The sequence below is a fragment of the Mobula birostris genome, chromosome 6 (genome assembly GCF_030028105.1).
Source record: "Mobula birostris isolate sMobBir1 chromosome 6, sMobBir1.hap1, whole genome shotgun sequence".
Taxonomy (NCBI): Eukaryota; Metazoa; Chordata; class Chondrichthyes; order Myliobatiformes; family Myliobatidae; genus Mobula; species Mobula birostris.
In genome coordinates this window covers 95811997-95884085 of record NC_092375.1, presented here as the reverse complement: position 1 = coordinate 95884085, position 72089 = coordinate 95811997, and positions in this window count along the sequence as shown.

The window sequence follows — 72089 nt, the reverse complement described above, 5'->3', positions numbered from 1 at the left end:
CCCGGCCCTTACACTGACCCTACACTTACACTGACCCAGCCCTTACACTTACCCAGTCTTCACGCTGATCAGGCCCTTACCCTGACCCCGCCCTTACACTAACCCAGCACTTACACTGACCCTGTCGTTACACTGAACCAGTCTTTACACTGGGCCAGACGTAACCTTGACTCCGTCCTTACACTGACCCAGGCCTTACACTGACCCTGCCCTTACACTGACCCTAGACTTACACTTACCCAGCCCTTACACTGACCCAGCCCTTACACTGACCCAGCCCTTACACTGAATCAGCACTTACACTGACCCTGTCTTTACACTTATCCAGCCTTTACACTGACCCTGCCCTTAAACTGACCCTGCCCTTACACTGACCGAGCCCTTAAACTGACCCTGCCCTTACACTGACCCTGCCCTTACACTGACCCAGCCTTACACTGACCCAGCCCTTAAACTGACCCAGCCCTTGAACTGACCGAGCCCTTACACTGACCCAGCCGTTACACTGACCCGGACCTTACACTGACCGAGCTCTTACACTGACCCAGCACTTACACTGACCCTCCACTTACACTGATCCAGCCCTTACACTGAGCCAGTCCTTACACTGAGCCTGCCCTCACACTGACCGAGTCTTTACACTGACCCAGTGTTTACACTGATCCAGCCATTACACTGACTCTGCCCTTACACTGACCCTGCCCTTACACTGACACTGACTTAACACTGAATCAGCACTTACACTGACCCAGCATTTGAACTGACCCAGCCCTTATCCTGACCCAACCCTTACACTGACCGAGCACTTACACCGACACAGCCCTTACACTGACCAAGCCCTTACACTGACCAAGCCCTTACACTGACCCACCCCTTACACAGACACTGCCCTTACACTGACCCAGTCTTTACACAGAGCCAGATCTTACACTGACCCAGTCCTTACACTGACTCAGCCATTAAACTGACCCAGCCGTTACACTGACCCAGTCTTTACACAGAGCCAGATCTTACACTGACCCAGCCTTTACACTGAACCTGTCCTTTCACTGACCCAGCCTTTAAACTGACCCGGCCCTTACCCTGACTGCCGCCCTTACACTTATCCAGTCTTTACACTGATCAGGCCCTTACCCTGACCCCGTCCTTACACTGACCCAGCTCTTACACTGACCCTGTCGTTACACTGAACCAGACTTTAAACTGTGCCAAACCTTACCCTGTGCCAGACCTTACCCTGACCCCGTCCTTACACTGACCCAGTCCTTACACTGACCCTGCCCTTACACTGACCCAGCCCTTACACTGACCCAGCACTTACACTGACCCTGCCCTTACACTGACCCAGCCCTTACACAGATACTGCCCTTACACTGACCCAGTCTTTACACAGAGCAAGATCTTACACTGACCCAGTCTTTACACTGACCCAGCCATTAAACAGACCCAGCCCTTACGCTGACCCAGCTCTTACACTGACCCGGCCCTTACACTGACCCTACACTTACACTGACCCAGCCCTTACACTTACCCAGTCTTCACGCTGATCAGGCCCTTACCCTGACCCCGCCCTTACACTAACCCAGCCCTTACACTGACCCTGTCGTTACACTGAACCAGTCTTTACACTGAGCCAGACGTAACCCTGACTCCGTCCTTACACTGACCCAGGCCTTACACTGACACTGCCCTTACACTGACCCAGCCCTTACACTGACCCTAGACTTACACTTACCCAGCCCTTACACTGACTCAGCCCTTACACTGACCCAGCCTTTACACTGAATTAGCACTTACACTGACCCTGTCTTTACGCTTATCCAGCCCTTACACTGACCCTGCCCTTACACTGACCCGGCCATTACACTGACCCAGCCCTTACACTGACCGACCCCTTACACTGACCCAGCCCTTACACTGACCGACCCCTTACACTGACCCAGCCCTTACTCTGACCCCGTCCTTACACTGACTCAGCCCATAAACTGACACAGTCTTTACACTAATCCAGTCATGTCACAGACCCAGACCACACACTGACCAATTCCTTCTACTTGCCCAGCCCTTACACTAACCCAGCCCTTACACAGACCCAGCCCTTACACTGACCCAGTGTTTACACTGATCCAGCCATTACATCGACTCTGCCCTTACACTGACCCTGCCCTTACACTGACCCTGATCTCACACTGAATCAGCACTTACACTGACCCAGCCTTTAAACTGACCCAGCCCTTACACTGACCAAGCCCTTACACTGACATAGTCTTTACACTGATTCTGCCCTTCCACTGACCCAGGCCTAACACTGACCCTACTCTTACACTGACCCAGCCCATCCACTGAGCCAGCCCTTCCCCGACCCTGCTCTTACGCTGACCCTGTCTTTACACTTATCCAGTCCTTACACTGACCCAGCCCTTACACTGACCAAGCCCTTACACTGACCAAGCCCTTACACTGACCCAGTCGTTATACTGACCCAGCCCTTACACAGACACTGCCCTTACACTGAGCCAGTCCAATCACTGACACAGTCTGCACACTGAGCCGGTCCTTACACTGAGCCAATCCAATCACTGCCACAGTTTGTACACTGCGCCGGTCCCTACACTGAGCTAATCCAATCACTGACACAGTCTGTACACTGAGCCGGTCCATACACTGAGCCAATCCAATCACTCTCACAGTCAGTACACTGAGCCAGACCTTACACTGACCCAATCCAATCACTGACACAGTCTCTACACTGAGCCGGTCCTTACACTGAGCCAGTCCAATCACTGACACAGTCAGTACACTGAGCCGGTACGTGCATTCACCCAATTCAATCACTGACACAGTTTGTACACTGCGCCGGTCCTTACACTGAGCCAATCCAATCACTGACTGTCTGTACACTGAGCCGTTCCTTACACTGACCCAATCCAATCACTTACACAGTCTGTACACTGAGCCAGTCCATACACTGACACAATTCAATCACTGACAGTCTGTACACTGAGCCAGCACTTACACTGAGCCAATCCAATCACTGACACAGCATTACACTGAGCCGATCCTTACACTGTGCCAATCCAATCACTGACACAGCCTGTCCCTAAGCCGGACCTTACACTGTGCAAATCCAATCACTGACACAGTCTGTACACTGAGCTGGTCATTACACTGACACGATCCAATCAATGAAACAGTCAAAACACTGAGCCGGTCCTGACACTGTGCCAGTCCAATCACTCTCACAGTCAGTACACTGAGTCGGTCCTCACACTGACCCAATCAAATCACAGTCACAGTCTGTACACTGAGCCGGTCCTTACACTGTGCCAATCTAACCACTCTCACACACAGTACACTAAGCCTGTCCTTACACTGACCCAATGCAATCACTGACACTGTCTGTACACTGAACTGGTCCTTACACTGTGCCAATGCAATCACTGTCACAGTCAATACACTGATCCAGTCCTTACACGGACCCAATTCAATCATTGACAGTCTGTACACTGAGCCGGCCCTTACACTGAGCCAATACAATCACTGACACAGTCTGTACACTGAGCTGGTCCTTACACTGAGCCAGTCCAATCACTATCACAGTCAGTACACTGAGCCAGTACTTACACTGATCCAATCAAATCACTGACACAGTCAGTACACTGAGCTGGTCCTTACACTGAGCCAATCCAATCACTGTCACAGTCAGTACACTGAGCCGGTCCTTACACTGGCCAATTCCAAACACTGACACAGTCTCTACACTGAACTGGTCCTTACACTGACCCAATCCAATCACTGACACAGTCCCTACACTGAGCTGGTCCTTACACTGAGCCAGTCCAATCACTGACACAGTCAGTATACTGAGCCGGTCCTTACACTGAGCCAGTCCAATCACTGACACAGTCAGTACACTGAACCGGTCCTTACACGGAACCAATTCAATCACTTATTCAGTCTGTACACTGAGCCGGTCCTTACACTTTGCCAATACAATCATTGTCACAGTCAGTACACTGAGCCAGTCCTTACACGGACCCAATTCAATCACTGACACAGTCTGTACACAGAGCTGGTCCTTACACAGAGCCAATCCAATCACTGACACAGTCAGTACACTGAGCCGGTCATCACACTGACCCAGTCCAATCAAAATTACAGTCTGTACACTGAGCCCGTCCTTACACTGAGCTAATCCAATCACTGTCACTGTGTGTAGACTGAGCCGATGTTTACGCTGTGCCAAACCAATTACTGACACAGTCTGTACCCTGAGCCGGTCTTGACACTGACCCAATCCAATCACTGTCACATTCAGTACACTGAGCCGGTCCGTACACTGACCCAGTCCAATCACTGTCACAGTCAGTACACTGAGCCGGTCCGTACACTGACCCAGTCCAATCACTGTCACAGTCAGTACACTGAGCCAGACCTAACACTGACCCAATCCAATCACTGACACAGTCTCTACACTGAGCCGGTCCTTACACTGAGCCAGTCCAATCACTGACACAGTCAGTACACTGAGCCGGTACGTGCATTCACCCAATTCAATCACTCACACAGTCTCTACACTGGGCCGGTCCTTACACTGAGCCAATCCAAACACTGAAACAGTCTGTACCCTGAGCCGGTCCTGACACTGACCCAGTCCAATCACTGTCACATTCAGTACACTGAGCCGGTCCGTACACTGACCCAGTCCAATCACTGTCACAGTCTGTACACTGAGCCGGACCTTACACTGAGCCAATCCAATCACTGACTCAGTCTGTACACTGAGCCAGTCCTTACACTGAGCCAGTCCATTGACTGACACAGCCTGACACTGAGCTGGTCCTTACACTGTGCCAATCCAATCATTCTCACTGTCAGCACACTGAGCCGGTCCTTACACTAACCCAATCCAGTCAATGACACAGTCTGTACACTGAGCCGGTTATTGCACAGACACAATCCAATTACTGAAACAGTCAAAACACTGAGCAAATCCAATCACTGTCACAGTCTGTAAACTGAGCCGGTCCATACACTGACCCAATCCAATCACTTACACAGTCTGTCCACTGAGCCGGTCCTTACACTGAGCCAATCCAATCACTGACACAGTTTGTACACTGAGCCGATCCTTACACTGTGCCAATCCCATCACTGACACAGCATTACACTGAGCCGGTCCTTAAGCTGAGCCAATCCAACCACTAACACAGCCTGATCCTAAGCCAGACCTTACACTGAGCCAATCCAATCACTATAACAGTCTGTACACTGAGCCTGTCTTTACACTGAGCTAATCCAATCACTGTCACTGTGTGTAGACTGAGCCAGTCTTTACACTGCGCCAAACCAATTACTCTGACAGTCTGTACACTGAGCTGGTCCTTACACTGAGCCAATCCAATCACTGTCACAGTCAGTACACTGAACTGGTCCTTACACTGACCCAATCCAATCATTCTCACTGTCAGTACACTGAGCCGGTCCTTACACTAACACAATCCAATCACTGACACAGTTTGTACACTGAGCCGGTCCTTACACTGTGGCAATATAATCACTCTCATGCTCAGTACACTAAGCGGGTCTTTACACTGACCCAATCCAATCACTAACACTGTCTGTACACTGAGCTGGTCCTTACACAGTACCAATGCAATCAATGTCACAAACAGTACACTGAGCCAGTCCTTACACGGAAGCAATTCAATCACTTATTCAGTCTGTAAACTGAGCCAGTCCTTACACTTTAACAATACAATCATTGTCACAGTCAGTACACTGACCCGGTCCTTACACTGAGCCAATCCAAACACTGAAACAGTCTGTACCCTGAGCGGGTCCTGACACTGACCCAATCCAATCACTGTCACATTCAGTACACTGAGCCGGTCCGTACACTGACCCAGTCCAATCACTGTCACAGTCAGTACACTGAGCCGGACCTTACACTGAGCCAATCCAATCACTGACATAGTCTGTACACTGAGCCGGTTCTTACACTTTGCCAATACAATCATTGTCACAGTCTGTACCCTGAGCCGCTCCTGACACTGACCCAATCCAATCACTGTCACATTCAGTACACTGAGCCGGTCCGTACACTGACCCAGTCCAATCACTGACACAGTCTGTACACTGACCCAGTCTTTACACAGAGCCAGGTCTTACACTGACCCAGTCCTTACACTGACCCAGCCATTAAACTGACTCAGCCCTTACACTGACCCAGCTCTTACACTGACCCGGCCCTTACACTGACCCAGCTCTTACACTGACCCAGCACTTACACTGACACTACACTTACACTGACCCAGCCCTTACACTGAGCCAGTCCTTACACTGAGCCTGCCCTCATACTGACCGAGTCTTTACACTGATCCAGCCATTACACTGACCCTGCCATTACTCTGACCCTCCACTTACACAGGCCCAGCCCTTACACTGAGCCAACCCTTACACTGACCCAACCCTTACACTGACCCTGCCCTTACACTGACCCAGTGTTTACACTGATCCAGCCATTGCACTGACTCTGCTCTTACACTGACCCAGCCCTTACACTAACCCAGTGTTTACACTGATCCAGCCATTGCACTGACTCTGCTCTTACACTGACCCTGCCCTTACACTAACCCAGTGTTTACACTGATCCAGCCATTACACTGACTCTGCCCTTACACTGACCCTGCCCTTACACTGACCCAGTCCTTACACTGACCCAGCCATTAAACTGACCCAGCCCTTACACTGACCCAGCTCTTACACTGACCCGGCCCTTACACTGACCCAGCCCTTACACTGACCGAGCTCTTACACTGACCCAGCACTTACACAAACCCTACACTTACACTGACCCAGCCATTAAACTGACCCAGCCCTTACACAAACCCAGCTCTTACACTGACCCGGCCCTTACACTGACCCAGCACTTACACTGACCGAGCTCTTACACTGACCCAGCACTTACACAAACCCTACACTTACACTGACCCAGCCCTTACACTTACCCAGTCTTCACACTGATCAGGCCCTTTCCTGACCCCGTCCTTACACTAACCCAGCCCTTACACTGACCCTGTCGTTACACTAAACCAGTCTTTACACTGGGCCAGACGTAACCTTGACTCCGTCCTTACACTGACCCAGGCCTTACACTGACCCTGCCCTTACACTGACCCAGCCCTTACACTGACCCTAGACTTACACTTACCCAGCCCTTACACTGACCCAGCCCTTACACTGACCCAGCCCTTACACTGAATCAGCACTTACACTGACCCTGTCTTTACACTTATCCAGCCTTTGCACTGACCCTGCCCTTAAACTGACCCTGCCCTTACACTGACCGAGCCCTTAAACTGACCCTGCCCTTACACTGACCCTGCCCTTACACTGACCCAGCCTTACACTGACCCAGCCCTTAAACTGACCCAGCCCTTGCACTGACCGAGCCCCTACACTGACCCAGCCCTTACACTGATCCCGTCCTCACACTGACTCAGCCCATAAACTGACACAGTCTTTACACTAATCCAGACATGTCACAGACCCAGTCCACACACTGACCAATTCCTTCTACTTACCCAGCCCATACACTAACCCAGCCCTTACACAGACCCAGTCCTTACACTAACCCAGTGTTTACACTGATCCAGCCATTACACTGACTCTGCCCTTACACTGACCCTACCCTTACACTAACCCAGTGTTTACACTGATCCAGCCATTACACTGACTCTGCCCTTACACTGACCCTGCCCTTACACTGACCCAGCCGTTAAACTGACCCAGCTCTTATCCTGAACCAGCCCTTACACTGACCGAGCACTTACAATGACCCAGCACTTACACTGACCAAGCCCTTACACTGACCAAGCCCTTACACTGACCCTGCCCTTACACAGACACTGCCCTTACACTGACCCAGTCTTTACACAGAGCCAGATCTTACACTGATCCAGTCCTTACACTGACCCAGCCATTAAACTGACCCAGCCCATACACTAAACCAGCTCTTACACTGACCTGGCCCTTACAATGACCGAGCTCTTACACTGACCCAGCACTTATACTGACCCAACACTGACACTGACCCAGCCCTTACACTGACCCAGCACTTACACTGACCCAGCCGTTACACTGAGCCAGTCTTTACACAGAGCCAGATCTTACACTGACCCAGCCGTTACACTGAACCCGTCCTTTCACTGACCCAGACTTTAAACTGACCCTGCCCTTACACTGACCCAGCCCTTACACTGACCCTGCCCTTACACTGACCCAGTCCTTAACCTGACCCAGTCCTTACACTGACCCAGCCCTTACACTGACCAAGCCCTTACACTGACCAAGCCCTTACACTGACCCAGCCCTTACACAGACACTGCCCTTACACTGACCCAGCCCTTACACTGACCCTAGACTTACACTTACCCAGCCCTTACACTGACCCAGCCCTTACACTGACCCAGCCCTTACACTGAATCAGCACTTACACTGACCCTGTCTTTACACTTATCCAGCCTTTACACTGACCCTGCCCTTAAACTGACCCTGCCCTTACACTGACCGAGCCCTTAAACTGACCCTGCCCTTACACTGACCCTGCCCTTACACTGACCCAGCCGTTACACTGACCCGGCCCTTACACTGACCCAGCCCTTACACTGACCCAGCCTTTACACTGATCCCGTCCTTACACTGACTCAGCCCATAAACTGACACAGTCTTTACAATAATCCAGACATGTCACAGACCCAGTCCACACACTGACCAATTCCTTCTACTGACCCAGCCCTTACACTAACCCAGCCTTTACAGAGACCCAGCCCTGACACTGACCCAGTGTTTACACTGATTCAGCCATTACACTGGCCCTGCCCTTACACTGACCCTGACCTAACACTGAATCAGCACTTACACTGACCCAGCCTTTAAACTGACCCAGCCCTTACACTGACCGAGCACTTACACTGACCCAGCACTTACACTGATCCAGCCCTTACACTGACCCAGTCCTTACACTGACCCTGCCCTTACACTGACCCAGTCTTTACGTGATCGAGCCATTCCACTGACCCTTCTCTTACACTGTCCGAGCCCTTGCACTGACCCAGGCCTTACACTGACATAGTCTTTACACTGATCCTGCCCTTCCACTGACCCAGGCCTAACACTGACCCTACACTTACACTGACCCAGCCCATCCACTGAGCCAGCCCTTCCCCGACCCTGCTCTTACGCTGACCCTGTCTTTACACTTATCCAACCCTTACACTGACCCAGCCCTTACACTGACCAAGCCCTTACACTGACCAAGCCCTTACACTGACCCAGTCCTTATACTGACCCAGCTCTTATACTGACCCAGCTCTTACACTGACCCGGCCCTTACACTGACCCTACACTTACACTGACCCAGTCCTTACACTTACCCAGTCTTCACGCTGATCAGGCCCTTACCCTGACCCCGCCCTTACACTAACCCAGCCCTTACACTGACCCTGTCGTTACACTGAACCAGTCTTTACACTGAGCCAGACGTAACCCTGACTCCGTCCTTACACTGACCCAGGCCTTACACTGACACTGCCCTTACACTGACCCAGCCCTTACACTGACCCTAGACTTACACTTACCCAGCCCTTACACTGACTCAGCCCTTACACTGACCCAGCCTTTACACTGAATTAGCACTTACACTGACCCTGTCTTTACGCTTATCCAGCCCTTACACTGACCCTGCCCTTACACTGACCCGGCCGTTACACTGACCCAGCCCTTACACTGACCGACCCCTTACACTGACCCAGCCCTTACTCTGACCCCGTCCTTACACTGACTCAGCCCATAAACTGACACAGTCTTTACACTAATCCAGTCATGTCACAGACCCAGACCACACACTGACCAATTCCTTCTACTTGCCCAGCCCTTACACTAACCCAGCCCTTACACAGACCCAGCCCTTACACTGACCCAGTGTTTACACTGATCCAGCCATTACATCGACTCTGCCCTTACACTGACCCTGCCCTTACACTGACCCTGACCTCACACTGAATCAGCACTTACACTGACCCAGCCTTTAAACTGACCCAGCCCTTACACTGACCCAGCCCTTACACTGACATAGTCTTTACACTGATTCTGCCCTTCCACTGACCCAGGCCTAACACTGACACTACACTTACACTGACCCAGCCCATCCACTGAGCCAGCCCTTCCCCGACCCTGCTCTTACGCTGACCCTGTCTTTACACTTATCCAGTCCTTACACTGACCCAGCCCTTACACTGACCAAGCCCTTACACTGACCAAGCCCTTACACTGACCCAGTCATTATACTGACCCAGCCCTTACACAGACACTGCCCTTACACTGAGCCAGTCCAATCACTGACACAGTCTGCACACTGAGCCGGTCCTTACACTGTGCCAATCCAATCACTGCCACAGTTTGTACACTGCGCCGGTCCCTACACTGAGCTAATCCAATCACTGACACAGTCTGTACACTGAGCCGGTCCATACACTGAGCCAATCCAATCACTCTCACAGTCAGTACACTGAGCCAGACCTTACACTGACCCAATCCAATCACTGACACAGTCTCTACACTGAGCCGGTCCTTACACTGAGCCAGTCCAATCACTGACACAGTCAGTACACTGAGCCGGTACGTGCATTCACCCAATTCAATCACTCACACAGTCTCTACACTGGGCCGGTCCTTACACTGAGCCAATCCAAACACTGAAACAGTCTGTACCCTGAGCCGGTCCTGACACTGACCCAGTCCAATCACTGTCACATTCAGTACACTGAGCCGGTCCGTACACTGACCCAGTCCAATCACTGTCGCAGTCTGTACACTGAGCCGGACCTTACACTGAGCCAATCCAATCACTGACTCAGTCTGTACACTGAGCCAGTCCTTACACTGAGCCAGTCCATTGACTGACACAGTCTGACACTGAGCTGGTCCTTACACTGTGCCAATCCAATCATTCTCACTGTCAGCACACTGAGCCGGTCCTTACACTAACCCAATCCAGTCACTGACACAGTCTGTACACTGAGCCGGTTATTGCACAGACACAATCCAATTACTGAAACAGTCAAAACACTGAGCAAATCCAATCACTGTCACAGTCTGTAAACTGAGCCGGTTGTATCACTGACATAATCCAATCACTTACACAGTCTGTACACTGAGCCGGTCCATACACTGAGCCAATCTAAACACTGCCACAGTCTGTACACTGAGCCGGTCCATGCACTGAGCTAATACAATCACTGACACAGCATTACACTGAGCCGGTCCTTACACTGAGCCAGTCCAATCACTGACACAGTCAGTACACTGAGCCGGTACGTGCATTCACCCAATTCAATCACTGACACAGTCTGCACACTGAGCCGGTCCTTACACTGAGCCAATCCAATCACTGACACAGTTTGTACACTGCGCCGGTCCCTACACTGAGCCAAGTCAATCACGCTAACAGTCAGTAGACTGAGCCGGTTCTTATACCGTTGCAATCTAATCACTGCCACAGTTTGTACACTGAGCCAATCCAATCACTTACACAGTCTGTACACTGAGCCGTTCCTTACACTGACCCAATCCAATCACTGACTGTCTGTACACTGAGCCGTTCCTTACACTGACCCAATCCAATCACTTACACAGTCTGTACACTGAGCCAGTCCATACACTGACACAATTCAATCACTGACAGTCTGTACACTGAGCCAGCACTTACACTGAGCCAATCCAATCACTGACACAGCATTACACTGAGCCGATCCTTACACTGTGCCAATCCAATCACTGACACAGCCTGTCCCTAAGCCGGACCTTACACTGTGCAAATCCAATCACTGACACAGTCTGTACACTGAGCTGGTCATTACACTGACACGATCCAATCAATGAAACAGTCAAAACACTGAGCCGGTCCTTACACTGAGCCAATCCAATCACTCTCACAGTCAGTACACTGAGTCGGTCCTCACACTGACCCAATCCAATCACAGTCACACTCTGTACACTGAGCCGGCCCTTACACTGAGCCAATACAATCACTGACACAGTCTGTACACTGAGCTGGTCCTTACAATGTGCCAATACAATCACTATCACAGTCAGTACACTGAGCCAGTACTTACACTGATCCAATCAAATCACTGACACAGTCAGTACACTGAGCTGGTCCTTACACTGAGCCAATCCAATCACTGTCACAGTCAGTACACTGAGCCGGTCCTTACACTGGCCAATTCCAAACACTGACACAGTCTCTACACTGAGCTGGTCCTTACACTGAGCCAGTCCAATCACTGACACAGTCAGTATACTGAGCCGGTCCTTACACTGAGCCAGTCCAATCAATGACACAGTCAGTACACTGAGCCGGTCCTTACACGGAACCAATTCAATCACTTATTCAGTCTGTACACTGAGCCGGTCCTTACACTTTGCCAATACAATCATTGTCACAGTCAGTACACTGAGCCAGTCCTTACACGGACCCAATTCAATCACTGACACAGTCTGTACACAGAGCTGGTCCTTACACAGAGCCAATCCAATCACTGACACAGTCAGTACACTGAGCCGGTCATCACACTGACCCAGTCCAATCAAAATTACAGTCTGTACACTGAGCCCGTCCTTACACTGAGCTAATCCAATCACTGTCACTGTGTGTAGACTGAGCCGATGTTTACGCTGTGCCAAACCAATTACTGACACAGTCTGTACACTGAGCCGGACCTTACACTGTGCCAATCCAATCACTGTAACAGTTGGTACACTGAGCCGGTCCTTACACTGAGCTAATCCAATCACTGCTACAGTCTGTACAATCAGCCAGTCCTTGCATTCAGCCAATCCAATCACTGTCACAGTCTGTAAACTGAGCCGGTCCTTACACTGAGCCAATCCAATCACTGACACAGTTTGTACACTGAGCCAGTCCTTACACTGAGCTAATCCAATCACTGACACAGTCTGTACACTGAGCCGATCCTTACACTGTGCCAATCCAATCACTGACACAGCATTACACTGAGCTGGTCCTCACGCTGAGCCAATCCAACCACTGACACAGCCTGTCCCTAAGCCGGACCTTACACTGTGCAAATCCAATCACTGACACAGTCTGTACACTGAGCTGGTCATTACACTGACACGAACCAATCAATGAAACAGTCAAAACACTGAGCCGGTCCTGACACTGTGCCAATCCAATCACTCTCACAGTCAGTACACTGAGTCGGTCCTCACACTGACCCAATCAAATCACAGTCACAGTCTGTACACTGATCCGGTCCTTACACTGTGCCAATCTAACCACTCTCACACACAGTACACTAAGCCTGTCCTTACACTGAGCCAATGCAATCACTGACACTGTCTGTACACTGAACTGGTCCTTACACTGTGCCAATGCAATCACTGTCACAGTCAATACACTGATCCACTCCTTACACGGACCCAATTCAATCATTGACAGTCTGTACACTGAGCCGGCCCTTACACTGAGCCAATACAATCACTGACACAGTCTGTACACTGAGCTGGTCCTTACACTGAGCCAGTCCAATCACTGACACAGTCAGTATACTGAGCCGGTCCTTACACTGAGCCAGTCCAATCACTGACACAGTCAGTACACTGAGCCGGTCCTTACACGGAACCAATTCAATCACTTATTCAGTCTGTACACTGAGCCGGTCCTTACACTTTGCCAATACAATCATTGTCACAGTCAGTACACTGAGCCAGTCCTTACACGGACCCAATTCAATCACTGACACAGTCTGTACACAGAGCTGGTCCTTACACAGAGCCAATCCAATCACTGACACAGTCAGTACACTGAGCCGGTCATCACACTGACCCAGTCCAATCAAAATTACAGTCTGTACACTGAGCCCGTCCTTACACTGAGCTAATCCAATCACTGTCACTGTGTGTAGACTGAGCCGATGTTTACGCTGTGCCAAACCAATTACTGACACAGTCTGTACACTGAGCCGGACCTTACACTGTGCCAATCCAATCACTGTAACAGTCGGTACACTGAGCCGGTCCTTACACTGAGCTAATCCAATCACTGTTACAGTCTGTACAATCAGCCAGTCCTTGCATTCAGCCAATCCAATCACTGTCACAGTCTGTAAACTGAGCCGGTCCTTACACTGAGCCAATCCAATCACTGATACAGTCTGTAGACTGAGCCGGTACATACAATGTGCCAATCCAATCACTGACACAGTCTGTAAACTGAGCTGGTCGCTACGCTGAGCCAATCCAATAACTGACACAGCCTGACACTGAGCCGGACCTTAAACTGTGCCAATCTCATCTCTGTAACAGTCTATACACTGAGCGGTCTTTACGCTGAGCAAATCCAATCACTGTCACTGTGTGTACACTCAGCCGGTCTTTACACTGAGCCAATTCAATTACTGTCACAGTCTGTACACTGAGCTGGCCCTTACACTGTGCCAATCTAATCACTGTCACAGTCAGTACACTGAGCCAGTCCTTACACGGACCCAATTCAATCACTGTCAGTCTGTACACTGAGCCGGACCTTACACTGACCCAATCCAATCATTGACACTGTCTGTACACTGAACTGGTTCTTACAATGTGCCAATCCAATCACTGAAACAGCCTTACACTGAGCCGGTCCTTACGAAGAGCCAATGCAATCACTGTCACAGTCTGTACACTGAGCTGCTCCTCACACTGAGCAAATCCAATCACTGTCACAGTCTGTAAACTGAGCCGGTCGTAACACTGACCTAATCCAATCACTGACACAGTCTGTACACTGAGCCGTTCCTTACACTGACCCAATCCAATCACTTACGCAGTCTGTACACTGAGCCGATCCATACACTGAGCCAACCCAATCACTGCCACAGTCTGTACACTGAGCCGGTCCATACACTGAGCTAATCCAATCACTGACACAGTCTGTACACTGAGCCGATCCTTACACTGTGCCAATCCAATCACTGACACGGCATTACACTGAGCCGGTCCTTACGCTGAGCTAATCCAATCACTGTCACTGTATTTAGATTGAGCCGGTCTTTACACTGTGCCAAACCAATTACTGACACAGTCTGTACACTGAGCCGGTCCATACACTGAGCCAATCCAATAACTGTCACAGTCAGTACACTGAGCCGGTCCTTGCACTGACCCAATCCAATCACTGACACGGTCTCTACACTGAGCCGGTCCTTACACTGAGCCAGTCCAATCACTGACACAGTCAGTGCACTGAGCCGGTCTTTACACTGACCAGATCCAATCACTGACACTGTCTGTACACTGAGCTGGTCCTTACACCGTACCAATGCAATCACTGTCACAATTAGTACACTGAGCCGGTACTTACACGGAACCAATTCAATCACTTATTCAGTCTGTACACTGATCCGGTCCTTACACTTTGCCAATACAATCATCGTCACAGTCAGTACACTGAGCCAGTCCTTACACGGACCCAATTCAATCACTGACACAGTCTGTACACAGAGCTGGTCCTTACACAGAGCCAATCCAATCACTGACACAGTCAGTACCCTGAGCCGGTCATCACACTGACCCAGTCCAATCAAAATCACAGTCTGCACATTGAGTCGGTCCATCCTCTGCCCCAATCCAATCACTTACACAGTCTGAACACTGAGCAGGTCCTGACACTGTGCCAATACAATCACTGACACATTCTGTACATGAGCCGGTCCATACACTGATCTAATCCAATTACTGACACAGTCTTTACACTGAGCCGATCCTTACACTATGCCAATCCAATCACTGACACAGCATTACACTGAGCCGGTCCTCACACTGAGCAAATCCAATCACTGTCACAGTCTGTAAACTGAGCCGGTTGTAACACTGACCTAATCCAATCACTTACACAGTCTGTACACTGAGTCGGTCCATACGCTGAGCCAATCTAAACACTGCACACTCTGTACACTGAGCTGGTCCAAACACTGAGCCAATCCAATCACTGACACAGCCTGACACTAAGCCAGACCTTACACTGTGTAAATCCAATCACGGTAACAGTCTGTACACTGAGCCCGTCCTTACACTGAGCTAATCCAATCACTGTCACTGTGTGTAGACTGATCCGGTCCTTACACTGTGCCAAACCAATTAATGACACAGTCTGTACACTGAGCCGGTCCATACACTGAGCCAATCCAATCACTCTCACAGTCAGTACACTGAGCCAGACCTTACACTGACCCAATCCAATCACTGACACAGTCTCTACACTGAGCCGGTCCTTACACTGAGCCAGTCCAATCACTGACACAGTCAGTACACTGAGCCGGGACGTGCATTCACCCAATTCAATCACTGACACAGTTTGTACACTGCGCCGGTCCTTACACTGAGCCAATCCAATCACTGACACAGACTGCACACTGAGCCGGTCCTTACACTGACCCAATCCAATCACTGACACAGTCTGTACACTGAGCCGGTCCATACACTGACCCAATCCAATCACTTACACAGTCTGTCCACTGAGCCGGTCCTTACACTGAGCCAATCCAATCACTGACACAGTTTGTACACTGAGCCGATCCTTACACTGTGCCAATCCCATCACTGACACAGCATTACACTGAGCCGGTCCTTACGCTGAGCCAATCTAACCACTAACACAGCCTGATCCTAAGCCGGACCTTACACTGAGCCAATCCAATCACTATAACAGTCTGTACACTGAGCCTGTCAGTCAGTGTAACAGTCTGTACACTGAGCTAATCCAATCACTGTCACTGTGTGTAGACTGAGCCAGTCTTTACACTGCGCCAAACCAATTACTGTGACAGTCTGTACACTGAGCTGGTCCTTACACTGAGCCAATCCAATCACTGTCACAGTCAGTACACTGAACCGGTCCTTACACTGGCCAATTCCAAACACTGACACAGTCTGTACACTGAACTGGTCCTTACACTGACCCAATCCAATCATTCTCACTGTCAGTACACTGAGCCGGTCCTTACACTAACCCAATCCAGTCACTGACACAGTCTGTACACTGAGAAGGTCATTACACAGACACAATCCAATTACTGAAACAGTCAAAACACTGAGCCAGTCCTGATACTGTGCCAATCCAATCACTCTCACAGTCAGTACACTGAGCTGGTCCTTACACTGGCCAATTCCAAACACTGATACAGTCTGTAAACTGAACCGGTCCTTACACTGAACCAATCCACTCACTGACACAGTCTCTGCACTGAGCCGGCCCTTACACTGAGACAATCCAATCACTGACACAGTTTGTACATTGAGCCGGTCCTTACACTGTGGCAATACAATCACTCTCATGCTCAGTACACTAAGAGGGTCTTTACACTGACCCAATCCAATCACTAACACTGTCTGTACACTGAGCTGGTCCTTACACCGTACCAATGCAATCAATGTTACAAACAGTACACTGAGCCAGTCCTTACACGAAGCAATTCAATCACTTATTCAGTCTGTACACTGAGCCGGTCCTTACACTTTGCCAATACAATCATTATCACAGTCAGTACACTGAGCCGGTCCTTACACTGAGCCAATCCAAACACTGAAACAGTCTGTACCCTGAGCCGGTCCTGACACTGACCCAATCCAATCACTGTCACATTCAGTACACTGAGCCGGTCCGTACACTGACCCAGTCCAATCACTGTCACAGTCAGTACACTGAGCCTGACCTTACACTGAGCCAATCCAATCACTGACTCAGTCTGTACACTGAGCCAGTCCTTACATTGAGCCAGTCCATTGACTGACACAGTCTGTATACTGAGCTGCTCCTTACACTGAGCCAATCCAATCACTGACACAGCCTTGCACTGAGCCGGTCCTTACACTGACCCAATCCAATCACTGACACAGTCTTTACACTGAGCCGGTCCTTACACTAACCCAATCCAGTCAATGACACAGTCTGTACACTGAGCCAGTCATTACACTGACACAATCCAATCAATGAAACAGTCTGTATACTGAGCCGGTCCTGACACTGTGCCAATCCAATCACCCTCACAGTCAGTACATTGAGCCGGTCCTCACACTGACCCAATCCAATCACAGTCACAGTCTCTACACTGAGCCGGTCCTTACACTGAGCCAGTCCAATCACTGAGAGCCGTCCTTACACTGTGGCAATACAACCACTCTCACACTCAGTAAACTAAGCTGGTCTTTACACTGACCAGAGTTCCAATCACTGACACTGTCTGTACACTGAGCTGGTCCTTACACCGGTACCTAATGCAATCACTGTCACAATTAGTACACTGAGCCGTGTCCTTACACGGAACCAATTCAATCACTTATTCAGTCTGTACACTGATCCGGTCCTTACACTTTGCCAATACAATCATCGTCACAGTCAGTACACTGAGCCAGTCCTTACACGTACCTCAATTCAATCACTGACACAGTCTGTACACAGAGCTGGTCCTTACACAGAGCCAATCCAATCACTGACACAGTCAGTACCCTGAGCCGGTCATCACACTGACCCAGTCCAATCAAAATCACAGTCTGCACACTGAGTCGGTCCATCCTCTGCCCCAATCCAATCACTTACACAGTCTGAACACTGAGCAGGTCCTGACACTGTGCCAATACAATCACTGACACATTCTGTACATGAGCCGAGTCCATACACTGATCTGAATCCAATTACTGACACAGTCTTCTTACACTGAGCCGATCCTTACACTATGCCAATCCAATCACTGACACAGCATTACACTGAGCCGGTCCTCACACTGAGCAAATCCAATCACTGTCACAGTCTGTAAACTGAGCCGGTTGTAACACTGACCTAATCCAATCGACTTACACAGTCTGTAGCACTGAGTCGGTTCCATAAGCTGAGCCAATCTAAACACTGCACACTCTGTACACTGAGCTGGTCCATACACTGAGCCAATCCAATCACTGACACAGCCTGACACTAAGCCAGACCTTACACTGTGTAAATCCAATCATGGTAACAGTCTGTACACTGAGCCCGTCCTTACACTGAGCTAATCCAATCACTGTCACTGTGTGTAGGACTGATCCGGTCCTTACGACTGTGCCAAACCAATTAATGACACAGTCTGTACACTGAGCCGGTCCATACACTGAGCCAATCCAATCACTCTCACAGTCAGTACACTGAGCCAGACCTTACACTGACCCAATCCAATCACTGGACACAGTCTCTACACTGAGCCAGTCCTTACACTGAGCCAGTCCAATCACTGACACAGTCAGTACACTGAGCCGGTACGTGCATTCACCCAATTCAATCACTGACACAGTCTGCACACTGAGCCGGTCCTTACACTGAGCCAATCCAATCACTGCCACAGTTTGTACACTGCGCCGGTCCCTACACTGAGCTAATCCAATCACTGACACAGTCTGTACACTGAGCCGGTCCTTACACTGAGCCAATCCAATCACTGACACAGTTTGTACACTGAGCTGATCCTTACACTGTGCCAATCCCATCACTGACACAGCATTACACTGAGCCGGTCCTTACGCTGAGCCAATCCAACCACTAACACAGCCTGATCCTAAGCCGGACCTTACACTGAGCCAATCCAATCACTATAACAGTCTGTACACTGAGCCTGTCTTTACACTGAGCTAGTCCAATCACTGTCACTGTGTGTAGACTGAGCCAGTCTTTACACTGCGCCAAACCAATTACTATGACAGTCTGTACACTGAGCTGGTCCTTACACTGAGCCAATCCAATCACTGTCACAGTCAGTACACTGAACCGGTCCTTACACTGGCCAATTCCAAACACTGACACAGTCTGTACACTGAACTGGTCCTTACACTGACCCAATCCAATCATTCTCACTGTCAGTACACTGAGCCGGTCCTTACACTAACCCAATCCAGTCACTGACACAGTCTGTACACTGAGAAGGTCATTACACAGACACAATCCAATTACTGAAACAGTCAAAACACTGAGCCAGTCCTGATACTGTGCCAATCCAATCACTCTCACAGTCAGTACACTGAGCCGGTCCTTACACTGGCCAATTCCAAACACTGATACAGTCTGTAAACTGAACCGGTCCTTACACTGAACCAATCCACTCACTGACACAGTCTCTACACTGAGCCGGCCCTTACACTGAGACAATCCAATCACTGACACAGTTTGTACATTGAGCCGGTCCTTACACTGTGGCAATATAATCACTCTCATGCTCAGTACACTAAGAGGGTCTTTACACTGACCCAATCCAATCACTAACACTGTCTGTACACTGAGCTGGTCCTTACACTGAGCCAATCCAATCACTGACACAGTTTGTACATTGAGCCGATCCTTACACTGTGCCAATCCCATCACTGACACAGCATCACACAGAGCCAGTCCTTACGCTGAGCCAATCCAACCACTAACACAGCCTGATCCTAAGCCGGAACTTACACTGAGCCAATCCAATCACTAACACTGTCTGTACACTGAGCTGTATCTTACACCGTACCAATGCAATCAATGTTACAAACAGTACACTGAGCCAGTCCTTACACGAAGCAATTCAATCACTTATTCAGTCTGTACACTGAGCCGGTCCTTACACTTTGCCAATACAATCATTATCACAGTCAGTACACTGAGCCGGTCCTTACACTGAGCCAATCCAAACACTGAAACAGTCTGTACCCTGAGCCGGTCCTGACACTGACCCAATCCAATCACTGTCACATTCAGTACACTGAGCCGGTCCATACACTGACCCAGTCCAATCACTGTCACAGTCAGTACACTGAGCCGGACCTTACACTGAGCCAATCCAATCACTGACTCAGTCTGTACACTGAGCCGGTCCTTACACTGTGCCAATACAATCACTATCACAGTCAGTACACTGAGCCAGTGCTTACACTGATCTAATCAAATCACTGACACAGTCTGTACACTGAGCTGGTCCTTACACTGAGCCAATCCAATCACTGTCACAGTCAGTACACTGAACTGGTCCTTACACTGGCCAATTCCAAACACTGACACAGTCTGTACACTGAACTGGTCCTGACACTGACCCAATCCAATCATTCTCACTGTCAGTACACTGAGCCGGTCCTTACACTAACCCAATCCAGTCACTGACACAGTCTGTACACTGAGAAGGTCATTACACAGACACAATCCAATTACTGAAACAGTCAAAACACTGAGCCAGTCCTGACACTGTGCCAATCCAATCACTCTCACAGTTAGTACACTGAGCCGGTCCTTACACTGGCCAATTCCAAACACTGATACAGTCTGTAAACTGAACCGGTCCTTACACTGACCCAATCCACTCACTGACACAGTCTCTACACTGAGCCGGCCCTTAGACTGAGCCAGTACAATCACTGACACAGTCAGTATACTGAGCCGGTCCTTACACTGAGACAATCCAATCACTGACACAGTTTGTACACTGAGCCGGTCCTTACACTGTGGCAATATAATCACTCTCATGCTCAGTACACTAAGCGGGTCTTTACACTGACCCAATCCAATCACTAACACTGTCTGTACACTGAGCTGGTCCTTACACAGTACCAATGCAATCAATGTCACAAACAGTACACTGAGCCAGTCCTTACACGGAAGCAATTCAATCACTTATTCAGTCTGTAAACTGAGCCAGTCCTTACACTTTAACAATACAATCATTGTCACAGTCAGTACACTGACCCGGTCCTTACACTGAGCCAATCCAAACACTGAAACAGTCTGTACCCTGAGCGGGTCCTGACACTGACCCAATCCAATCACTGTCACATTCAGTACACTGAGCCGGTCCGTACACTGACCCAGTCCAATCACTGTCACAGTCAGTACACTGAGCCGGACCTTACACTGAGCCAATCCAATCACTGACATAGTCTGTACACTGAGCCGGTTCTTACACTTTGCCAATACAATCATTGTCACAGTCTGTACCCTGAGCCGCTCCTGACACTGACCCAATCCAATCACTGTCACATTCAGTACACTGAGCCGGTCCGTACACTGACCCAGTCCAATCACTGACACAGTCTGTACACTGACCCAGTCTTTACACAGAGCCAGGTCTTACACTGACCCAGTCCTTACACTGACCCAGCCATTAAACTGACTCAGCCCTTACACTGACCCAGCTCTTACACTGACCCGGCCCTTACACTGACCCAGCTCTTACACTGACCCAGCACTTACACTGACACTACACTTACACTGACCCAGCCCTTACACTGAGCCAGTCCTTACACTGAGCCTGCCCTCATACTGACCGAGTCTTTACACTGATCCAGCCATTACACTGACCCTGCCATTACTCTGACCCTCCACTTACACAGGCCCAGCCCTTACACTGAGCCAACCCTTACACTGACCCAACCCTTACACTGACCCTGCCCTTACACTGACCCAGTGTTTACACTGATCCAGCCATTGCACTGACTCTGCTCTTACACTGACCCAGCCCTTACACTAACCCAGTGTTTACACTGATCCAGCCATTGCACTGACTCTGCTCTTACACTGACCCTGCCCTTACACTAACCCAGTGTTTACACTGATCCAGCCATTACACTGACTCTGCCCTTACACTGACCCTGCCCTTACACTGACCCAGTCCTTACACTGACCCAGCCATTAAACTGACCCAGCCCTTACACTGACCCAGCTCTTACACTGACCCGGCCCTTACACTGACCCAGCCCTTACACTGACCGAGCTCTTACACTGACCCAGCACTTACACAAACCCTACACTTACACTGACCCAGCCATTAAACTGACCCAGCCCTTACACAAACCCAGCTCTTACACTGACCCGGCCCTTACACTGACCCAGCACTTACACTGACCGAGCTCTTACACTGACCCAGCACTTACACAAACCCTACACTTACACTGACCCAGCCCTTACACTTACCCAGTCTTCACACTGATCAGGCCCTTTCCTGACCCCGTCCTTACACTAACCCAGCCCTTACACTGACCCTGTCGTTACACTAAACCAGTCTTTACACTGGGCCAGACGTAACCTTGACTCCGTCCTTACACTGACCCAGGCCTTACACTGACCCTGCCCTTACACTGACCCAGCCCTTACACTGACCCTAGACTTACACTTACCCAGCCCTTACACTGACCCAGCCCTTACACTGACCCAGCCCTTACACTGAATCAGCACTTACACTGACCCTGTCTTTACACTTATCCAGCCTTTGCACTGACCCTGCCCTTAAACTGACCCTGCCCTTACACTGACCGAGCCCTTAAACTGACCCTGCCCTTACACTGACCCTGCCCTTACACTGACCCAGCCTTACACTGACCCAGCCCTTAAACTGACCCAGCCCTTGCACTGACCGAGCCCCTACACTGACCCAGCCCTTACACTGATCCCGTCCTCACACTGACTCAGCCCATAAACTGACACAGTCTTTACACTAATCCAGACATGTCACAGACCCAGTCCACACACTGACCAATTCCTTCTACTTACCCAGCCCATACACTAACCCAGCCCTTACACAGACCCAGTCCTTACACTAACCCAGTGTTTACACTGATCCAGCCATTACACTGACTCTGCCCTTACACTGACCCTACCCTTACACTAACCCAGTGTTTACACTGATCCAGCCATTACACTGACTCTGCCCTTACACTGACCCTGCCCTTACACTGACCCAGCCGTTAAACTGACCCAGCTCTTATCCTGAACCAGCCCTTACACTGACCGAGCACTTACAATGACCCAGCACTTACACTGACCAAGCCCTTACACTGACCAAGCCCTTACACTGACCCTGCCCTTACACAGACACTGCCCTTACACTGACCCAGTCTTTACACAGAGCCAGATCTTACACTGATCCAGTCCTTACACTGACCCAGCCATTAAACTGACCCAGCCCATACATTAAACCAGCTCTTACACTGACCTGGCCCTTACAATGACCGAGCTCTTACACTGACCCAGCACTTATACTGACCCAACACTGACACTGACCCAGCCCTTACACTGACCCAGCACTTACACTGACCCAGCCGTTACACTGAGCCAGTCTTTACACAGAGCCAGATCTTACACTGACCCAGCCGTTACACTGAACCCGTCCTTTCACTGACCCAGACTTTAAACTGACCCTGCCCTTACACTGACCCAGCCCTTACACTGACCCTGCCCTTACACTGACCCAGTCCTTAACCTGACCCAGTCCTTACACTGACCCAGCCCTTACACTGACCAAGCCCTTACACTGACCAAGCCCTTACACTGACCCAGCCCTTACACAGACACTGCCCTTACACTGACCCAGCCCTTACACTGACCCTAGACTTACACTTACCCAGCCCTTACACTGACCCAGCCCTTACACTGACCCAGCCCTTACACTGAATCAGCACTTACACTGACCCTGTCTTTACACTTATGCAGCCTTTACACTGACCCTGCCCTTAAACTGACCCTGCCCTTACACTGACCGAGCCCTTAAACTGACCCTGCCCTTACACTGACCCTGCCCTTACACTGACCCAGCCTTACACTGACCCAGCCCTTAAACTGACCCAGCCCTTGCACTGACCGAGCCCTTACACTGACCCAGCCGTTACACTGACCCGGCCCTTACACTGACCCAGCCCTTACACTGACCCAGCCTTTACACTGATCCCGTCCTTACACTGACTCAGCCCATAAACTGACACAGTCTTTACACTAATCCAGACATGTCACAGACCCAGTCCACACACTGACCAATTCCTTCTACTGACCCAGCCCTTACACTAACCCAGCCTTTACAGAGACCCAGCCCTGACACTGACCCAGTGTTTACACTGATTCAGCCATTACACTGGCCCTGCCCTTACACTGACCCTGAACTAACACTGAATCAGCACTTACACTGACCCAGCCTTTAAACTGACCCAGCCCTTACACTGACCGAGCACTTACACTGACCCAGCACTTACACTGATCCAGCCCTTACACTGACCCAGTCCTTACACTGACCCTGCCCTTACACTGACCCAGTCTTTACGTGATCGAGCCATTCCACTGACCCTTCTCTTACACTGTCCGAGCCCTTGCACTGACCCAGGCCTTACACTGACATAGTCTTTACACTGATCCTGCCCTTCCACTGACCCAGGCCTAACACTGACCCTACACTTACACTGACCCAGCCCATCCACTGAGCCAGCCCTTCCCCGACCCTGCTCTTACGCTGACCCTGTCTTTACACTTATCCAACCCTTACACTGACCCAGCCCTTACACTGACCAAGCCCTTACACTGACCAAGCCCTTACACTGACCCAGTCCTTATACTGACCCAGCTCTTATACTGACCCAGCTCTTACACTGACCCGGCCCTTACACTGACCCTACACTTACACTGACCCAGTCCTTACACTTACCCAGTCTTCACGCTGATCAGGCCCTTACCCTGACCCCGTCCTTACACTAACCCAGCCCTTACACTGACCCTGTCGTTACACTGACCCAGTCTTTACACTGAGCCAGACGTAACCCTGACTCCGTCCTTACACTGACCCAGGCCTTACACTGACACTGCCCTTACACTGACCCAGCCCTTACACTGACCCTAGACTTACACTTACCCAGCCCTTACACTGACCCGGCCGTTACACTGACCCAGCCCTTACACTGACCGACCCCTTACACTGACCCAGCCCTTACTCTGACCCCGTCCTTACACTGACTCAGCCCATAAACTGACACAGTCTTTACACTAATCCAGTCATGTCACAGACCCAGACCACACACTGACCAATTCCTTCTACTTGCCCAGCCCTTACACTAACCCAGCCCTTACACAGACCCAGCCCTTACACTGACCCAGTGTTTACACTGATCCAGCCATTACATCGACTCTGCCCTTACACTGACCCTGCCCTTACACTGACCCTGACCTCACACTGAATCAGCACTTACACTGACCCAGCCTTTAAACTGACCCAGCCCTTACACTGACCCAGCCCTTACACTGACATAGTCTTTACACTGATTCTGCCCTTCCACTGACCCAGGCCTAACACTGACACTACACTTACACTGACCCAGCCCATCCACTGAGCCAGCCCTTCCCCGACCCTGCTCTTACGCTGACCCTGTCTTTACACTTATCCAGTCCTTACACTGACCCAGCCCTTACACTGACCAAGCCCTTACACTGACCAAGCCCTTACACTGACCCAGTCATTATACTGACCCAGCCCTTACACAGACACTGCCCTTACACTGAGCCAGTCCAATCACTGACACAGTCTGCACACTGAGCCGGTCCTTACACTGTGCCAATCCAATCACTGCCACAGTTTGTACACTGCGCCGGTCCCTACACTGAGCTAATCCAATCACTGACACAGTCTGTACACTGAGCCGGTCCATACACTGAGCCAATCCAATCACTCTCACAGTCAGTACACTGAGCCAGACCTTACACTGACCCAATCCAATCACTGACACAGTCTCTACACTGAGCCGGTCCTTACACTGAGCCAGTCCAATCACTGACACAGTCAGTACACTGAGCCGGTACGTGCATTCACCCAATTCAATCACTCACACAGTCTCTACACTGGGCCGGTCCTTACACTGAGCCAATCCAAACACTGAAACAGTCTGTACCCTGAGCCGGTCCTGACACTGACCCAGTCCAATCACTGTCACATTCAGTACACTGAGCCGGTCCGTACACTGACCCAGTCCAATCACTGTCGCAGTCTGTACACTGAGCCGGATCTTACACTGAGCCAATCCAATCACTGACTCAGTCTGTACACTGAGCCAGTCCTTACACTGAGCCAGTCCATTGACTGACACAGTCTGACACTGAGCTGGTCCTTACACTGTGCCAATCCAATCATTCTCACTGTCAGCACACTGAGCCGGTCCTTACACTAACCCAATCCAGTCACTGACACAGTCTGTACACTGAGCCGGTTATTGCACAGACACAATCCAATTACTGAAACAGTCAAAACACTGAGCAAATCCAATCACTGTCACAGTCTGTAAACTGAGCCGGTTGTATCACTGACATAACCCAATCACTTACACAGTCTGTACACTGAGCCGGTCCATACACTGAGCCAATCTAAACACTGCCACAGTCTGTACACTGAGCCGGTCCATGCACTGAGCTAATCCAATCACTGACACAGCATTACACTGAGCCGGTCCTTACACTGAGCCAGTCCAATCACTGACACAGTCAGTACACTGAGCCGGTACGTGCATTCACCCAATTCAATCACTGACACAGTCTGCACACTGAGCCGGTCCTTACACTGAGCCAATCCAATCACTGACACAGTTTGTACACTGCGCCGGTCCCTACACTGAGCCAAGTCAATCACGCTAACAGTCAGTAGACTGAGCCGGTTCTTATACCGTTGCAATCTAATCACTGCCACAGTTTGTACACTGAGCCAATCCAATCACTTACACAGTCTGTACACTGAGCCGTTCCTTACACTGACCCAATCCAATCACTGACTGTCTGTACACTGAGCCGTTCCTTACACTGACCCAATCCAATCACTTACACAGTCTGTACACTGAGCCAGTCCATACACTGACACAATTCAATCACTGACAGTCTGTACACTGAGCCAGCACTTACACTGAGCCAATCCAATCACTGACACAGCATTACACTGAGCCGATCCTTACACTGTGCCAATCCAATCACTGACACAGCCTGTCCCTAAGCCGGACCTTACACTGTGCAAATCCAATCACTGACACAGTCTGTACACTGAGCTGGTCATTACACTGACACGATCCAATCAATGAAACAGTCAAAACACTGAGCCGGTCCTTACACTGAGCCAATCCAATCACTCTCACAGTCAGTACACTGAGTCGGTCCTCACACTGACCCAATCCAATCACAGTCACACTCTGTACACTGAGCCGGCCCTTACACTGAGCCAATACAATCACTGACACAGTCTGTACACTGAGCTGGTCCTTACAATGTGCCAATACAATCACTATCACAGTCAGTACACTGAGCCGGTCCTTACACTGGCCAATTCCAAACACTGACACAGTCTCTACACTGAGCTGGTCCTTACACTGAGCCAGTCCAATCACTGACACAGTCAGTATACTGAGCCGGTCCTTACACTGAGCCAGTCCAATCAATGACACAGTCAGTACACTGAGCCGGTCCTTACACGGAACCAATTCAATCACTTATTCAGTCTGTACACTGAGCCGGTCCTTACACTTTGCCAATACAATCATTGTCACAGTCAGTACACTGAGCCAGTCCTTACACGGACCCAATTCAATCACTGACACAGTCTGTACACAGAGCTGGTCCTTACACAGAGCCAATCCAATCACTGACACAGTCAGTACACTGAGCCGGTCATCACACTGACCCAGTCCAATCAAAATTACAGTCTGTACACTGAGCCCGTCCTTACACTGAGCTAATCCAATCACTGTCACTGTGTGTAGACTGAGCCGATGTTTACGCTGTGCCAAACCAATTACTGACACAGTCTGTACACTGAGCCGGACCTTACACTGTGCCAATCCAATCACTGTAACAGTTGGTACACTGAGCCGGTCCTTACACTGAGCTAATCCAATCACTGCTACAGTCTGTACAATCAGCCAGTCCTTGCATTCAGCCAATCCAATCACTGTCACAGTCTGTAAACTGAGCCGGTCCTTACACTGAGCCAATCCAATCACTGACACAGTTTGTACACTGAGCCAGTCCTTACACTGAGCTAATCCAATCACTGACACAGTCTGTACACTGAGCCGATCCTTACACTGTGCCAATCCAATCACTGACACAGCATTACACTGAGCTGGTCCTCACGCTGAGCCAATCCAACCACTGACACAGCCTGTCCCTAAGCCGGACCTTACACTGTGCAAATCCAATCACTGACACAGTCTGTACACTGAGCTGGTCATTACACTGACACGAACCAATCAATGAAACAGTCAAAACACTGAGCCGGTCCTGACACTGTGCCAATCCAATCACTCTCACAGTCAGTACACTGAGTCGGTCCTCACACTGACCCAATCAAATCACAGTCACAGTCTGTACACTGATCCGGTCCTTACACTGTGCCAATCTAACCACTCTCACACACAGTACACTAAGCCTGTCCTTACACTGAGCCAATGCAATCACTGACACTGTCTGTACACTGAACTGGTCCTTACACTGTGCCAATGCAATCACTGTCACAGTCAATACACTGATCCACTCCTTACACGGACCCAATTCAATCATTGACAGTCTGTACACTGAGCCGGCCCTTACACTGAGCCAATACAATCACTGACACAGTCTGTACACTGAGCTGGTCCTTACACTGAGCCAGTCCAATCACTGACACAGTCAGTATACTGAGCCGGTCCTTACACTGAGCCAGTCCAATCACTGACACAGTCAGTACACTGAGCCGGTCCTTACACGGAACCAATTCAATCACTTATTCAGTCTGTACACTGAGCCGGTCCTTACACTTTGCCAATACAATCATTGTCACAGTCAGTACACTGAGCCAGTCCTTACACGGACCCAATTCAATCACTGACACAGTCTGTACACAGAGCTGGTCCTTACACAGAGCCAATCCAATCACTGACACAGTCAGTACACTGAGCCGGTCATCACACTGACCCAGTCCAATCAAAATTACAGTCTGTACACTGAGCCCGTCCTTACACTGAGCTAATCCAATCACTGTCACTGTGTGTAGACTGAGCCGATGTTTACGCTGTGCCAAACCAATTACTGACACAGTCTGTACACTGAGCCGGACCTTACACTGTGCCAATCCAATCACTGTAACAGTCGGTACACTGAGCCGGTCCTTACACTGAGCTAATCCAATCACTGTTACAGTCTGTACAATCAGCCAGTCCTTGCATTCAGCCAATCCAATCACTGTCACAGTCTGTAAACTGAGCCGGTCCTTACACTGAGCCAATCCAATCACTGATACAGTCTGTAGACTGAGCCGGTACATACAATGTGCCAATCCAATCACTGACACAGTCTGTAAACTGAGCTGGTCGCTACGCTGAGCCAATCCAATAACTGACACAGCCTGACACTGAGCCGGACCTTAAACTGTGCCAATCTCATCTCTGTAACAGTCTATACACTGAGCGGTCTTTACGCTGAGCAAATCCAATCACTGTCACTGTGTGTACACTCAGCCGGTCTTTACACTGAGCCAATTCAATTACTGTCACAGTCTGTACACTGAGCTGGCCCTTACACTGTGCCAATCTAATCACTGTCACAGTCAGTACACTGAGCCAGTCCTTACACGGACCCAATTCAATCACTGTCAGTCTGTACACTGAGCCGGACCTTACACTGACCCAATCCAATCATTGACACTGTCTGTACACTGAACTGGTTCTTACAATGTGCCAATCCAATCACTGAAACAGCCTTACACTGAGCCGGTCCTTACGAAGAGCCAATGCAATCACTGTCACAGTCTGTACACTGAGCTGCTCCTCACACTGAGCAAATCCAATCACTGTCACAGTCTGTAAACTGAGCCGGTCGTAACACTGACCTAATCCAATCACTGACACAGTCTGTACACTGAGCCGTTCCTTACACTGACCCAATCCAATCACTTACGCAGTCTGTACACTGAGCCGATCCATACACTGAGCCAACCCAATCACTGCCACAGTCTGTACACTGAGCCGGTCCATACACTGAGCTAATCCAATCACTGACACAGTCTGTACACTGAGCCGATCCTTACACTGTGCCAATCCAATCACTGACACTGTATTTAGATTGAGCCGGTCTTTACACTGTGCCAAACCAATTACTGACACAGTCTGTACACTGAGCCGGTCCATACACTGAGCCAATCCAATAACTGTCACAGTCAGTACACTGAGCCGGTCCTTGCACTGACCCAATCCAATCACTGACACGGTCTCTACACTGAGCCGGTCCTTACACTGAGCCAGTCCAATCACTGACACAGTCAGTGCACTGAGCCGGTCTTTACACTGACCAGATCCAATCACTGACACTGTCTGTACACTGAGCTGGTCCTTACACCGTACCAATGCAATCACTGTCACAATTAGTACACTGAGCCGGTACTTACACGGAACCAATTCAATCACTTATTCAGTCTGTACACTGATCCGGTCCTTACACTTTGCCAATACAATCATCGTCACAGTCAGTACACTGAGCCAGTCCTTACACGGACCCAATTCAATCACTGACACAGTCTGTACACAGAGCTGGTCCTTACACAGAGCCAATCCAATCACTGACACAGTCAGTACCCTGAGCCGGTCATCACACTGACCCAGTCCAATCAAAATCACAGTCTGCACATTGAGTCGGTCCATCCTCTGCCCCAATCCAATCACTTACACAGTCTGAACACTGAGCAGGTCCTGACACTGTGCCAATACAATCACTGACACATTCTGTACATGAGCCGGTCCATACACTGATCTAATCCAATTACTGACACAGTCTTTACACTGAGCCGATCCTTACACTATGCCAATCCAATCACTGACACAGCATTACACTGAGCCGGTCCTCACACTGAGCAAATCCAATCACTGTCACAGTCTGTAAACTGAGCCGGTTGTAACACTGACCTAATCCAATCACTTACACAGTCTGTACACTGAGTCGGTCCATACGCTGAGCCAATCTAAACACTGCACACTCTGTACACTGAGCTGGTCCAAACACTGAGCCAATCCAATCACTGACACAGCCTGACACTAAGCCAGACCTTACACTGTGTAAATCCAATCACGGTAACAGTCTGTACACTGAGCCCGTCCTTACACTGAGCTAATCCAATCACTGTCACTGTGTGTAGACTGATCCGGTCCTTACACTGTGCCAAACCAATTAATGACACAGTCTGTACACTGAGCCGGTCCATACACTGAGCCAATCCAATCACTCTCACAGTCAGTACACTGAGCCAGACCTTACACTGACCCAATCCAATCACTGACACAGTCTCTACACTGAGCCGGTCCTTACACTGAGCCAGTCCAATCACTGACACAGTCAGTACACTGAGCCGGGACGTGCATTCACCCAATTCAATCACTGACACAGTTTGTACACTGCGCCGGTCCTTACACTGAGCCAATCCAATCACTGACACAGACTGCACACTGAGCCGGTCCTTACACTGACCCAATCCAATCACTGACACAGTCTGTACACTGAGCCGGTCCATACACTGACCCAATCCAATCACTTACACAGTCTGTCCACTGAGCTGGTCCTTACACTGAGCCAATCCAATCACTGACACAGTTTGTACACTGAGCCGATCCTTACACTGTGCCAATCCCATCACTGACACAGCATTACACTGAGCCGGTCCTTACGCTGAGCCAATCTAACCACTAACACAGCCTGATCCTAAGCCGGACCTTACACTGAGCCAATCCAATCACTATAACAGTCTGTACACTGAGCCTGTCAGTCAGTGTAACAGTCTGTACACTGAGCTAATCCAATCACTGTCACTGTGTGTAGACTGAGCCAGTCTTTACACTGCGCCAAACCAATTACTGTGACAGTCTGTACACTGAGCTGGTCCTTACACTGAGCCAATCCAATCACTGTCACAGTCAGTACACTGAACCGGTCCTTACACTGGCCAATTCCAAACACTGACACAGTCTGTACACTGAACTGGTCCTTACACTGACCCAATCCAATCATTCTCACTGTCAGTACACTGAGCCGGTCCTTACACTAACCCAATCCAGTCACTGACACAGTCTGTACACTGAGAAGGTCATTACACAGACACAATCCAATTACTGAAACAGTCAAAACACTGAGCCAGTCCTGATACTGTGCCAATCCAATCACTCTCACAGTCAGTACACTGAGCTGGTCCTTACACTGGCCAATTCCAAACACTGATACAGTCTGTAAACTGAACCGGTCCTTACACTGAACCAATCCACTCACTGACACAGTCTCTGCACTGAGCCGGCCCTTACACTGAGACAATCCAATCACTGACACAGTTTGTACATTGAGCCGGTCCTTACACTGTGGCAATACAATCACTCTCATGCTCAGTACACTAAGAGGGTCTTTACACTGACCCAATCCAATCACTAACACTGTCTGTACACTGAGCTGGTCCTTACACCGTACCAATGCAATCAATGTTACAAACAGTACACTGAGCCAGTCCTTACACGAAGCAATTCAATCACTTATTCAGTCTGTACACTGAGCCGGTCCTTACACTTTGCCAATACAATCATTATCACAGTCAGTACACTGAGCCGGTCCTTACACTGAGCCAATCCAAACACTGAAACAGTCTGTACCCTGAGCCGGTCCTGACACTGACCCAATCCAATCACTGTCACATTCAGTACACTGAGCCGGTCCGTACACTGACCCAGTCCAATCACTGTCACAGTCAGTACACTGAGCCTGACCTTACACTGAGCCAATCCAATCACTGACTCAGTCTGTACACTGAGCCAGTCCTTACATTGAGCCAGTCCATTGACTGACACAGTCTGTATACTGAGCTGCTCCTTACACTGAGCCAATCCAATCACTGACACAGCCTTGCACTGAGCCGGTCCTTACACTGACCCAATCCAATCACTGACACAGTCTTTACACTGAGCCGGTCCTTACACTAACCCAATCCAGTCAATGACACAGTCTGTACACTGAGCCAGTCATTACACTGACACAATCCAATCAATGAAACAGTCTGTATACTGAGCCGGTCCTGACACTGTGCCAATCCAATCACCCTCACAGTCAGTACATTGAGCCGGTCCTCACACTGACCCAATCCAATCACAGTCACAGTCTCTACACTGAGCCGGTCCTTACACTGAGCCAGTCCAATCACTGACACAGTCAGTACACTGAGCCGGTCCTTACACTGTGGCAATACAACCACTCTCACACTCAGTAAACTAAGCTGGTCTTTACACTGACCAGATCCAATCACTGACACTGTCTGTACACTGAGCTGGTCCTTACACCGTACCAATGCAATCACTGTCACAATTAGTACACTGAGCCGGTCCTTACACGGAACCAATTCAATCACTTATTCAGTCTGTACACTGATCCGGTCCTTACACTTTGCCAATACAATCATCGTCACAGTCAGTACACTGAGCCAGTCCTTACACGTACCCAATTCAATCACTGACACAGTCTGTACACAGAGCTGGTCCTTACACAGAGCCAATCCAATCACTGACACAGTCAGTACCCTGAGCCGGTCATCACACTGACCCAGTCCAATCAAAATCACAGTCTGCACACTGAGTCGGTCCATCCTCTGCCCCAATCCAATCACTTACACAGTCTGAACACTGAGCAGGTCCTGACACTGTGCCAATACAATCACTGACACATTCTGTACATGAGCCGGTCCATACACTGATCTAATCCAATTACTGACACAGTCTTTACACTGAGCCGATCCTTACACTATGCCAATCCAATCACTGACACAGCATTACACTGAGCCGGTCCTCACACTGAGCAAATCCAATCACTGTCACAGTCTGTAAACTGAGCCGGTTGTAACACTGACCTAATCCAATCACTTACACAGTCTGTACACTGAGTCGGTCCATAAGCTGAGCCAATCTAAACACTGCACACTCTGTACACTGAGCTGGTCCATACACTGAGCCAATCCAATCACTGACACAGCCTGACACTAAGCCAGACCTTACACTGTGTAAATCCAATCATGGTAACAGTCTGTACACTGAGCCCGTCCTTACACTGAGCTAATCCAATCACTGTCACTGTGTGTAGACTGATCCGGTCCTTACACTGTGCCAAACCAATTAATGACACAGTCTGTACACTGAGCCGGTCCATACACTGAGCCAATCCAATCACTCTCACAGTCAGTACACTGAGCCAGACCTTACACTGACCCAATCCAATCACTGACACAGTCTCTACACTGAGCCAGTCCTTACACTGAGCCAGTCCAATCACTGACACAGTCAGTACACTGAGCCGGTACGTGCATTCACCCAATTCAATCACTGACACAGTCTGCACACTGAGCCGGTCCTTACACTGAGCCAATCCAATCACTGCCACAGTTTGTACACTGCGCCGGTCCCTACACTGAGCTAATCCAATCACTGACACAGTCTGTACACTGAGCCGGTCCTTACACTGAGCCAATCCAATCACTGACACAGTTTGTACACTGAGCTGATCCTTACACTGTGCCAATCCCATCACTGACACAGCATTACACTGAGCCGGTCCTTACGCTGAGCCAATCCAACCACTAACACAGCCTGATCCTAAGCCGGACCTTACACTGAGCCAATCCAATCACTATAACAGTCTGTACACTGAGCCTGTCTTTACACTGAGCTAGTCCAATCACTGTCACTGTGTGTAGACTGAGCCAGTCTTTACACTGCGCCAAACCAATTACTATGACAGTCTGTACACTGAGCTGGTCCTTACACTGAGCCAATCCAATCACTGTCACAGTCAGTACACTGAACCGGTCCTTACACTGGCCAATTCCAAACACTGACACAGTCTGTACACTGAACTGGTCCTTACACTGACCCAATCCAATCATTCTCACTGTCAGTACACTGAGCCGGTCCTTACACTAACCCAATCCAGTCACTGACACAGTCTGTACACTGAGAAGGTCATTACACAGACACAATCCAATTACTGAAACAGTCAAAACACTGAGCCAGTCCTGATACTGTGCCAATCCAATCACTCTCACAGTCAGTACACTGAGCCGGTCCTTACACTGGCCAATTCCAAACACTGATACAGTCTGTAAACTGAACCGGTCCTTACACTGAACCAATCCACTCACTGACACAGTCTCTACACTGAGCCGGCCCTTACACTGAGACAATCCAATCACTGACACAGTTTGTACATTGAGCCGGTCCTTACACTGTGGCAATATAATCACTCTCATGCTCAGTACACTAAGAGGGTCTTTACACTGACCCAATCCAATCACTAACACTGTCTGTACACTGAGCTGGTCCTTACACTGAGCCAATCCAATCACTGACACAGTTTGTACATTGAGCCGATCCTTACACTGTGCCAATCCCATCACTGACACAGCATCACACAGAGCCAGTCCTTACGCTGAGCCAATCCAACCACTAACACAGCCTGATCCTAAGCCGGAACTTACACTGAGCCAATCCAATCACTAACACTGTCTGTACACTGAGCTGTATCTTACACCGTACCAATGCAATCAATGTTACAAACAGTACACTGAGCCAGTCCTTACACGAAGCAATTCAATCACTTATTCAGTCTGTACACTGAGCCGGTCCTTACACTTTGCCAATACAATCATTATCACAGTCAGTACACTGAGCCGGTCCTTACACTGAGCCAATCCAAACACTGAAACAGTCTGTACCCTGAGCCGGTCCTGACACTGACCCAATCCAATCACTGTCACATTCAGTACACTGAGCCGGTCCATACACTGACCCAGTCCAATCACTGTCACAGTCAGTACACTGAGCCGGACCTTACACTGAGCCAATCCAATCACTGACTCAGTCTGTACACTGAGCCGGTCCTTACACTGTGCCAATACAATCACTATCACAGTCAGTACACTGAGCCAGTGCTTACACTGATCTAATCAAATCACTGACACAGTCTGTACACTGAGCTGGTCCTTACACTGAGCCAATCCAATCACTGTCACAGTCAGTACACTGAACTGGTCCTTACACTGGCCAATTCCAAACACTGACACAGTCTGTACACTGAACTGGTCCTGACACTGACCCAATCCAATCATTCTCACTGTCAGTACACTGAGCCGGTCCTTACACTAACCCAATCCAGTCACTGACACAGTCTGTACACTGAGAAGGTCATTACACAGACACAATCCAATTACTGAAACAGTCAAAACACTGAGCCAGTCCTGACACTGTGCCAATCCAATCACTCTCACAGTCAGTACACTGAGCCGGTCCTTACACTGGCCAATTCCAAACACTGATACAGTCTGTAAACTGAACCGGTCCTTACACTGACCCAATCCACTCACTGACACAGTCTCTACACTGAGCCGGCCCTTAGACTGAGCCAGTACAATCACTGACACAGTCAGTATACTGAGCCGGTCCTTACACTGAGACAATCCAATCACTGACACAGTTTGTACACTGAGCCGGTCCTTACACTGTGGCAATATAATCACTCTCATGCTCAGTACACTAAGCGGGTCTTTACACTGACCCAATCCAATCACTAACACTGTCTGTACACTGAGCTGGTCCTTACACAGTACCAATGCAATCAATGTCACAAACAGTACACTGAGCCAGTCCTTACACGGAAGCAATTCAATCACTTATTCAGTCTGTAAACTGAGCCAGTCCTTACACTTTAACAATACAATCATTGTCACAGTCAGTACACTGACCCGGTCCTTACACTGAGCCAATCCAAACACTGAAACAGTCTGTACCCTGAGCGGGTCCTGACACTGACCCAATCCAATCACTGTCACATTCAGTACACTGAGCCGGTCCGTACACTGACCCAGTCCAATCACTGTCACAGTCAGTACACTGAGCCGGACCTTACACTGAGCCAATCCAATCACTGACATAGTCTGTACACTGAGCCGGTTCTTACACTTTGCCAATACAATCATTGTCACAGTCTGTACCCTGAGCCGCTCCTGACACTGACCCAATCCAATCACTGTCACATTCAGTACACTGAGCCGGTCCGTACACTGACCCAGTCCAATCACTGACACAGTCTGTACACTGACCCAGTCTTTACACAGAGCCAGGTCTTACACTGACCCAGTCCTTACACTGACCCAGCCATTAAACTGACTCAGCCCTTACACTGACCCAGCTCTTACACTGACCCGGCCCTTACACTGACCCAGCTCTTACACTGACCCAGCACTTACACTGACACTACACTTACACTGACCCAGCCCTTACACTGAGCCAGTCCTTACACTGAGCCTGCCCTCATACTGACCGAGTCTTTACACTGATCCAGCCATTACACTGACCCTGCCATTACTCTGACCCTCCACTTACACAGGCCCAGCCCTTACACTGAGCCAACCCTTACACTGACCCAACCCTTACACTGACCCTGCCCTTACACTGACCCAGTGTTTACACTGATCCAGCCATTGCACTGACTCTGCTCTTACACTGACCCAGCCCTTACACTAACCCAGTGTTTACACTGATCCAGCCATTGCACTGACTCTGCTCTTACACTGACCCTGCCCTTACACTAACCCAGTGTTTACACTGATCCAGCCATTACACTGACTCTGCCCTTACACTGACCCTGCCCTTACACTGACCCAGTCCTTACACTGACCCAGCCATTAAACTGACCCAGCCCTTACACTGACCCAGCTCTTACACTGACCCGGCCCTTACACTGACCCAGCCCTTACACTGACCGAGCTCTTACACTGACCCAGCACTTACACAAACCCTACACTTACACTGACCCAGCCATTAAACTGACCCAGCCCTTACACAAACCCAGCTCTTACACTGACCCGGCCCTTACACTGACCCAGCACTTACACTGACCGAGCTCTTACACTGACCCAGCACTTACACAAACCCTACACTTACACTGACCCAGCCCTTACACTTACCCAGTCTTCACACTGATCAGGCCCTTTCCTGACCCCGTCCTTACACTAACCCAGCCCTTACACTGACCCTGTCGTTACACTAAACCAGTCTTTACACTGGGCCAGACGTAACCTTGACTCCGTCCTTACACTGACCCAGGCCTTACACTGACCCTGCCCTTACACTGACCCAGCCCTTACACTGACCCTAGACTTACACTTACCCAGCCCTTACACTGACCCAGCCCTTACACTGACCCAGCCCTTACACTGAATCAGCACTTACACTGACCCTGTCTTTACACTTATCCAGCCTTTGCACTGACCCTGCCCTTAAACTGACCCTGCCCTTACACTGACCGAGCCCTTAAACTGACCCTGCCCTTACACTGACCCTGCCCTTACACTGACCCAGCCTTACACTGACCCAGCCCTTAAACTGACCCAGCCCTTGCACTGACCGAGCCCCTACACTGACCCAGCCCTTACACTGATCCCGTCCTCACACTGACTCAGCCCATAAACTGACACAGTCTTTACACTAATCCAGACATGTCACAGACCCAGTCCACACACTGACCAATTCCTTCTACTTACCCAGCCCATACACTAACCCAGCCCTTACACAGACCCAGTCCTTACACTAACCCAGTGTTTACACTGATCCAGCCATTACACTGACTCTGCCCTTACACTGACCCTACCCTTACACTAACCCAGTGTTTACACTGATCCAGCCATTACACTGACTCTGCCCTTACACTGACCCTGCCCTTACACTGACCCAGCCGTTAAACTGACCCAGCTCTTATCCTGAACCAGCCCTTACACTGACCGAGCACTTACAATGACCCAGCACTTACACTGACCAAGCCCTTACACTGACCAAGCCCTTACACTGACCCTGCCCTTACACAGACACTGCCCTTACACTGACCCAGTCTTTACACAGAGCCAGATCTTACACTGATCCAGTCCTTACACTGACCCAGCCATTAAACTGACCCAGCCCATACATTAAACCAGCTCTTACACTGACCTGGCCCTTACAATGACCGAGCTCTTACACTGACCCAGCACTTATACTGACCCAACACTGACACTGACCCAGCCCTTACACTGACCCAGCACTTACACTGACCCAGCCGTTACACTGAGCCAGTCTTTACACAGAGCCAGATCTTACACTGACCCAGCCGTTACACTGAACCCGTCCTTTCACTGACCCAGACTTTAAACTGACCCTGCCCTTACACTGACCCAGCCCTTACACTGACCCTGCCCTTACACTGACCCAGTCCTTAACCTGACCCAGTCCTTACACTGACCCAGCCCTTACACTGACCAAGCCCTTACACTGACCAAGCCCTTACACTGACCCAGCCCTTACACAGACACTGCCCTTACACTGACCCAGCCCTTACACTGACCCTAGACTTACACTTACCCAGCCCTTACACTGACCCAGCCCTTACACTGACCCAGCCCTTACACTGAATCAGCACTTACACTGACCCTGTCTTTACACTTATCCAGCCTTTACACTGACCCTGCCCTTAAACTGACCCTGCCCTTACACTGACCGAGCCCTTAAACTGACCCTGCCCTTACACTGACCCTGCCCTTACACTGACCGAGCCTTACACAGACCCAGCCCTTAAACTGACCCAGCCCTTGCACTGACCCAGCCCTTACACTGACCCTAGACTTACACTTACCCAGCCCTTACACTGACCCAGCCCTTACACTGACCCAGCCCTTACACTGAATCAGCACTTACACTGACCCTGTCTTTACACTTATCCAGCCTTTACACTGACCCTGCCCTTACACTGACCCTGCCCTTACACTGACCCAGCCTTACACTGACCCAGCCCTTAAACTGACCCAGCCCTTGCACTGACCGAGCCCTTACACTGACCCAGCCGTTACACTGACCCGGCCCTTACACTGACCCAGCCCTTACACTGACCCAGCCTTTACACTGATCCCGTCCTTACACTGACTCAGCCCATAAACTGACACAGTCTTTACAATAATCCAGACATGTCACAGACCCAGTCCACACACTGACCAATTCCTTCTACTGACCCAGCCCTTACACTAACCCAGCCTTTACAGAGACCCAGCCCTGACACTGACCCAGTGTTTACACTGATTCAGCCATTACACTGGCCCTGCCCTTACACTGACCCTGACCTAACACTGAATCAGCACTTACACTGACCCAGCCTTTAAACTGACCCAGCCCTTACACTGACCGAGCACTTACACTGACCCAGCACTTACACTGATCCAGCCCTTACACTGACCCAGTCCTTACACTGACCCTGCCCTTACACTGACCCAGTCTTTACGTGATCGAGCCATTCCACTGACCCTTCTCTTACACTGTCCGAGCCCTTGCACTGACCCAGGCCTTACACTGACATAGTCTTTACACTGATCCTGCCCTTCCACTGACCCAGGCCTAACACTGACCCTACACTTACACTGACCCAGCCCATCCACTGAGCCAGCCCTTCCCCGACCCTGCTCTTACGCTGACCCTGTCTTTACACTTATCCAACCCTTACACTGACCCAGCCCTTACACTGACCAAGCCCTTACACTGACCAAGCCCTTACACTGACCCAGTCCTTATACTGACCCAGCTCTTATACTGACCCAGCTCTTACACTGACCCGGCCCTTACACTGACCCTACACTTACACTGACCCAGTCCTTACACTTACCCAGTCTTCACGCTGATCAGGCCCTTACCCTGACCCCGCCCTTACACTAACCCAGCCCTTACACTGACCCTGTCGTTACACTGAACCAGTCTTTACACTGAGCCAGACGTAACCCTGACTCCGTCCTTACACTGACCCAGGCCTTACACTGACACTGCCCTTACACTGACCCAGCCCTTACACTGACCCTAGACTTACACTTACCCAGCCCTTACACTGACTCAGCCCTTACACTGACCCAGCCTTTACACTGAATTAGCACTTACACTGACCCTGTCTTTACGCTTATCCAGCCCTTACACTGACCCTGCCCTTACACTGACCCGGCCGTTACACTGACCCAGCCCTTACACTGACCGACCCCTTACACTGACCCAGCCCTTACTCTGACCCCGTCCTTACACTGACTCAGCCCATAAACTGACACAGTCTTTACACTAATCCAGTCATGTCACAGACCCAGACCACACACTGACCAATTCCTTCTACTTGCCCAGCCCTTACACTAACCCAGCCCTTACACAGACCCAGCCCTTACACTGACCCAGTGTTTACACTGATCCAGCCATTACATCGACTCTGCCCTTACACTGACCCTGCCCTTACACTGACCCTGACCTCACACTGAATCAGCACTTACACTGACCCAGCCTTTAAACTGACCCAGCCCTTACACTGACCCAGCCCTTACACTGACATAGTCTTTACACTGATTCTGCCCTTCCACTGACCCAGGCCTAACACTGACACTACACTTACACTGACCCAGCCCATCCACTGAGCCAGCCCTTCCCCGACCCTGCTCTTACGCTGACCCTGTCTTTACACTTATCCAGTCCTTACACTGACCCAGCCCTTACACTGACCAAGCCCTTACACTGACCAAGCCCTTACACTGACCCAGTCATTATACTGACCCAGCCCTTACACAGACACTGCCCTTACACTGAGCCAGTCCAATCACTGACACAGTCTGCACACTGAGCCGGTCCTTACACTGTGCCAATCCAATCACTGCCACAGTTTGTACACTGCGCCGGTCCCTACACTGAGCTAATCCAATCACTGACACAGTCTGTACACTGAGCCGGTCCATACACTGAGCCAATCCAATCACTCTCACAGTCAGTACACTGAGCCAGACCTTACACTGACCCAATCCAATCACTGACACAGTCTCTACACTGAGCCGGTCCTTACACTGAGCCAGTCCAATCACTGACACAGTCAGTACACTGAGCCGGTACGTGCATTCACCCAATTCAATCACTCACACAGTCTCTACACTGGGCCGGTCCTTACACTGAGCCAATCCAAACACTGAAACAGTCTGTACCCTGAGCCGGTCCTGACACTGACCCAGTCCAATCACTGTCACATTCAGTACACTGAGCCGGTCCGTACACTGACCCAGTCCAATCACTGTCGCAGTCTGTACACTGAGCCGGACCTTACACTGAGCCAATCCAATCACTGACTCAGTCTGTACACTGAGCCAGTCCTTACACTGAGCCAGTCCATTGACTGACACAGTCTGACACTGAGCTGGTCCTTACACTGTGCCAATCCAATCATTCTCACTGTCAGCACACTGAGCCGGTCCTTACACTAACCCAATCCAGTCACTGACACAGTCTGTACACTGAGCCGGTTATTGCACAGACACAATCCAATTACTGAAACAGTCAAAACACTGAGCAAATCCAATCACTGTCACAGTCTGTAAACTGAGCCGGTTGTATCACTGACATAATCCAATCACTTACACAGTCTGTACACTGAGCCGGTCCATACACTGAGCCAATCTAAACACTGCCACAGTCTGTACACTGAGCCGGTCCATGCACTGAGCTAATCCAATCACTGACACAGCATTACACTGAGCCGGTCCTTACACTGAGCCAGTCCAATCACTGACACAGTCAGTACACTGAGCCGGTACGTGCATTCACCCAATTCAATCACTGACACAGTCTGCACACTGAGCCGGTCCTTACACTGAGCCAATCCAATCACTGACACAGTTTGTACACTGCGCCGGTCCCTACACTGAGCCAAGTCAATCACGCTAACAGTCAGTAGACTGAGCCGGTTCTTATACCGTTGCAATCTAATCACTGCCACAGTTTGTACACTGAGCCAATCCAATCACTTACACAGTCTGTACACTGAGCCGTTCCTTACACTGACCCAATCCAATCACTGACTGTCTGTACACTGAGCCGTTCCTTACACTGACCCAATCCAATCACTTACACAGTCTGTACACTGAGCCAGTCCATACACTGACACAATTCAATCACTGACAGTCTGTACACTGAGCCAGCACTTACACTGAGCCAATCCAATCACTGACACAGCATTACACTGAGCCGATCCTTACACTGTGCCAATCCAATCACTGACACAGCCTGTCCCTAAGCCGGACCTTACACTGTGCAAATCCAATCACTGACACAGTCTGTACACTGAGCTGGTCATTACACTGACACGATCCAATCAATGAAACAGTCAAAACACTGAGCCGGTCCTTACACTGAGCCAATCCAATCACTCTCACAGTCAGTACACTGAGTCGGTCCTCACACTGACCCAATCCAATCACAGTCACACTCTGTACACTGAGCCGGCCCTTACACTGAGCCAATACAATCACTGACACAGTCTGTACACTGAGCTGGTCCTTACAATGTGCCAATACAATCACTATCACAGTCAGTACACTGAGCCAGTACTTACACTGATCCAATCAAATCACTGACACAGTCAGTACACTGAGCTGGTCCTTACACTGAGCCAATCCAATCACTGTCACAGTCAGTACACTGAGCCGGTCCTTACACTGGCCAATTCCAAACACTGACACAGTCTCTACACTGAGCTGGTCCTTACACTGAGCCAGTCCAATCACTGACACAGTCAGTATACTGAGCCGGTCCTTACACTGAGCCAGTCCAATCAATGACACAGTCAGTACACTGAGCCGGTCCTTACACGGAACCAATTCAATCACTTATTCAGTCTGTACACTGAGCCGGTCCTTACACTTTGCCAATACAATCATTGTCACAGTCAGTACACTGAGCCAGTCCTTACACGGACCCAATTCAATCACTGACACAGTCTGTACACAGAGCTGGTCCTTACACAGAGCCAATCCAATCACTGACACAGTCAGTACACTGAGCCGGTCATCACACTGACCCAGTCCAATCAAAATTACAGTCTGTACACTGAGCCCGTCCTTACACTGAGCTAATCCAATCACTGTCACTGTGTGTAGACTGAGCCGATGTTTACGCTGTGCCAAACCAATTACTGACACAGTCTGTACACTGAGCCGGACCTTACACTGTGCCAATCCAATCACTGTAACAGTTGGTACACTGAGCCGGTCCTTACACTGAGCTAATCCAATCACTGCTACAGTCTGTACAATCAGCCAGTCCTTGCATTCAGCCAATCCAATCACTGTCACAGTCTGTAAACTGAGCCGGTCCTTACACTGAGCCAATCCAATCACTGACACAGTTTGTACACTGAGCCAGTCCTTACACTGAGCTAATCCAATCACTGACACAGTCTGTACACTGAGCCGATCCTTACACTGTGCCAATCCAATCACTGACACAGCATTACACTGAGCTGGTCCTCACGCTGAGCCAATCCAACCACTGACACAGCCTGTCCCTAAGCCGGACCTTACACTGTGCAAATCCAATCACTGACACAGTCTGTACACTGAGCTGGTCATTACACTGACACGAACCAATCAATGAAACAGTCAAAACACTGAGCCGGTCCTGACACTGTGCCAATCCAATCACTCTCACAGTCAGTACACTGAGTCGGTCCTCACACTGACCCAATCAAATCACAGTCACAGTCTGTACACTGATCCGGTCCTTACACTGTGCCAATCTAACCACTCTCACACACAGTACACTAAGCCTGTCCTTACACTGAGCCAATGCAATCACTGACACTGTCTGTACACTGAACTGGTCCTTACACTGTGCCAATGCAATCACTGTCACAGTCAATACACTGATCCACTCCTTACACGGACCCAATTCAATCATTGACAGTCTGTACACTGAGCCGGCCCTTACACTGAGCCAATACAATCACTGACACAGTCTGTACACTGAGCTGGTCCTTACACTGAGCCAGTCCAATCACTGACACAGTCAGTATACTGAGCCGGTCCTTACACTGAGCCAGTCCAATCACTGACACAGTCAGTACACTGAGCCGGTCCTTACACGGAACCAATTCAATCACTTATTCAGTCTGTACACTGAGCCGGTCCTTACACTTTGCCAATACAATCATTGTCACAGTCAGTACACTGAGCCAGTCCTTACACGGACCCAATTCAATCACTGACACAGTCTGTACACAGAGCTGGTCCTTACACAGAGCCAATCCAATCACTGACACAGTCAGTACACTGAGCCGGTCATCACACTGACCCAGTCCAATCAAAATTACAGTCTGTACACTGAGCCCGTCCTTACACTGAGCTAATCCAATCACTGTCACTGTGTGTAGACTGAGCCGATGTTTACGCTGTGCCAAACCAATTACTGACACAGTCTGTACACTGAGCCGGACCTTACACTGTGCCAATCCAATCACTGTAACAGTCGGTACACTGAGCCGGTCCTTACACTGAGCTAATCCAATCACTGTTACAGTCTGTACAATCAGCCAGTCCTTGCATTCAGCCAATCCAATCACTGTCACAGTCTGTAAACTGAGCCGGTCCTTACACTGAGCCAATCCAATCACTGATACAGTCTGTAGACTGAGCCGGTACATACAATGTGCCAATCCAATCACTGACACAGTCTGTAAACTGAGCTGGTCGCTACGCTGAGCCAATCCAATAACTGACACAGCCTGACACTGAGCCGGACCTTAAACTGTGCCAATCTCATCTCTGTAACAGTCTATACACTGAGCGGTCTTTACGCTGAGCAAATCCAATCACTGTCACTGTGTGTACACTCAGCCGGTCTTTACACTGAGCCAATTCAATTACTGTCACAGTCTGTACACTGAGCTGGCCCTTACACTGTGCCAATCTAATCACTGTCACAGTCAGTACACTGAGCCAGTCCTTACACGGACCCAATTCAATCACTGTCAGTCTGTACACTGAGCCGGACCTTACACTGACCCAATCCAATCATTGACACTGTCTGTACACTGAACTGGTTCTTACAATGTGCCAATCCAATCACTGAAACAGCCTTACACTGAGCCGGTCCTTACGAAGAGCCAATGCAATCACTGTCACAGTCTGTACACTGAGCTGCTCCTCACACTGAGCAAATCCAATCACTGTCACAGTCTGTAAACTGAGCCGGTCGTAACACTGACCTAATCCAATCACTGACACAGTCTGTACACTGAGCCGTTCCTTACACTGACCCAATCCAATCACTTACGCAGTCTGTACACTGAGCCGATCCATACACTGAGCCAACCCAATCACTGCCACAGTCTGTACACTGAGCCGGTCCATACACTGAGCTAATCCAATCACTGACACAGTCTGTACACTGAGCCGATCCTTACACTGTGCCAATCCAATCACTGACACGGCATTACACTGAGCCGGTCCTTACGCTGAGCTAATCCAATCACTGTCACTGTATTTAGATTGAGCCGGTCTTTACACTGTGCCAAACCAATTACTGACACAGTCTGTACACTGAGCCGGTCCATACACTGAGCCAATCCAATAACTGTCACAATTAGTACACTGAGCCGGTACTTACACGGAACCAATTCAATCACTTATTCAGTCTGTACACTGATCCGGTCCTTACACTTTGCCAATACAATCATCGTCACAGTCAGTACACTGAGCCAGTCCTTACACGGACCCAATTCAATCACTGACACAGTCTGTACACAGAGCTGGTCCTTACACAGAGCCAATCCAATCACTGACACAGTCAGTACCCTGAGCCGGTCATCACACTGACCCAGTCCAATCAAAATCACAGTCTGCACATTGAGTCGGTCCATCCTCTGCCCCAATCCAATCACTTACACAGTCTGAACACTGAGCAGGTCCTGACACTGTGCCAATACAATCACTGACACATTCTGTACATGAGCCGGTCCATACACTGATCTAATCCAATTACTGACACAGTCTTTACACTGAGCCGATCCTTACACTATGCCAATCCAATCACTGACACAGCATTACACTGAGCCGGTCCTCACACTGAGCAAATCCAATCACTGTCACAGTCTGTAAACTGAGCCGGTTGTAACACTGACCTAATCCAATCACTTACACAGTCTGTACACTGAGTCGGTCCATACACTGAGCCAATCTAAACACTGCACACTCTGTACACTGAGCTGGTCCAAACACTGAGCCAATCCAATCACTGACACAGCCTGACACTAAGCCAGACCTTACACTGTGTAAATCCAATCACGGTAACAGTCTGTACACTGAGCCCGTCCTTACACTGAGCTAATCCAATCACTGTCACTGTGTGTAGACTGATCCGGTCCTTACACTGTGCCAAACCAATTAATGACACAGTCTGTACACTGAGCCGGTCCATACACTGAGCCAATCCAATCACTCTCACAGTCAGTACACTGAGCCAGACCTTACACTGACCCAATCCAATCACTGACACAGTCTCTACACTGAGCCGGTCCTTACACTGAGCCAGTCCAATCACTGACACAGTCAGTACACTGAGCCGGGACGTGCATTCACCCAATTCAATCACTGACACAGTTTGTACACTGCGCCGGTCCTTACACTGAGCCAATCCAATCACTGACACAGACTGCACACTGAGCCGGTCCTTACACTGACCCAATCCAATCACTGACACAGTCTGTACACTGAGCCGGTCCATACACTGACCCAATCCAATCACTTACACAGTCTGTCCACTGAGCCGGTCCTTACACTGAGCCAATCCAATCACTGACACAGTTTGTACACTGAGCCGATCCTTACACTGTGCCAATCCCATCACTGACACAGCATTACACTGAGCCGGTCCTTACGCTGAGCCAATCTAACCACTAACACAGCCTGATCCTAAGCCGGACCTTACACTGAGCCAATCCAATCACTATAACAGTCTGTACACTGAGCCTGTCAGTCAGTGTAACAGTCTGTACACTGAGCTAATCCAATCACTGTCACTGTGTGTAGACTGAGCCAGTCTTTACACTGCGCCAAACCAATTACTGTGACAGTCTGTACACTGAGCTGGTCCTTACACTGAGCCAATCCAATCACTGTCACAGTCAGTACACTGAACCGGTCCTTACACTGGCCAATTCCAAACACTGACACAGTCTGTACACTGAACTGGTCCTTACACTGACCCAATCCAATCATTCTCACTGTCAGTACACTGAGCCGGTCCTTACACTAACCCAATCCAGTCACTGACACAGTCTGTACACTGAGAAGGTCATTACACAGACACAATCCAATTACTGAAACAGTCAAAACACTGAGCCAGTCCTGATACTGTGCCAATCCAATCACTCTCACAGTCAGTACACTGAGCTGGTCCTTACACTGGCCAATTCCAAACACTGATACAGTCTGTAAACTGAACCGGTCCTTACACTGAACCAATCCACTCACTGACACAGTCTCTGCACTGAGCCGGCCCTTACACTGAGACAATCCAATCACTGACACAGTTTGTACATTGAGCCGGTCCTTACACTGTGGCAATACAATCACTCTCATGCTCAGTACACTAAGAGGGCCTTTACACTGACCCAATCCAATCACTAACACTGTCTGTACACTGAGCTGGTCCTTACACCGTACCAATGCAATCAATGTTACAAACAGTACACTGAGCCAGTCCTTACACGAAGCAATTCAATCACTTATTCAGTCTGTACACTGAGCCGGTCCTTACACTTTGCCAATACAATCATTATCACAGTCAGTACACTGAGCCGGTCCTTACACTGAGCCAATCCAAACACTGAAACAGTCTGTACCCTGAGCCGGTCCTGACACTGACCCAATCCAATCACTGTCACATTCAGTACACTGAGCCGGTCCGTACACTGACCCAGTCCAATCACTGTCACAGTCAGTACACTGAGCCTGACCTTACACTGAGCCAATCCAATCACTGACTCAGTCTGTACACTGAGCCAGTCCTTACATTGAGCCAGTCCATTGACTGACACAGTCTGTATACTGAGCTGCTCCTTACACTGAGCCAATCCAATCACTGACACAGCCTTGCACTGAGCCGGTCCTTACACTGACCCAATCCAATCACTGACACAGTCTTTACACTGAGCCGGTCCTTACACTAACCCAATCCAGTCAATGACACAGTCTGTACACTGAGCCAGTCATTACACTGACACAATCCAATCAATGAAACAGTCTGTATACTGAGCCGGTCCTGACACTGTGCCAATCCAATCACCCTCACAGTCAGTACATTGAGCCGGTCCTCACACTGACCCAATCCAATCACAGTCACAGTCTCTACACTGAGCCGGTCCTTACACTGAGCCAGTCCAATCACTGACACAGTCAGTACACTGAGCCGGTCCTTACACTGTGGCAATACAACCACTCTCACACTCAGTAAACTAAGCTGGTCTTTACACTGACCAGATCCAATCACTGACACTGTCTGTACACTGAGCTGGTCCTTACACCGTACCAATGCAATCACTGTCACAATTAGTACACTGAGCCGGTCCTTACACGGAACCAATTCAATCACTTATTCAGTCTGTACACTGATCCGGTCCTTACACTTTGCCAATACAATCATCGTCACAGTCAGTACACTGAGCCAGTCCTTACACGTACCCAATTCAATCACTGACACAGTCTGTACACAGAGCTGGTCCTTACACAGAGCCAATCCAATCACTGACACAGTCAGTACCCTGAGCCGGTCATCACACTGACCCAGTCCAATCAAAATCACAGTCTGCACACTGAGTCGGTCCATCCTCTGCCCCAATCCAATCACTTACACAGTCTGAACACTGAGCAGGTCCTGACACTGTGCCAATACAATCACTGACACATTCTGTACATGAGCCGGTCCATACACTGATCTAATCCAATTACTGACACAGTCTTTACACTGAGCCGATCCTTACACTATGCCAATCCAATCACTGACACAGCATTACACTGAGCCGGTCCTCACACTGAGCAAATCCAATCACTGTCACAGTCTGTAAACTGAGCCGGTTGTAACACTGACCTAATCCAATCACTTACACAGTCTGTACACTGAGTCGGTCCATAAGCTGAGCCAATCTAAACACTGCACACTCTGTACACTGAGCTGGTCCATACACTGAGCCAATCCAATCACTGACACAGCCTGACACTAAGCCAGACCTTACACTGTGTAAATCCAATCATGGTAACAGTCTGTACACTGAGCCCGTCCTTACACTGAGCTAATCCAATCACTGTCACTGTGTGTAGACTGATCCGGTCCTTACACTGTGCCAAACCAATTAATGACACAGTCTGTACACTGAGCCGGTCCATACACTGAGCCAATCCAATCACTCTCACAGTCAGTACACTGAGCCAGACCTTACACTGACCCAATCCAATCACTGACACAGTCTCTACACTGAGCCAGTCCTTACACTGAGCCAGTCCAATCACTGACACAGTCAGTACACTGAGCCGGTACGTGCATTCACCCAATTCAATCACTGACACAGTCTGCACACTGAGCCGGTCCTTACACTGAGCCAATCCAATCACTGCCACAGTTTGTACACTGCGCCGGTCCCTACACTGAGCTAATCCAATCACTGACACAGTCTGTACACTGAGCCGGTCCTTACACTGAGCCAATCCAATCACTGACACAGTTTGTACACTGAGCTGATCCTTACACTGTGCCAATCCCATCACTGACACAGCATTACACTGAGCCGGTCCTTACGCTGAGCCAATCCAACCACTAACACAGCCTGATCCTAAGCCGGACCTTACACTGAGCCAATCCAATCACTATAACAGTCTGTACACTGAGCCTGTCTTTACACTGAGCTAGTCCAATCACTGTCACTGTGTGTAGACTGAGCCAGTCTTTACACTGCGCCAAACCAATTACTATGACAGTCTGTACACTGAGCTGGTCCTTACACTGAGCCAATTCAATCACTGTCACAGTCAGTACACTGAACCGGTCCTTACACTGGCCAATTCCAAACACTGACACAGTCTGTACACTGAACTGGTCCTTACACTGACCCAATCCAATCATTCTCACTGTCAGTACACTGAGCCGGTCCTTACACTAACCCAATCCAGTCACTGACACAGTCTGTACACTGAGAAGGTCATTACACAGACACAATCCAATTACTGAAACAGTCAAAACACTGAGCCAGTCCTGATACTGTGCCAATCCAATCACTCTCACAGTCAGTACACTGAGCCGGTCCTTACACTGGCCAATTCCAAACACTGATACAGTCTGTAAACTGAACCGGTCCTTACACTGAACCAATCCACTCACTGACACAGTCTCTACACTGAGCCGGCCCTTACACTGAGACAATCCAATCACTGACACAGTTTGTACATTGAGCCGGTCCTTACACTGTGGCAATATAATCACTCTCATGCTCAGTACACTAAGAGGGTCTTTACACTGACCCAATCCAATCACTAACACTGTCTGTACACTGAGCTGGTCCTTACACTGAGCCAATCCAATCACTGACACAGTTTGTACATTGAGCCGATCCTTACACTGTGCCAATCCCATCACTGACACAGCATCACACAGAGCCAGTCCTTACGCTGAGCCAATCCAACCACTAACACAGCCTGATCCTAAGCCGGAACTTACACTGAGCCAATCCAATCACTAACACTGTCTGTACACTGAGCTGTATCTTACACCGTACCAATGCAATCAATGTTACAAACAGTACACTGAGCCAGTCCTTACACGAAGCAATTCAATCACTTATTCAGTCTGTACACTGAGCCGGTCCTTACACTTTGCCAATACAATCATTATCACAGTCAGTACACTGAGCCGGTCCTTACACTGAGCCAATCCAAACACTGAAACAGTCTGTACCCTGAGCCGGTCCTGACACTGACCCAATCCAATCACTGTCACATTCAGTACACTGAGCCGGTCCATACACTGACCCAGTCCAATCACTGTCACAGTCAGTACACTGAGCCGGACCTTACACTGAGCCAATCCAATCACTGACTCAGTCTGTACACTGAGCCGGTCCTTACACTGTGCCAATACAATCACTATCACAGTCAGTACACTGAGCCAGTGCTTACACTGATCTAATCAAATCACTGACACAGTCTGTACACTGAGCTGGTCCTTACACTGAGCCAATCCAATCACTGTCACAGTCAGTACACTGAACTGGTCCTTACACTGGCCAATTCCAAACACTGACACAGTCTGTACACTGAACTGGTCCTGACACTGACCCAATCCAATCATTCTCACTGTCAGTACACTGAGCCGGTCCTTACACTAACCCAATCCAGTCACTGACACAGTCTGTACACTGAGAAGGTCATTACACAGACACAATCCAATTACTGAAACAGTCAAAACACTGAGCCAGTCCTGACACTGTGCCAATCCAATCACTCTCACAGTCAGTACACTGAGCCGGTCCTTACACTGGCCAATTCCAAACACTGATACAGTCTGTAAACTGAACCGGTCCTTACACTGACCCAATCCACTCACTGACACAGTCTCTACACTGAGCCGGCCCTTAGACTGAGCCAGTACAATCACTGACACAGTCAGTATACTGAGCCGGTCCTTACACTGAGACAATCCAATCACTGACACAGTTTGTACACTGAGCCGGTCCTTACACTGTGGCAATATAATCACTCTCATGCTCAGTACACTAAGCGGGTCTTTACACTGACCCAATCCAATCACTAACACTGTCTGTACACTGAGCTGGTCCTTACACAGTACCAATGCAATCAATGTCACAAACAGTACACTGAGCCAGTCCTTACACGGAAGCAATTCAATCACTTATTCAGTCTGTAAACTGAGCCAGTCCTTACACTTTAACAATACAATCATTGTCACAGTCAGTACACTGACCCGGTCCTTACACTGAGCCAATCCAAACACTGAAACAGTCTGTACCCTGAGCGGGTCCTGACACTGACCCAATCCAATCACTGTCACATTCAGTACACTGAGCCGGTCCGTACACTGACCCAGTCCAATCACTGTCACAGTCAGTACACTGAGCCGGACCTTACACTGAGCCAATCCAATCACTGACATAGTCTGTACACTGAGCCGGTTCTTACACTTTGCCAATACAATCATTGTCACAGTCTGTACCCTGAGCCGCTCCTGACACTGACCCAATCCAATCACTGTCACATTCAGTACACTGAGCCGGTCCGTACACTGACCCAGTCCAATCACTGACACAGTCTGTACACTGACCCAGTCTTTACACAGAGCCAGGTCTTACACTGACCCAGTCCTTACACTGACCCAGCCATTAAACTGACTCAGCCCTTACACTGACCCAGCTCTTACACTGACCCGGCCCTTACACTGACCCAGCTCTTACACTGACCCAGCACTTACACTGACACTACACTTACACTGACCCAGCCCTTACACTGAGCCAGTCCTTACACTGAGCCTGCCCTCATACTGACCGAGTCTTTACACTGATCCAGCCATTACACTGACCCTGCCATTACTCTGACCCTCCACTTACACAGGCCCAGCCCTTACACTGAGCCAACCCTTACACTGACCCAACCCTTACACTGACCCTGCCCTTACACTGACCCAGTGTTTACACTGATCCAGCCATTGCACTGACTCTGCTCTTACACTGACCCAGCCCTTACACTAACCCAGTGTTTACACTGATCCAGCCATTGCACTGACTCTGCTCTTACACTGACCCTGCCCTTACACTAACCCAGTGTTTACACTGATCCAGCCATTACACTGACTCTGCCCTTACACTGACCCTGCCCTTACACTGACCCAGTCCTTACACTGACCCAGCCATTAAACTGACCCAGCCCTTACACTGACCCAGCTCTTACACTGACCCGGCCCTTACACTGACCCAGCCCTTACACTGACCGAGCTCTTACACTGACCCAGCACTTACACAAACCCTACACTTACACTGACCCAGCCATTAAACTGACCCAGCCCTTACACAAACCCAGCTCTTACACTGACCCGGCCCTTACACTGACCCAGCACTTACACTGACCGAGCTCTTACACTGACCCAGCACTTACACAAACCCTACACTTACACTGACCCAGCCCTTACACTTACCCAGTCTTCACACTGATCAGGCCCTTTCCTGACCCCGTCCTTACACTAACCCAGCCCTTACACTGACCCTGTCGTTACACTAAACCAGTCTTTACACTGGGCCAGACGTAACCTTGACTCCGTCCTTACACTGACCCAGGCCTTACACTGACCCTGCCCTTACACTGACCCAGCCCTTACACTGACCCTAGACTTACACTTACCCAGCCCTTACACTGACCCAGCCCTTACACTGACCCAGCCCTTACACTGAATCAGCACTTACACTGACCCTGTCTTTACACTTATCCAGCCTTTGCACTGACCCTGCCCTTAAACTGACCCTGCCCTTACACTGACCGAGCCCTTAAACTGACCCTGCCCTTACACTGACCCTGCCCTTACACTGACCCAGCCTTACACTGACCCAGCCCTTAAACTGACCCAGCCCTTGCACTGACCGAGCCCCTACACTGACCCAGCCCTTACACTGATCCCGTCCTCACACTGACTCAGCCCATAAACTGACACAGTCTTTACACTAATCCAGACATGTCACAGACCCAGTCCACACACTGACCAATTCCTTCTACTTACCCAGCCCATACACTAACCCAGCCCTTACACAGACCCAGTCCTTACACTAACCCAGTGTTTACACTGATCCAGCCATTACACTGACTCTGCCCTTACACTGACCCTACCCTTACACTAACCCAGTGTTTACACTGATCCAGCCATTACACTGACTCTGCCCTTACACTGACCCTGCCCTTACACTGACCCAGCCGTTAAACTGACCCAGCTCTTATCCTGAACCAGCCCTTACACTGACCGAGCACTTACAATGACCCAGCACTTACACTGACCAAGCCCTTACACTGACCAAGCCCTTACACTGACCCTGCCCTTACACAGACACTGCCCTTACACTGACCCAGTCTTTACACAGAGCCAGATCTTACACTGATCCAGTCCTTACACTGACCCAGCCATTAAACTGACCCAGCCCATACACTAAACCAGCTCTTACACTGACCTGGCCCTTACAATGACCGAGCTCTTACACTGACCCAGCACTTATACTGACCCAACACTGACACTGACCCAGCCCTTACACTGACCCAGCACTTACACTGACCCAGCCGTTACACTGAGCCAGTCTTTACACAGAGCCAGATCTTACACTGACCCAGCCGTTACACTGAACCCGTCCTTTCACTGACCCAGACTTTAAACTGACCCTGCCCTTACACTGACCCAGCCCTTACACTGACCCTGCCCTTACACTGACCCAGTCCTTAACCTGACCCAGTCCTTACACTGACCCAGCCCTTACACTGACCAAGCCCTTACACTGACCAAGCCCTTACACTGACCCAGCCCTTACACAGACACTGCCCTTACACTGACCCAGCCCTTACACTGACCCTAGACTTACACTTACCCAGCCCTTACACTGACCCAGCCCTTACACTGACCCAGCCCTTACACTGAATCAGCACTTACACTGACCCTGTCTTTACACTTATCCAGCCTTTACACTGACCCTGCCCTTAAACTGACCCTGCCCTTACACTGACCGAGCCCTTAAACTGACCCTGCCCTTACACTGACCCTGCCCTTACACTGACCCAGCCTTACACTGACCCAGCCCTTAAACTGACCCAGCCCTTGCACTGACCGAGCCCTTACACTGACCCAGCCGTTACACTGACCCGGCCCTTACACTGACCCAGCCCTTACACTGACCCAGCCTTTACACTGATCCCGTCCTTACACTGACTCAGCCCATAAACTGACACAGTCTTTACAATAATCCAGACATGTCACAGACCCAGTCCACACACTGACCAATTCCTTCTACTGACCCAGCCCTTACACTAACCCAGCCTTTACAGAGACCCAGCCCTGACACTGACCCAGTGTTTACACTGATTCAGCCATTACACTGGCCCTGCCCTTACACTGACCCTGACCTAACACTGAATCAGCACTTACACTGACCCAGCCTTTAAACTGACCCAGCCCTTACACTGACCGAGCACTTACACTGACCCAGCACTTACACTGATCCAGCCCTTACACTGACCCAGTCCTTACACTGACCCTGCCCTTACACTGACCCAGTCTTTACGTGATCGAGCCATTCCACTGACCCTTCTCTTACACTGTCCGAGCCCTTGCACTGACCCAGGCCTTACACTGACATAGTCTTTACACTGATCCTGCCCTTCCACTGACCCAGGCCTAACACTGACCCTACACTTACACTGACCCAGCCCATCCACTGAGCCAGCCCTTCCCCGACCCTGCTCTTACGCTGACCCTGTCTTTACACTTATCCAACCCTTACACTGACCCAGCCCTTACACTGACCAAGCCCTTACACTGACCAAGCCCTTACACTGACCCAGTCCTTATACTGACCCAGCTCTTATACTGACCCAGCTCTTACACTGACCCGGCCCTTACACTGACCCTACACTTACACTGACCCAGTCCTTACACTTACCCAGTCTTCACGCTGATCAGGCCCTTACCCTGACCCCGCCCTTACACTAACCCAGCCCTTACACTGACCCTGTCGTTACACTGAACCAGTCTTTACACTGAGCCAGACGTAACCCTGACTCCGTCCTTACACTGACCCAGGCCTTACACTGACACTGCCCTTACACTGACCCAGCCCTTACACTGACCCTAGACTTACACTTACCCAGCCCTTACACTGACTCAGCCCTTACACTGACCCAGCCTTTACACTGAATTAGCACTTACACTGACCCTGACTTTACGCTTATCCAGCCCTTACACTGACCCTGCCCTTACACTGACCCGGCCGTTACACTGACCCAGCCCTTACACTGACCGACCCCTTACACTGACCCAGCCCTTACTCTGACCCCGTCCTTACACTGACTCAGCCCATAAACTGACACAGTCTTTACACTAATCCAGTCATGTCACAGACCCAGACCACACACTGACCAATTCCTTCTACTTGCCCAGCCCTTACACTAACCCAGCCCTTACACAGACCCAGCCCTTACACTGACCCAGTGTTTACACTGATCCAGCCATTACATCGACTCTGCCCTTACACTGACCCTGCCCTTACACTGACCCTGACCTCACACTGAATCAGCACTTACACTGACCCAGCCTTTAAACTGACCCAGCCCTTACACTGACCCAGCCCTTACACTGACATAGTCTTTACACTGATTCTGCCCTTCCACTGACCCAGGCCTAACACTGACACTACACTTACACTGACCCAGCCCATCCACTGAGCCAGCCCTTCCCCGACCCTGCTCTTACGCTGACCCTGTCTTTACACTTATCCAGTCCTTACACTGACCCAGCCCTTACACTGACCAAGCCCTTACACTGACCAAGCCCTTACACTGACCCAGTCATTATACTGACCCAGCCCTTACACAGACACTGCCCTTACACTGAGCCAGTCCAATCACTGACACAGTCTGCACACTGAGCCGGTCCTTACACTGTGCCAATCCAATCACTGCCACAGTTTGTACACTGCGCCGGTCCCTACACTGAGCTAATCCAATCACTGACACAGTCTGTACACTGAGCCGGTCCATACACTGAGCCAATCCAATCACTCTCACAGTCAGTACACTGAGCCAGACCTTACACTGACCCAATCCAATCACTGACACAGTCTCTACACTGAGCCGGTCCTTACACTGAGCCAGTCCAATCACTGACACAGTCAGTACACTGAGCCGGTACGTGCATTCACCCAATTCAATCACTCACACAGTCTCTACACTGGGCCGGTCCTTACACTGAGCCAATCCAAACACTGAAACAGTCTGTACCCTGAGCCGGTCCTGACACTGACCCAGTCCAATCACTGTCACATTCAGTACACTGAGCCGGTCCGTACACTGACCCAGTCCAATCACTGTCGCAGTCTGTACACTGAGCCGGACCTTACACTGAGCCAATCCAATCACTGACTCAGTCTGTACACTGAGCCAGTCCTTACACTGAGCCAGTCCATTGACTGACACAGTCTGACACTGAGCTGGTCCTTACACTGTGCCAATCCAATCATTCTCACTGTCAGCACACTGAGCCGGTCCTTACACTAACCCAATCCAGTCACTGACACAGTCTGTACACTGAGCCGGTTATTGCACAGACACAATCCAATTACTGAAACAGTCAAAACACTGAGCAAATCCAATCACTGTCACAGTCTGTAAACTGAGCCGGTTGTATCACTGACATAATCCAATCACTTACACAGTCTGTACACTGAGCCGGTCCATACACTGAGCCAATCTAAACACTGCCACAGTCTGTACACTGAGCCGGTCCATGCACTGAGCTAATCCAATCACTGACACAGCATTACACTGAGCCGGTCCTTACACTGAGCCAGTCCAATCACTGACACAGTCAGTACACTGAGCCGGTACGTGCATTCACCCAATTCAATCACTGACACAGTCTGCACACTGAGCCGGTCCTTACACTGAGCCAATCCAATCACTGACACAGTTTGTACACTGCGCCGGTCCCTACACTGAGCCAAGTCAATCACGCTAACAGTCAGTAGACTGAGCCGGTTCTTATACCGTTGCAATCTAATCACTGCCACAGTTTGTACACTGAGCCAATCCAATCACTTACACAGTCTGTACACTGAGCCGTTCCTTACACTGACCCAATCCAATCACTGACTGTCTGTACACTGAGCCGTTCCTTACACTGACCCAATCCAATCACTTACACAGTCTGTACACTGAGCCAGTCCATACACTGACACAATTCAATCACTGACAGTCTGTACACTGAGCCAGCACTTACACTGAGCCAATCCAATCACTGACACAGCATTACACTGAGCCGATCCTTACACTGTGCCAATCCAATCACTGACACAGCCTGTCCCTAAGCCGGACCTTACACTGTGCAAATCCAATCACTGACACAGTCTGTACACTGAGCTGGTCATTACACTGACACGATCCAATCAATGAAACAGTCAAAACACTGAGCCGGTCCTTACACTGAGCCAATCCAATCACTCTCACAGTCAGTACACTGAGTCGGTCCTCACACTGACCCAATCCAATCACAGTCACACTCTGTACACTGAGCCGGCCCTTACACTGAGCCAATACAATCACTGACACAGTCTGTACACTGAGCTGGTCCTTACAATGTGCCAATACAATCACTATCACAGTCAGTACACTGAGCCAGTACTTACACTGATCCAATCAAATCACTGACACAGTCAGTACACTGAGCTGGTCCTTACACTGAGCCAATCCAATCACTGTCACAGTCAGTACACTGAGCCGGTCCTTACACTGGCCAATTCCAAACACTGACACAGTCTCTACACTGAGCTGGTCCTTACACTGAGCCAGTCCAATCACTGACACAGTCAGTATACTGAGCCGGTCCTTACACTGAGCCAGTCCAATCAATGACACAGTCAGTACACTGAGCCGGTCCTTACACGGAACCAATTCAATCACTTATTCAGTCTGTACACTGAGCCGGTCCTTACACTTTGCCAATACAATCATTGTCACAGTCAGTACACTGAGCCAGTCCTTACACGGACCCAATTCAATCACTGACACAGTCTGTACACAGAGCTGGTCCTTACACAGAGCCAATCCAATCACTGACACAGTCAGTACACTGAGCCGGTCATCACACTGACCCAGTCCAATCAAAATTACAGTCTGTACACTGAGCCCGTCCTTACACTGAGCTAATCCAATCACTGTCACTGTGTGTAGACTGAGCCGATGTTTACGCTGTGCCAAACCAATTACTGACACAGTCTGTACACTGAGCCGGACCTTACACTGTGCCAATCCAATCACTGTAACAGTTGGTACACTGAGCCGGTCCTTACACTGAGCTAATCCAATCACTGCTACAGTCTGTACAATCAGCCAGTCCTTGCATTCAGCCAATCCAATCACTGTCACAGTCTGTAAACTGAGCCGGTCCTTACACTGAGCCAATCCAATCACTGACACAGTTTGTACACTGAGCCAGTCCTTACACTGAGCTAATCCAATCACTGACACAGTCTGTACACTGAGCCGATCCTTACACTGTGCCAATCCAATCACTGACACAGCATTACACTGAGCTGGTCCTCACGCTGAGCCAATCCAACCACTGACACAGCCTGTCCCTAAGCCGGACCTTACACTGTGCAAATCCAATCACTGACACAGTCTGTACACTGAGCTGGTCATTACACTGACACGAACCAATCAATGAAACAGTCAAAACACTGAGCCGGTCCTGACACTGTGCCAATCCAATCACTCTCACAGTCAGTACACTGAGTCGGTCCTCACACTGACCCAATCAAATCACAGTCACAGTCTGTACACTGATCCGGTCCTTACACTGTGCCAATCTAACCACTCTCACACACAGTACACTAAGCCTGTCCTTACACTGAGCCAATGCAATCACTGACACTGTCTGTACACTGAACTGGTCCTTACACTGTGCCAATGCAATCACTGTCACAGTCAATACACTGATCCACTCCTTACACGGACCCAATTCAATCATTGACAGTCTGTACACTGAGCCGGCCCTTACACTGAGCCAATACAATCACTGACACAGTCTGTACACTGAGCTGGTCCTTACACTGAGCCAGTCCAATCACTGACACAGTCAGTATACTGAGCCGGTCCTTACACTGAGCCAGTCCAATCACTGACACAGTCAGTACACTGAGCCGGTCCTTACACGGAACCAATTCAATCACTTATTCAGTCTGTACACTGAGCCGGTCCTTACACTTTGCCAATACAATCATTGTCACAGTCAGTACACTGAGCCAGTCCTTACACGGACCCAATTCAATCACTGACACAGTCTGTACACAGAGCTGGTCCTTACACAGAGCCAATCCAATCACTGACACAGTCAGTACACTGAGCCGGTCATCACACTGACCCAGTCCAATCAAAATTACAGTCTGTACACTGAGCCCGTCCTTACACTGAGCTAATCCAATCACTGTCACTGTGTGTAGACTGAGCCGATGTTTACGCTGTGCCAAACCAATTACTGACACAGTCTGTACACTGAGCCGGACCTTACACTGTGCCAATCCAATCACTGTAACAGTCGGTACACTGAGCCGGTCCTTACACTGAGCTAATCCAATCACTGTTACAGTCTGTACAATCAGCCAGTCCTTGCATTCAGCCAATCCAATCACTGTCACAGTCTGTAAACTGAGCCGGTCCTTACACTGAGCCAATCCAATCACTGATACAGTCTGTAGACTGAGCCGGTACATACAATGTGCCAATCCAATCACTGACACAGTCTGTAAACTGAGCTGGTCGCTACGCTGAGCCAATCCAATAACTGACACAGCCTGACACTGAGCCGGACCTTAAACTGTGCCAATCTCATCTCTGTAACAGTCTATACACTGAGCGGTCTTTACGCTGAGCAAATCCAATCACTGTCACTGTGTGTACACTCAGCCGGTCTTTACACTGAGCCAATTCAATTACTGTCACAGTCTGTACACTGAGCTGGCCCTTACACTGTGCCAATCTAATCACTGTCACAGTCAGTACACTGAGCCAGTCCTTACACGGACCCAATTCAATCACTGTCAGTCTGTACACTGAGCCGGACCTTACACTGACCCAATCCAATCATTGACACTGTCTGTACACTGAACTGGTTCTTACAATGTGCCAATCCAATCACTGAAACAGCCTTACACTGAGCCGGTCCTTACGAAGAGCCAATGCAATCACTGTCACAGTCTGTACACTGAGCTGCTCCTCACACTGAGCAAATCCAATCACTGTCACAGTCTGTAAACTGAGCCGGTCGTAACACTGACCTAATCCAATCACTGACACAGTCTGTACACTGAGCCGTTCCTTACACTGACCCAATCCAATCACTTACGCAGTCTGTACACTGAGCCGATCCATACACTGAGCCAACCCAATCACTGCCACAGTCTGTACACTGAGCCGGTCCATACACTGAGCTAATCCAATCACTGACACAGTCTGTACACTGAGCCGATCCTTACACTGTGCCAATCCAATCACTGACACGGCATTACACTGAGCCGGTCCTTACGCTGAGCTAATCCAATCACTGTCACTGTATTTAGATTGAGCCGGTCTTTACACTGTGCCAAACCAATTACTGACACAGTCTGTACACTGAGCCGGTCCATACACTGAGCCAATCCAATAACTGTCACAGTCAGTACACTGAGCCGGTCCTTGCACTGACCCAATCCAATCACTGACACGGTCTCTACACTGAGCCGGTCCTTACACTGAGCCAGTCCAATCACTGACACAGTCAGTGCACTGAGCCGGTCTTTACACTGACCAGATCCAATCACTGACACTGTCTGTACACTGAGCTGGTCCTTACACCGTACCAATGCAATCACTGTCACAATTAGTACACTGAGCCGGTACTTACACGGAACCAATTCAATCACTTATTCAGTCTGTACACTGATCCGGTCCTTACACTTTGCCAATACAATCATCGTCACAGTCAGTACACTGAGCCAGTCCTTACACGGACCCAATTCAATCACTGACACAGTCTGTACACAGAGCTGGTCCTTACACAGAGCCAATCCAATCACTGACACAGTCAGTACCCTGAGCCGGTCATCACACTGACCCAGTCCAATCAAAATCACAGTCTGCACATTGAGTCGGTCCATCCTCTGCCCCAATCCAATCACTTACACAGTCTGAACACTGAGCAGGTCCTGACACTGTGCCAATACAATCACTGACACATTCTGTACATGAGCCGGTCCATACACTGATCTAATCCAATTACTGACACAGTCTTTACACTGAGCCGATCCTTACACTATGCCAATCCAATCACTGACACAGCATTACACTGAGCCGGTCCTCACACTGAGCAAATCCAATCACTGTCACAGTCTGTAAACTGAGCCGGTTGTAACACTGACCTAATCCAATCACTTACACAGTCTGTACACTGAGTCGGTCCATACGCTGAGCCAATCTAAACACTGCACACTCTGTACACTGAGCTGGTCCAAACACTGAGCCAATCCAATCACTGACACAGCCTGACACTAAGCCAGACCTTACACTGTGTAAATCCAATCACGGTAACAGTCTGTACACTGAGCCCGTCCTTACACTGAGCTAATCCAATCACTGTCACTGTGTGTAGACTGATCCGGTCCTTACACTGTGCCAAACCAATTAATGACACAGTCTGTACACTGAGCCGGTCCATACACTGAGCCAATCCAATCACTCTCACAGTCAGTACACTGAGCCAGACCTTACACTGACCCAATCCAATCACTGACACAGTCTCTACACTGAGCCGGTCCTTACACTGAGCCAGTCCAATCACTGACACAGTCAGTACACTGAGCCGGGACGTGCATTCACCCAATTCAATCACTGACACAGTTTGTACACTGCGCCGGTCCTTACACTGAGCCAATCCAATCACTGACACAGACTGCACACTGAGCCGGTCCTTACACTGACCCAATCCAATCACTGACACAGTCTGTACACTGAGCCGGTCCATACACTGACCCAATCCAATCACTTACACAGTCTGTCCACTGAGCCGGTCCTTACACTGAGCCAATCCAATCACTGACACAGTTTGTACACTGAGCCGATCCTTACACTGTGCCAATCCCATCACTGACACAGCATTACACTGAGCCGGTCCTTACGCTGAGCCAATCTAACCACTAACACAGCCTGATCCTAAGCCGGACCTTACACTGAGCCAATCCAATCACTATAACAGTCTGTACACTGAGCCTGTCAGTCAGTGTAACAGTCTGTACACTGAGCTAATCCAATCACTGTCACTGTGTGTAGACTGAGCCAGTCTTTACACTGCGCCAAACCAATTACTGTGACAGTCTGTACACTGAGCTGGTCCTTACACTGAGCCAATCCAATCACTGTCACAGTCAGTACACTGAACCGGTCCTTACACTGGCCAATTCCAAACACTGACACAGTCTGTACACTGAACTGGTCCTTACACTGACCCAATCCAATCATTCTCACTGTCAGTACACTGAGCCGGTCCTTACACTAACCCAATCCAGTCACTGACACAGTCTGTACACTGAGAAGGTCATTACACAGACACAATCCAATTACTGAAACAGTCAAAACACTGAGCCAGTCCTGATACTGTGCCAATCCAATCACTCTCACAGTCAGTACACTGAGCTGGTCCTTACACTGGCCAATTCCAAACACTGATACAGTCTGTAAACTGAACCGGTCCTTACACTGAACCAATCCACTCACTGACACAGTCTCTGCACTGAGCCGGCCCTTACACTGAGACAATCCAATCACTGACACAGTTTGTACATTGAGCCGGTCCTTACACTGTGGCAATACAATCACTCTCATGCTCAGTACACTAAGAGGGCCTTTACACTGACCCAATCCAATCACTAACACTGTCTGTACACTGAGCTGGTCCTTACACCGTACCAATGCAATCAATGTTACAAACAGTACACTGAGCCAGTCCTTACACGAAGCAATTCAATCACTTATTCAGTCTGTACACTGAGCCGGTCCTTACACTTTGCCAATACAATCATTATCACAGTCAGTACACTGAGCCGGTCCTTACACTGAGCCAATCCAAACACTGAAACAGTCTGTACCCTGAGCCGGTCCTGACACTGACCCAATCCAATCACTGTCACATTCAGTACACTGAGCCGGTCCGTACACTGACCCAGTCCAATCACTGTCACAGTCAGTACACTGAGCCTGACCTTACACTGAGCCAATCCAATCACTGACTCAGTCTGTACACTGAGCCAGTCCTTACATTGAGCCAGTCCATTGACTGACACAGTCTGTATACTGAGCTGCTCCTTACACTGAGCCAATCCAATCACTGACACAGCCTTGCACTGAGCCGGTCCTTACACTGACCCAATCCAATCACTGACACAGTCTTTACACTGAGCCGGTCCTTACACTAACCCAATCCAGTCAATGACACAGTCTGTACACTGAGCCAGTCATTACACTGACACAATCCAATCAATGAAACAGTCTGTATACTGAGCCGGTCCTGACACTGTGCCAATCCAATCACCCTCACAGTCAGTACATTGAGCCGGTCCTCACACTGACCCAATCCAATCACAGTCACAGTCTCTACACTGAGCCGGTCCTTACACTGAGCCAGTCCAATCACTGACACAGTCAGTACACTGAGCCGGTCCTTACACTGTGGCAATACAACCACTCTCACACTCAGTAAACTAAGCTGGTCTTTACACTGACCAGATCCAATCACTGACACTGTCTGTACACTGAGCTGGTCCTTACACCGTACCAATGCAATCACTGTCACAATTAGTACACTGAGCCGGTCCTTACACGGAACCAATTCAATCACTTATTCAGTCTGTACACTGATCCGGTCCTTACACTTTGCCAATACAATCATCGTCACAGTCAGTACACTGAGCCAGTCCTTACACGTACCCAATTCAATCACTGACACAGTCTGTACACAGAGCTGGTCCTTACACAGAGCCAATCCAATCACTGACACAGTCAGTACCCTGAGCCGGTCATCACACTGACCCAGTCCAATCAAAATCACAGTCTGCACACTGAGTCGGTCCATCCTCTGCCCCAATCCAATCACTTACACAGTCTGAACACTGAGCAGGTCCTGACACTGTGCCAATACAATCACTGACACATTCTGTACATGAGCCGGTCCATACACTGATCTAATCCAATTACTGACACAGTCTTTACACTGAGCCGATCCTTACACTATGCCAATCCAATCACTGACACAGCATTACACTGAGCCGGTCCTCACACTGAGCAAATCCAATCACTGTCACAGTCTGTAAACTGAGCCGGTTGTAACACTGACCTAATCCAATCACTTACACAGTCTGTACACTGAGTCGGTCCATAAGCTGAGCCAATCTAAACACTGCACACTCTGTACACTGAGCTGGTCCATACACTGAGCCAATCCAATCACTGACACAGCCTGACACTAAGCCAGACCTTACACTGTGTAAATCCAATCATGGTAACAGTCTGTACACTGAGCCCGTCCTTACACTGAGCTAATCCAATCACTGTCACTGTGTGTAGACTGATCCGGTCCTTACACTGTGCCAAACCAATTAATGACACAGTCTGTACACTGAGCCGGTCCATACACTGAGCCAATCCAATCACTCTCACAGTCAGTACACTGAGCCAGACCTTACACTGACCCAATCCAATCACTGACACAGTCTCTACACTGAGCCAGTCCTTACACTGAGCCAGTCCAATCACTGACACAGTCAGTACACTGAGCCGGTACGTGCATTCACCCAATTCAATCACTGACACAGTCTGCACACTGAGCCGGTCCTTACACTGAGCCAATCCAATCACTGCCACAGTTTGTACACTGCGCCGGTCCCTACACTGAGCTAATCCAATCACTGACACAGTCTGTACACTGAGCCGGTCCTTACACTGAGCCAATCCAATCACTGACACAGTTTGTACACTGAGCTGATCCTTACACTGTGCCAATCCCATCACTGACACAGCATTACACTGAGCCGGTCCTTACGCTGAGCCAATCCAACCACTAACACAGCCTGATCCTAAGCCGGACCTTACACTGAGCCAATCCAATCACTATAACAGTCTGTACACTGAGCCTGTCTTTACACTGAGCTAGTCCAATCACTGTCACTGTGTGTAGACTGAGCCAGTCTTTACACTGCGCCAAACCAATTACTATGACAGTCTGTACACTGAGCTGGTCCTTACACTGAGCCAATCCAATCACTGTCACAGTCAGTACACTGAACCGGTCCTTACACTGGCCAATTCCAAACACTGACACAGTCTGTACACTGAACTGGTCCTTACACTGACCCAATCCAATCATTCTCACTGTCAGTACACTGAGCCGGTCCTTACACTAACCCAATCCAGTCACTGACACAGTCTGTACACTGAGAAGGTCATTACACAGACACAATCCAATTACTGAAACAGTCAAAACACTGAGCCAGTCCTGATACTGTGCCAATCCAATCACTCTCACAGTCAGTACACTGAGCCGGTCCTTACACTGGCCAATTCCAAACACTGATACAGTCTGTAAACTGAACCGGTCCTTACACTGAACCAATCCACTCACTGACACAGTCTCTACACTGAGCCGGCCCTTACACTGAGACAATCCAATCACTGACACAGTTTGTACATTGAGCCGGTCCTTACACTGTGGCAATATAATCACTCTCATGCTCAGTACACTAAGAGGGTCTTTACACTGACCCAATCCAATCACTAACACTGTCTGTACACTGAGCTGGTCCTTACACTGAGCCAATCCAATCACTGACACAGTTTGTACATTGAGCCGATCCTTACACTGTGCCAATCCCATCACTGACACAGCATCACACAGAGCCAGTCCTTACGCTGAGCCAATCCAACCACTAACACAGCCTGATCCTAAGCCGGAACTTACACTGAGCCAATCCAATCACTAACACTGTCTGTACACTGAGCTGTATCTTACACCGTACCAATGCAATCAATGTTACAAACAGTACACTGAGCCAGTCCTTACACGAAGCAATTCAATCACTTATTCAGTCTGTACACTGAGCCGGTCCTTACACTTTGCCAATACAATCATTATCACAGTCAGTACACTGAGCCGGTCCTTACACTGAGCCAATCCAAACACTGAAACAGTCTGTACCCTGAGCCGGTCCTGACACTGACCCAATCCAATCACTGTCACATTCAGTACACTGAGCCGGTCCATACACTGACCCAGTCCAATCACTGTCACAGTCAGTACACTGAGCCGGACCTTACACTGAGCCAATCCAATCACTGACTCAGTCTGTACACTGAGCCGGTCCTTACACTGTGCCAATACAATCACTATCACAGTCAGTACACTGAGCCAGTGCTTACACTGATCTAATCAAATCACTGACACAGTCTGTACACTGAGCTGGTCCTTACACTGAGCCAATCCAATCACTGTCACAGTCAGTACACTGAACTGGTCCTTACACTGGCCAATTCCAAACACTGACACAGTCTGTACACTGAACTGGTCCTGACACTGACCCAATCCAATCATTCTCACTGTCAGTACACTGAGCCGGTCCTTACACTAACCCAATCCAGTCACTGACACAGTCTGTACACTGAGAAGGTCATTACACAGACACAATCCAATTACTGAAACAGTCAAAACACTGAGCCAGTCCTGACACTGTGCCAATCCAATCACTCTCACAGTCAGTACACTGAGCCGGTCCTTACACTGGCCAATTCCAAACACTGATACAGTCTGTAAACTGAACCGGTCCTTACACTGACCCAATCCACTCACTGACACAGTCTCTACACTGAGCCGGCCCTTAGACTGAGCCAGTACAATCACTGACACAGTCAGTATACTGAGCCGGTCCTTACACTGAGACAATCCAATCACTGACACAGTTTGTACACTGAGCCGGTCCTTACACTGTGGCAATATAATCACTCTCATGCTCAGTACACTAAGCGGGTCTTTACACTGACCCAATCCAATCACTAACACTGTCTGTACACTGAGCTGGTCCTTACACAGTACCAATGCAATCAATGTCACAAACAGTACACTGAGCCAGTCCTTACACGGAAGCAATTCAATCACTTATTCAGTCTGTAAACTGAGCCAGTCCTTACACTTTAACAATACAATCATTGTCACAGTCAGTACACTGACCCGGTCCTTACACTGAGCCAATCCAAACACTGAAACAGTCTGTACCCTGAGCGGGTCCTGACACTGACCCAATCCAATCACTGTCACATTCAGTACACTGAGCCGGTCCGTACACTGACCCAGTCCAATCACTGTCACAGTCAGTACACTGAGCCGGACCTTACACTGAGCCAATCCAATCACTGACATAGTCTGTACACTGAGCCGGTTCTTACACTTTGCCAATACAATCATTGTCACAGTCTGTACCCTGAGCCGCTCCTGACACTGACCCAATCCAATCACTGTCACATTCAGTACACTGAGCCGGTCCGTACACTGACCCAGTCCAATCACTGACACAGTCTGTACACTGACCCAGTCTTTACACAGAGCCAGGTCTTACACTGACCCAGTCCTTACACTGACCCAGCCATTAAACTGACTCAGCCCTTACACTGACCCAGCTCTTACACTGACCCGGCCCTTACACTGACCCAGCTCTTACACTGACCCAGCACTTACACTGACACTACACTTACACTGACCCAGCCCTTACACTGAGCCAGTCCTTACACTGAGCCTGCCCTCATACTGACCGAGTCTTTACACTGATCCAGCCATTACACTGACCCTGCCATTACTCTGACCCTCCACTTACACAGGCCCAGCCCTTACACTGAGCCAACCCTTACACTGACCCAACCCTTACACTGACCCTGCCCTTACACTGACCCAGTGTTTACACTGATCCAGCCATTGCACTGACTCTGCTCTTACACTGACCCAGCCCTTACACTAACCCAGTGTTTACACTGATCCAGCCATTGCACTGACTCTGCTCTTACACTGACCCTGCCCTTACACTAACCCAGTGTTTACACTGATCCAGCCATTACACTGACTCTGCCCTTACACTGACCCTGCCCTTACACTGACCCAGTCCTTACACTGACCCAGCCATTAAACTGACCCAGCCCTTACACTGACCCAGCTCTTACACTGACCCGGCCCTTACACTGACCCAGCCCTTACACTGACCGAGCTCTTACACTGACCCAGCACTTACACAAACCCTACACTTACACTGACCCAGCCATTAAACTGACCCAGCCCTTACACAAACCCAGCTCTTACACTGACCCGGCCCTTACACTGACCCAGCACTTACACTGACCGAGCTCTTACACTGACCCAGCACTTACACAAACCCTACACTTACACTGACCCAGCCCTTACACTTACCCAGTCTTCACACTGATCAGGCCCTTTCCTGACCCCGTCCTTACACTAACCCAGCCCTTACACTGACCCTGTCGTTACACTAAACCAGTCTTTACACTGGGCCAGACGTAACCTTGACTCCGTCCTTACACTGACCCAGGCCTTACACTGACCCTGCCCTTACACTGACCCAGCCCTTACACTGACCCTAGACTTACACTTACCCAGCCCTTACACTGACCCAGCCCTTACACTGACCCAGCCCTTACACTGAATCAGCACTTACACTGACCCTGTCTTTACACTTATCCAGCCTTTGCACTGACCCTGCCCTTAAACTGACCCTGCCCTTACACTGACCGAGCCCTTAAACTGACCCTGCCCTTACACTGACCCTGCCCTTACACTGACCCAGCCTTACACTGACCCAGCCCTTAAACTGACCCAGCCCTTGCACTGACCGAGCCCCTACACTGACCCAGCCCTTACACTGATCCCGTCCTCACACTGACTCAGCCCATAAACTGACACAGTCTTTACACTAATCCAGACATGTCACAGACCCAGTCCACACACTGACCAATTCCTTCTACTTACCCAGCCCATACACTAACCCAGCCCTTACACAGACCCAGTCCTTACACTAACCCAGTGTTTACACTGATCCAGCCATTACACTGACTCTGCCCTTACACTGACCCTACCCTTACACTAACCCAGTGTTTACACTGATCCAGCCATTACACTGACTCTGCCCTTACACTGACCCTGCCCTTACACTGACCCAGCCGTTAAACTGACCCAGCTCTTATCCTGAACCAGCCCTTACACTGACCGAGCACTTACAATGACCCAGCACTTACACTGACCAAGCCCTTACACTGACCAAGCCCTTACACTGACCCTGCCCTTACACAGACACTGCCCTTACACTGACCCAGTCTTTACACAGAGCCAGATCTTACACTGATCCAGTCCTTACACTGACCCAGCCATTAAACTGACCCAGCCCATACACTAAACCAGCTCTTACACTGACCTGGCCCTTACAATGACCGAGCTCTTACACTGACCCAGCACTTATACTGACCCAACACTGACACTGACCC